Source organism: Notamacropus eugenii, chromosome X (assembly GCF_028372415.1).
Source record: "Notamacropus eugenii isolate mMacEug1 chromosome X, mMacEug1.pri_v2, whole genome shotgun sequence".
NCBI lineage: Eukaryota > Metazoa > Chordata > Mammalia > Diprotodontia > Macropodidae > Notamacropus > Notamacropus eugenii.
The window spans coordinates 42,710,357-42,782,445 of NC_092879.1; the positions used below are offsets into that span (position 1 = coordinate 42,710,357).

Sequence of the window (72,089 nt, forward strand, 5' to 3'; positions counted from 1 at the left end):
TTGAGAAGGTAATGGGGCTTGCCTCTGGCCCAGGGCTTTGTGGCCTCCTCTACTGGCCCTCCTTTTGTCATAGGCTGGACCCATTCCAGAAATGACACACTCTATGTTGGGGTGCTGCTGCTGGTAGAGACTCAACAAGGAGTTTGGAGGAGGGTGCTCTGGGCCCCAGCTACTGTTGGGGGAGGGGCCCTTTCCCCTCAGGGGCTGCAGGAATGAGGCAAAGGAGGCCTTGCTCCTTGAGGGGAAACCAACATCCAACATTTTCAAGTTGCTTCCTAAGTGAAATGAGTCTTTCTGATTCCAAGCTCAGCGCTCTGTCCACTAGATGACCTTTTGGTCTAGTTATATCAATTCCCTATATATTTTAGCTATTAGACTCTTTTTTCTTCTTCTTTTTCCTATTCTTCAGTTATCTCACAAATCAGCTCTATTCAATGGATTATTAGTGAGCAAGAAGAAAAGATGAGTATGATGAATATGGAGAAACCTGGGAAGACTTATATGAACTGATGCAGAGTGAAGTAGAGCCAGAAAAGCAATATGGACAATGGCTATGACAATGGAAATGGACAAAACAGTGACTCCACAAAGCAACCAAAAATGAATATTGCAAAATTAGAAATAATAGGCTTGACCTCAAAAATAAATAGGAGACTAGCTCTCCCCTACCACCCTTGTATTCCTTTGGGGTGGAGGGGAGCAGTCTCCAAACTTGGGACATTGCTTATCAGGTCAGATATTTTTTAAATGTGTTGATAGGTTCTGTTGATTTTTCTTCTTTTCCCCTTTTCTTTCTTTTTTTTAAAAAATTCTTTGTTAGTAGAAAACTAAGAACAAATTAATTATTTTTAAAAATAAATAAATAAAATTTTACAAAGTTCTTTGTCATAAAAAATAGCTATTTTGGAAGGGAAAGTGGCTACTGACAGAAAGCTAGATAATGTAAAAAGAAAAGATATCAATAAAAATCTATTTTTAAAAATTATCTTTCATTTTCCATTTTTAAAATAATGATACTGTCTAGCCCACTTTGGTGGAGGGGGGTACTGTCTAAGGATCGGCATCCTTCTCCCAAGAAGAACTAAGGCCTCACCTGCTCACTTAATAAGTGGTCCTGACCCACAGCCACACATACCCCAGGCCTGTGCCCTGACCCTCACTCACCCTCCTCTTTCTTCCCATTCTTTCCTCCCTTCTTCCCCTTCTCTATTCTTCCCTTTCTTCTTCTCTACCCTCTCATCTTTTATCTTTCTCCCCCTCTCCTTGTACTCCTCACCTCTCTCTCCCCTCTCCTCCTCTCTCTCCTTCCCCTTATCCCTTTCCATCTTTTTTCCCTCTTTCCCCTGCCCCCCCCCCCATTACCTACAGGCCAGGCAGCCCCAGCTTCTCCTCAGAGCCATACCACATTCTGTTTAGCCACCAGAGGGAGCACTCCTTTTACTTTACAAAAAAGGGAATGGGGTAGTTTCCATCCCCACCTGAGGCTGGTTTCTGACCTAAAGGGCAGATGACACCAGGGCCCACTAAGTATTGAATTCAGAACTTGCTTCTGCACCATTCCTTACCATTCTTCCATATTTGTCCTACTCAGGTGCCCCTGGCAGTACCCACCTGATCTGATTGCCTACCTTCTCTCTCTGCCTCTCTCTCTCTCTCTCTGTCTGTCTCTCTCTCTGTCTCTGCCTCTATCTCTTGTCTCCCCCTCCCCATCTGTCTCTGTCTCTGTCTAGGTCCTTGTCTTTCAAACGGGTGTGAAAATATTTGTCCTACTACTCACTGTGATTTGGAGGAGCACAAGCTAAGATATATGCAAGTGTTTTCAAATCAAAGTTCTACATTAATCAATGGAAATGATTATTCATTCTCCCATCACCCACAGCACCTGCTTTCTTTTAGTCATGCCTCAAGCTGGATAGCCCAGCTCTACTGAGGCCTCCATCATTGGAGAGAAAGTAGGAAGGATGCCCTAGGAGTGTGTGATTAATGGTACAGGCAGCCTTGTGCTAGGAGGGACACTTAGAAGTTAGGAAAGCACAGCTGAAGACAGTCCATGCTGTTGATTATGGATCAAGAGCTCCCAGTAACTTCCCAGGCAGGTAAGAGGTTGAAATACTACAAAGATCTGCCATTCTAGCAGCGTTTTTCCACCTCCACCCATACAGATTGCAACTCCTTTGGGCTTTAGTAAGTGTCTTTTATCCAGATGTGCTATGGCTGAGGCAGTTACCACCAACTTGGGGTAAAAACCTACAGATGACCCTCTGCTGAGTTGGAGGTTCTCAAAGCACAGGCATACAGTCAAACAGCAGATGTGTGAGGGGGCCCGTGGCTTGCTGACCCAGGCAGGAAGGGGAGAAAGGTGAAAAGTAGTTCTGGAGTCAGAGGGACTGTGTTCAAATCCCACTTTTGTCACTACCTGTATGACTTTGCATGAGTCACTTCCCCATCCTGGGCCTCAGTTTCCTCCTCTACAAAATGAAGGAGTTGGACTAGATGGCTCCTGAGTTCCCTTCCAGCTCTAGGCTTAAAAAACCTTGGGTCAATCCCTTCCCCTGCTGGGGCCTCAGTTTCCTTCTTTGTAAAATGAAGGGGTTAGATAGATGACAAAACCCCAGATCCCTTCTTGCTCTAAATCTGTGATCCAACTGTTCTTATCCATTAAATGTCTTGGGTTTGGGATGATCTTTGGAAATCTTAAGTCTAGATTACAGAGGCATTAGAAACAAATACTGTGGGAAAACATATCAAGCATTACAGTAAGCAGAACGAAGACAATAATGGATGCAGTGAGTGCAGCATTGCAAAAATAAACTGAATACTGAGAAATCTTATCTGGGGACAAGAGCAGAAAAAAGTAGAAAAAATGTACCATTTTCCCTTCTTGGTCAAAGTAGGGGATCATGGGTCTGGAATACTATATATGCTGTCATATTCAGCTGCTTTATCAGTTTTCTTGAATGTGGCTCTTGGGGAGGGGGGTGAAACTAGGTAGATACAATGATATGCCTGAAATTCGGAAGACCTGAGTTCAAATTCTGCCTCACACTTACTAGTTGTGTGAATCTGAGCAAATCACCTCACCTCTGTTTGTCTCAATTTCCTCATCTGTGAAATGGGGGTAATAGTATCTACTTCCCAAGGTTGTTGTAAGGATCGAATGAGACAATATTTGTACAGTTCCTGGCACAGGGTAAGTGCTGCATAAATTATATCTATTATTATCTTTCTTTTTTTGAAATTTTTTTTACTAGGTCAAGGACAGAAAAGGATACGAAGGTGATAAGCAACAAATGATATCTCTTTAACATTGTTGTCAGAACAAACAACAAATGTCTCCTCTAAACTCCAAGTGTCATTTTGGGGGAAGTTACTTAAAAACCTAACCCAAAATTCATCAGTTTGGAGAAGTGCTTGAAAGTAACGACAATTTGCATCTTTATTAAAACCTTAAACACTGAAGGGGGATAAAGACTATATCAGAAATTTCATCAGTATAGGGAACTCCCAAGTGAGGAAATTCCCTCTACCAATGCAGGTCAACACCCCTTCTGAAACATCTGGTCTTAGGTTACCCCTTGAGCTCTGAGAAATTACATTATTTGGCTGGTGACAAGGCCTGAGTGTTCCTAATTCTAAGGCCAGTTCTATCCATTTCACCAAACCAAATTTTCAAGCCTGTAATTGACTTTTAAAAATAAGCAAAATATGCACAATGGAGGTTGTTTTGAATGACCACAGTATCCCATTTAATGAGGTCAAGAAAGAAGAACAAAAGTCCTCCCCCTTTCCTTCTGACCCACTGCCTGCCTCCGGCTCTTTGCATGCTCTGTTTCATTTGATCTCCTAATCTCCCCAAAAAATAAGTAGCAAAAAGTATACTTATTCCACATTTGACATAATGAGGAAACTGAGACTCAGATAAGTTGTGACTAGTATAAGGCACAAAGCTAGTGACAGCCCTTGTCATTTGTTTCCAATATTCTACTACATTTTTTCTCTTTTTTCTCTTTTTACTTCTTCTTAGTCTTCTAATTCAGATGATTTTGTGTTTTTTTTTTAATTTTCCTGTACATATTTATTTTCTGATCTGATTGGCATAAGGAGGACCATCTGACAAGGAGGGAACATCATCCAGCTTTTGTTTGCATTTTATTTACTTAGGATTTCCTTGGCTTTCATCCCAGTTCTCTGAGGATTCCTTTTTCTCTGAGCTGTGCAGGATATAGTAACTAAACATTTGGGGGGCTTTTGGGGGGGTTATTTTTGTTTTTTCAAGAGAATTATTTCTCACATCCCCTTGTGGGCATTAAGGGTTTTATAGGTAACGAGACATCATGGATTGACTCTGTTAGAACTTCATCTCTGATAATTTACTGCTAAGAGACTTTTTTCTTTCTTTCTTTATCTTTTCTTCCTTCCTTCCTTTCTTTCTTTCTTTTTGCTTTTCTTTCTATCCTCAACACTTAGCACACTGCCTGGCACATAGTCAGAGCTTGCTGACTAATTGACTGACTGTTTAATCATGCAAAAGTCCTTTCTGAGCCTCCATTTCCTCATCTGTAAAATTGATCTACTATAGGGTGGCACTCCCACTTCCTAGTTCTGTGGCCCCAAGTCCCTTTCCTTCTCTTGTCCTTGGTTTCTTGCTCTGTCACATGAGAGGAATGGGTGGACTCAGTGATCTCTGAGGTCTCTTCCAGCTCAAATCCTCTGAACAATGTTATAAATGAGTGATTGACCAATCAAAATGTATATATTTAGCATCTACTAGGTGCCAGACACTATGCCAGTCACAGAGGATTTTTTAAATAGTCCCTGCCCTCAAGAAGATTACACTCCATTGAAAGGAAACAATACAAAATCACCAAAGTAACACAAAATTTACACAACGTAAATTCAAAATGATTCCAGGGCAGGAAAGATGGGTACCAGCAACTGGGAGGAAAGCCTCATCTAGAAAGTTATCTCAGAAATAAACCTTGAAAGAAGGTAGGGAGTAGATGCCAAACATGAGGAACAACCAGTGTGAAGGCATGGAGATGGAACTTGAAATGTCCCAAGTGGGGAACTAAAGGGAATGGAGAGTGATACACAAGAAGGCAGGTGTCAGGTTATGAAGGACATTCAATGCCATACAGAGGAGTGTGGCAGCAATCTTCAAGGCTAATACTATCACTGCTTAAGATGCTATTCTGTTTGCTCTCCAGAGTGGGGGCCTGTCACCCCATGTGCTTATCTCTGCCAGGATAATCCTGCAGTCTGACATTATACAGTCCCACCCCACATTAGCTAAGGATCTTGGCAGCTTGCCAGGGTTTGCCCAGAAGGGGGTACTTAAAAGCCCAGGTCATTCTTCAGCAATCCCATTCTTTTATAAAATATTTGTGATAATCAAAGAACAAGATAAAATCTGCGACAAAACTTCACTAGAGCTATGAGATCCCTATCCCCATCTTAAAACCAACAATTACTAGAATTCTTTCCCTCCTCTGAATTTGCTTGTTTGTACCCTTACATCTTAAAATTTGGAGTTATGGAGTTGCCTCATTTAAGAGTCGGGAGTGATCTTAGAGATCATCTGATCCAACTCCCTCATTTTACAGATGGGAAAACGGAGGAAATTCAGAGCAGGAAAGAGACTTTCCCAAGATCACATAAGCTAGTAGCAGAACCAGGACCCAAACTCAGATCTCCTGACCCCCAGCCTTGTGTCTTTTCCATTGGACCATATTTTCATCCTTTAAGTACACATTTCTCCCTCCCTCCATCTCTACCAGCCCAATTGGACCATAAGCAAAACTAAGATAGGCAGAGTTTGTCTCAGCAGCACAATCCACACCCTACCAACAATACACAAAACGTTGGACCTTCCTATTCAGTGATTTTATACTGCCTGTCTTTCAAACAAAGCAGGCACTTAATAAATGTTTGATTGATGTACCTACTGATCTATTGTCTGCCTACTCCAACTATGCATAGGTTCAGTTCTGGATGAATCCTCCAAAGCCAAGAGGACAAGCAGAAGAAAATTCCCCACCAACGCTAGACTAGCTGAGAGGGAGGAGAGCTGATTCTACTACTCCCACATAAACCTATAGGGGGGAAGGACGTCTGTCTGCCACACTGCTTTTCTGTAAAGCAGAGAATAAGAATGGTAGGTATACAGTTTCAGAAAGAAAACTCAGTAAGAAACTGAAGGAAAGGATTCCTACTATTCATTTTTGTCATGTTTACCTGCTAAAAAATAAAAGTTTCCTTGAGCTGAGTCATTCCTTTGGTTAGTCACTAGGTTACCTGCCTGGAGTATTCCAATAGCCTCTTTACAGGCCCTCCTCCTTTCTCCAGTCCAACTAGTATACTTTTGCCACAACTATCTCCCTTATGTATGCACTACTACTCTGCTCAAAAGTCATCTGCGGCTCCCTATTACTTACCAAGTGGTATTCAAATTCCTTTTCCCGGCATTCAAGACACTCTGTAATCATTCTACTTTTCCAGGTTAACTTCTAATTATTGCCCTCAGGCTTCTTCATGCTCCAGTCAAACTGTTCTCTCTGCCCCTCTTCCCACACTCACTCCCCTGTCCTAAGAACCCAGGGCTTTTGCACGCCTTGGTCCCTCTCCATGGCTTTTCTGGGATGCTTCTTGGAATGCTTTTCATTTCCTTCTTTTGATTTGAAATCCTTTACTATCCTTTAAAGACTGAATCAAGTACCACTACCCCAAATACATTTGTGGATCCTCCAAGACCACACATCCCTTTTATAAAAATTTACTTTCTTTTGGACCAGAACTATACTTTCATTAGCTTGCAGAACTTCCAGGGAAGGTAGCAGAAAACTGGGAGGGAAGCAGAAAACTGGGAAAGAATTTTTACAACTAGTGTCTGTGATAAAGGTCCCATTTCTAAAATATGTAGAGTATTGAGTCAAATGTACAAGAACACAAATCATTCCCCAGTTGATAAATGGTCAAAGTATATGAACAGGCAGTTTTCAGAGGAAGAAATTAAAGCTGTCTATAGTCATATGAAAAAATGCTCTAAATCAATATTGATTAGAGAGATGCAAATCAAAACAACTCTGAGGTACCACATCACACCTATCAGATTGACTAGCATGGCAAAATAGGAAAATGATAAATATTGGAGAGTTGGAACACTAATTCATTGTTGGTGGAGCTATGAGCTAATCCAACCATGCTGGAGAGCAATTTGAAACTATGCCCAAAGGGCTACAAAAATGTGCATACCCTTTGACCCAGAAATAGCGCTTCTAGGACTGTATCCTCAAGAGATCATAAAAATGGAAAAGAGTCCCACATGTAGAAAAATATTTATAGCAGCTCTCTGTGTGGTGTCCAAGAACTGGAAGTCGAGGGGATGCCCATGAATTGGGGAATGGCTGAACAAGTTGTGGTATATGAATGTAATGGAATACTATTGTGCTATAAGAAATGATGAACAGGAAGACTTCAGAAAGGCCTGGAAGGACTTATATGAAGTGATGTTGAGTGAAAGGAGCAGAACCAGGATAACTTTGTACACAGCAACAACCACAGTGTGTGAGGAATTTTTGTGGTGGACTTAGTCCTTCACAGCAATGCAAGGACTTACAAACTTCCCAATGGACTTGAGGCAAAATGCCTTCCACATCCAGAGAAAGAACTATGGAATTGGAACACAGAATGAAGCAGACAATTTTCTTTTGTATTATGTTTTGTTTTGTTTTGTTTTGTTTTATGGTTTCTCCCATTCGTTTTAATTCTTCTATGCAACATGACAAAGATGAAAATGTACTTAATACAACCTATATAAAATTGTATTCTGTCTCGGGGAGGAAGTGGGGAGGTAGGGGGAAAAATCTAAGATATATGAAAGTGACTATATAACACTGAAAACAAATAAAGTAATTTAATAAAAATGTAGGGAAAAAAAGATTGTAGCCCTCACAGGGAGGGAGTGGGGAGAGAGGGAAGAAGGATGGGGAAGAAGGGGGGAAAAATCTAAGATATATGGAAGTGATTGTAGAACACTGAAAACAAAAAATAATAAATAATTTTTTAAAAAGCCAGCTGTTGTATGACAGTTGGCATGATAAAGCTTAGTCTGGGAGCAATTTTTTTTAAAGTGAAAAAAATAACACTAAACTGTTTTAGTTATTTACAAGTACAAATAAAAACAAACAAATTAAAAAAATGTGCATACCCTTGGACTCAGCAGTATCACTCCTAGGGATGTGTCCCAAAGAGATCATAAAAATGGGAAAGGGTCCCACATGTACAAAAATATTTATAGCGGCTCTCCTTGTGGTGGTCAAGAACTGGAAATCAAGGGGATACCCATCAATTGGGGAATGGCTGAATAAATTGTGGTATATGAATGTAATGGAATACTATTTTGCTAAGAAAAATGAAAGAGGAAGATTTTAGAGAGGCCTAGAAGGACTTGTATGACCTTATGCTGAGTGAAAGGAGCAGAACCAGAACTTTGTACCCAGCAACAGCCACCATGTGCTAGGAATTTTTCTGGTAGACTTAGTTCTTCATTGCAATTCAAGGACTTAAAAAATTCCCAGTGGACTCTAAAGGCAAAACACTGTCCAAATCCAGAGAATGAACTATGGAATTGGAACATGGAATGAAGCAGACAATTTTCATTTGTATTATGTTTTGTTTTGTTTTATGATTTCTCCCATTCATTTTAATTCTTCTATAGAACATAACTAAAGTGAAAATGTATTTAATAGGAATGCATGTGTACAATCTATATAAATTATATGCCATCTCAGGAAGGAATTGGGGAAATAGGGGGAAAAAATCTAAGATATATGAAACTGATTACATAACAATGAAAACAAATAAAGTAATTTAATGAAAAATTTAAGAAAAAAATGATTGTAGTCCTCTTAGGGAGGGAGTGGGGAAAGAGGGAGGAAGAACAAGGAGGAAGGGGAAAAAATCTAAGATATATGGAAGTGATTGTAGAGCAGTGAAAACAAAAAATAATAATGAAATAATTTTTTAAAAAGTCAGCTGCTGTATGATAGTTGACATGATAAAGCTTAGTCTGGAAGCAATTTTTTTTAAAGTGAAAAAAATATTTATTTATAGCAGCTCTCTTTGTGGCGGCCAAGAACTGAAAATCGAATGGATGCCCATCGACTGGGGAATGGCTGAACAGGTTGTGGAATATGAATATAATGGAATACTATTGTGCTAAAAGAAATGAAAGAGGAAGACTTCAGAGAGGCCTGGAAAGACTTATATGAACTGATGCTCAATGAAAGGAGCAGAACCAGGAGAACTTTGTACACAGTAACAACCACAGTGTGCAAGGAATTTTTCTGGTAGACTTAGTCCTTCACAGCAATGCAAGGACTTAAAAAATTCCAAATAGATTCTAAAGGCAAAACGCCTTCCACATCCAGAGAAAGAACTTTGGAATAGGAACACAGAATGAAACAGACCATTTTCTTTTGTATTATGCTTTGTTTTGTTTTGTGGTTTCTCCCATTCATTTTAATTCTTCTATGCAACATGACAAAGGAGAAAATCTACTTAATAGGAATGTATGTGTACAACCTTTATAAAATTGTATACTGACTCAGGGAGGGAGTGGGGATATAGGGGGGAAGGAGACGGAGGGAGGGGGAAAATTCTAAGATGTATGGAAGTGATTGGAGAACACTGAAAACAAATAAAATAATTTAAGAAAAAAATTAGAAAAAAAAAGATTGTACGCCGTCTCAGGGAGGGAGTGGGGAGGGAGGGAGGAAAGAGAGTAAGGGAGGGGGAAAAATCTAAGGTATATGGAAGTGATTGTAGAACACTGAAAACAAATAAAATAATACAGTAACTTTATAAAAAGCCAGCTACTGTTTGATAGTTGGCATGATAAAACTTAGTCTGGGAGCAATTTTTCTTAAAGTGAAAAAATAACGCTAAACTACTTTAGTTATTTCCAAGTCCAAATAAAAATAAGCAAATAAAAAAATGCGTATAACCTTTGACCGAGCAATATCGCTGCTAGGACTGAATCCCAAAGCGACCATAGAAATGGCAAAGGGTCCCACATGCACAAAAATATTTATAGCAGCTCTCTGTGTGGTGGCCACGAACTGGAAATCAAGGGGATACCCATCAACTGGGGAATGGCTGAATAAATTATGGTATATGAATGTAATGGAATACTACTGTGCTATAAGAAATGATGAACAGGAAGACTTCAGAGAGGCCTGGAAAGATTTATATGAACTGATGCTGAGTGAAAGGAGCAGAACCAGGAGAACTTTGTACCCAGCAACAGCCACAATTGTGCTAGGAATTTTTGTGGTGGACTTAGTTCTTCACTGCAATGCAATGACTTAAATAATTTCCAATGGACTTTTAAGGCAAAACACCTTCCAAATCCAGAGAAAGAACTATGGAATTGGAACACAGAACAAAGCAGACAATTTTCTTTTGTATTATGTTTTGTTTTGTTTTATGGTTTCTTCCATTCATTTTAATGTATAGAACATGACTAAGGTGAAAATGTATTTAATAGGAATTCATGTGTACAATCTATATAAAACTGTATGCCGTCTCAGGGTGGAAGTGGGGAGGTAGGGGGGGAAAAAATCTAAGATACATGAAAGTGATTATATAACACTGAAAACAAATAAAGAAATTTAATGAAAAATTTAGGGAAAAAAAAGACTATAGTACTCTCAGGGAGGGAGTGGGGAGAGAGGGAGGAAAGAGGAGGAGGAAGGGGGAGAAAAATCTAAGATATATGGAAGTAATTGTAGAACCCTGAAAACAAAAATAAATAAATAAATGATTTTTTAAAAAACCAGCTGCTGTATGATAGCTGGCATGATAAAGCTTAGTCTGGGAGCAATTTTTTTTTTTTTAAGTGAAAAAAAAAACACTAAACTGCTTTAGTTATTTCCAGGTACAAATAAAAATAAATAAACAAATAAAATGTGCATACACTTAGACCCAGCAGTATTGCTCCTAGGACTCTGTCCCAAAGAGATCATAGAAATGGGAAAGGGTCCCACATGTACAAAAATATTTATAGCGGCTCTTCTTGTGGTGCCCAAGAACTGGAAATCAAGGGGATGCCCATCAACTGGGGAAAGGCTGAACAGGTTGTGGTATATGAATATAATGGAATACTATTGTGCTATAAGAAATGATGAACACGAAGCCTTCAGAGAGGCCTGGAAAGATTTATATGAACTGATGCTAAGTGAAAGGAGCAGAACCAGGAGAACTTTGTACCCAGCAACAAGCACAGTGTGCAAAGAATTTTTTCTGGTAGATTTAGCAATTCATTGCAATGCAAAGACTTAAAAAATTTCCAATGGACTCGAGGCAAAATGCCTTCCACATCCAGAGAAAGAACTGTGGAACTGGATCACAGAATAAAGCAGACTATTTTCTCTTGTGTTATGTTTGGCTTTGTTTTATGTTTTCTCCCATTCATTTTAATTCTTCTATGCAACATGACTAAGGTGAAAATGTATTTAATAGGAATGTACGTGTAGAACCTATATAAGATTGCATGTGGTCTAGGGGAGGGTGTGAGGAGGAAGCAGGGAAGGAGAGGAAGGGAGGGGAAAAGAATCTAAGATATATGGAAGTGATTGTAGAAAACTGAAAACAAATAAAATAATTTTTTTTTAAACAAAGAACTTCCAGGTGAGGAATCTCCCTCTACCAATGCAAGTTGACACCCTGCTCTGCAACTTCTTAGAGTTGCCTAGGGTGTTGAGAAATTCAGTGACTAGACCAGGGTCATACAGCCAGTGTGGGTCAGAGACAGAAGTTTCCCTGATTGTGTATGAAGTTCACTGTAATAGTTTGGATCTCCCCATTAGATCATGGTCTCCCTGAGGGCAGGGATCAAAGTCACCTTAACTTTGTAGCTCCTCCAAGGTTCTGAGTAGAATTGGAGGGAGGTTAAGGAAGGAGGGGAACCTTCAACCTAGAGGCCACATGTGGCCCTCTGTGTCCTCAAGTGCAGCCCTTTGAATCCAAACTTCACAGAACAAATCCTTTTATTAACAGGAATTGGTACTGAATAAATATTATATTATATTGCACAGCACAGACTTCTGAAAAATGAAATAGCTTGTTAAGGTGGTAGTTAATTGGTGAAAAGCCTTTACATGTAACCAACTCCACGATAAAATGGGAGGGAGTGGAGGGAATGGGGGGGGGGCTGTATTTGGAGCAGTAATAAATATTTCCAAAGTACAGCGACCTTGATGTGTTAATTCTCCTATTCATGCTTAGAACAGCATCTATTCTCCCATCCCCACCAAACAGGGTAGAGACAGCTGGTGGTACAATGGAAAGAACCCTGCTTCTGAAGTTAGAAGATTTGAATTCAAGTCCCATCTCTGATCCCTACAACCTGTGTGGCCTTGGAAAAGTCACTTCCCCCTCCCTTGGCCATAGTTTTCCCCCAAATAAATTGGGGTGGTGGGCTGAACTTGACCTCTGAGGTCTTGACACCTCTCCACCTCTGACCTCTGAGAGTCTGGCCTCTGAGCTGCTCTATAGATCTAGAATCCTAGGTCTGGCCTTTGATAAGTTATTATCAAGGCATTAGTATCCTCTTGTGTTAAATGAGGGGGCTGGACTTCAATTGTCTCTAAGGACCCTGTCAGCTCTCAATCTAGGATCCTAGGACCTTGCCCAGGAAAGAACTGTAGTTTTGACCAGAGCTGCAACTCTGGTCCTGAATTATAGAGTGCTGACAGGCCTTATACCCCTCCAGTAGGTAGAAACGACTGACTTTGGCATTTAATTAGCAAGAACAATTAGCTAAAATGAAAGCCTCACTGGGGATATAGAGGGGGAGGGATGGGGAAAGGAAGCCTTTGCCTTCCCCTACCCTGACTAACCTTGTCTTAAATGTCTGTTTTGAGGGCACTTTTCGTGCACAGCTCTTCTCTGAAGTTCTCCCTTCCTTCCCACACCTGAAAACCTCTTGCTCTAGGTTGGTAGCATTCGGAAATGGTTCCCGTGTAGTGACTGAGGACTTGAAAAAATAGATGTGTGTATTTTAAAGGCCTAAAGGCCTCGAGCCCTTCATGATCCCCACCAAGCACTTGGCTAATGGTTAGAGTGAAACCTAGTGGGATACAACGGAAAAATCAAAGATCTTAGAGCCAGCCACTGGACATGGGCTCCAATCTGTATTCTGCCATTTAGCCCCATTTAGACCCTCTGCTAATAATTTTTCCTCCCTGGGTCTCAGTTTCCTCCTCTCCAAATTGAAAGGGTTGAATGAGTTAGCCTCTGAGGGTCATATCAGCCCTAAATCAAGGATCCCATAAACACCAGTCACACCATCAACTGGTCTCTAAAGTTGATTGTTAAGCATCAAGTAGGATATGGGGTAGCACCCAGTCCTTTTCCTTATGGAGAAAGAAGTTCACAATGAAAAATTAGTTGAGTCCCCTTTCATTTGCCTCCAGAAAACAAGGTTCAGTTCCCCTGGAATTTCATGGCCTAGGACCTTTTTGCAGTTGGACAAGATGACTCTGTGATTGGATAAGAGTATTGGGACATAAGTTCACCATCTGCCAATTTACTGAAAACATCTCCGAAACAACATCAGGAGCAGACAGAACATCAAGGATATGGTAATGATGAAGATGAAGATGTGACTAGATTTGGACTTTTTATGTCAAGAATGAATAATTTACTTATGATATTTAATTTTTCAAAACATATACCATTGGGGTTACATGAATAACAATACTACCCATCCCATTGATCTTATTAAAGATCCCTGCAGAATAGAGAGTATGCGAGCAAGTCTTTTGCCCCCAGTTAACAAGTTTGTAGATTCAAAAAATCCAAGAACCACAACCCTGGAACATCCAGTCAGAATTAGAAATCATGGCTCTCTAAGGGGGCAGGTTCATAGCTTTAGTGAATCCCTAATATTAACTAGTAGAAACTACCTGTCCAGGTACCCAAGCCTAGCCATTATTATGATTGGTGAAGCCCAGTTTAAGCAAATTCAATTTGTGAAAAAAAGTTTCCCCCTAGAATATAAGCCCAAAAGCATGGGATGTTGGAACTGGGATAGGACCTTGGAGATCTGGTTTTAACTCCTCAACAATATGAAAGGAAAGAAGAAAAAATCAAAATTGAGTACTATGTAATTATAATGACCAAACTTAGTCTTGGAGAGGAGCTGAGGTCCCACACTGCCTCCCAATTCGTTTGTCACAGGACCCTAGGTGGTGGGTCAATCCCCATCTTAATACCAGTAAAATTCTCAGCTCTCATTCCCCTTACCCCCACTCTTGGGAGTGCATATTTGCTCAGGAGGATATCCCCTCCCCCTCCCAGCTCTCTATATTTCCATGCCTTCCACCTGTAGCCCATATTGTACTCTGTCCTCCCCTTCCACTGGGCACTTTTCATCTCTTCATTTCATACTGCCCACCCTCTAGCCCTATCAGAAACTCAACTTTACCAGGACACAACAAATCCCTGCCTACTCTCTCCATACTGGGTTTTCCTCTTGTGCCCGAAAATCACGGGGAAGAGAGGTGTGAGCACATTTTTCACTCATTTACCCCATTTCCTCGTCTCTCTCCCTTTCCCCTCTCCTTCCTGATTTGCCAAAGTGTTGGGCTTGGGGTCAGAAAGACCTGTGTTTGAATCCTTTCTCAGACAAGTGCTTGGTTACCATTAACTTTGACTCAACCCCAGGGAACTTGTATTACCTCCTCATTTGTAAAACTGTATACTAGAGTCTATTTTGCAGGGCTTTTGTGAGAATCAAATCTATAAACTGTTGTGCATACATTCAAGTGCTATAATAAATGCTGACCAACATTATAATTATTAATAACTTCTTTTCTTTCAAGGTTTGTCCTTTCCTGTTATCACCCTGTCCACCTCCTTGACAAAGCCACCAACTTTCAGGTCATTTTCCTTCCTTTCTTGGGTTCAGTATCTGGATCAGAACACTCCTTTCCACCCACATGGAAACAGTTAAGTACACTTCAACAGTGCCTGGAGTGTCTGACACCTCAGTTCATCCAACCCCAGTCCCAGCCCCAAAACTGACAATACTGACCACATTGACCTTGAACTTCTTCCCCCTCCATGAATCAGAACTTTGAGATTCCACCTTCCAAAAGACAATATTCTCTCTCAGTCCCTCGCATCTCCCTTTGCCCTCATCGTGACCCTTAATCCTCCCTGTTCCCTTTCTTAATTGTCCCCGCTCTGTCTCCCTTTCTCTCTATTTATAGACTTGACCTGGTAGGTGACCTTCACAACCCATACTACCAGCTACATCAGAATTTTTTGATTTTTCCTTTAAAACAGTTCTCAACTCTCTCCACTGTGCAGACCTGCCTCTGTACCCCGCTCCCTCTCAGCATCCCTATGCATCTACTTTTATTGAGAAAAAGGGGCATTTGTCACAAGAGACCATTAGATCTCTTTTCCCCCTCTCCCCCCTCCCACTTGCACCCTTATGAGTCTCTCCTCCTTGGCTTCATCCTGTTTTCTCCTTGAGTCAGTTCCTTCACTTGTTGATTTTCTCTCATCTTTGAAGTCTATAACCATGCCCAGATTTCCCCATCCTTAAATTTCTGACTGAAGTTCTTTCATACTTTTGTTTTATCGTTTTAAAGCCAAAAATTCCTAGAAAGAGTTACTTACACTTGCTGCTGCCAATTCGCCACGTTCTACTCACTTTTTAATCCCTTGTGGTGTGATTTCTGACCCCACCACTTGACTGAAACCGATGTAAAAAGCACTGGACCTTGGTTCAAATCCTAACTGATCCTTACTACCTGTGTAACAGGTCATTTCGATAAGTCACTTTAGTTTTACTTCCCTGCACCTCACTTTCCTCCTCTGGAAAACGAGGGAATTGGAGTCTCTTCCTGCTGTAAATCTTTGATTCTATGAGATGACAATCTTTTAGTGCTCACAACAGAGGAGCAAACAGCAGGTCTGAGAGAGAGGGTCAGTGACATGTCCACAAAAATGAGATCTCACAGGCAACTCTGCTGTTAGATGAGATCCAAATTCTGCTTGAGAGTCAGTAAGAAGAAGTGGTCCCTTGGGGTGGCCAAGACCCCAAAGCTGAAGGACTGCCACTTGCACTGTCAGAATCTCCCAAGTAATGAATGTTTTGCAGTCCTACATTTCTTTCCGGATTAGTTGGAAAAATAACAAAATTCCCGCTTTATTTCCTTTTTAAAGGGAGTGAGGAGGGGATTTACGGGTGATTACGGGGGGGGGGGGGGGGACGGACACACAGAAAGGGGCTAAGATGGCTGTAAATGTCTAGTGACATTGTGGAACCTTCTGGTCATATGGAACTGTATCCTGCTTTGGGTGCGTTCAAATCTGCAGATGATTCCCTCCCCCTCTCCCAACCCCCATCCCCCAGTCCTCTGGGCTCTAGGCAGAATTCAGTGTATCAAAAGTATTCGAGAGAGGGGGTGAGGAGATCGCTTTCCGGACTGGCTCAGGAATACAAAGTGACAACGCTCCGTGCCAATCTAAAGCTTAGTTTCCATCATGAACGGTGTGGCAGGGGGCCCCGGGGGAAAGAACGTCTCCCCCTCCCCCCCTTACTCTCCCCCAGGCGGTAGTGGGAAAGTGGGTGGAGCAAGCGCGTCGTTTAGCTCTCCCCACGCTCCCGCTCAAAAGTCGGTGGGACGCCAGGGGAGATGCAGAGTGCTAAGGTAGAGTCCGACTCTTGAGACTCCCTGCACTAGCCAGGACGCCTTGGCTGGGGGCAGGCCAAGGGAGGAGGTACCTATCCAAAGGCGTTGGCCTTTTCCTCCCCCTCCGTGCCCCTGGTTAGCAGCAGTTAGCCCGAAGTCTAAGAGTGAGGAAGGAGTAGACCTTGCCGACGTCGTTGTCGGTTTAGGTGGCAGAGAGATAGGCATAGCAGAAAGAGAGAGCGACGGTGAGAGAGTTAGAATAGTGGTAGGTGGTGCCGGAACCCCAATGGACCGCCCGCCTCAGGTGCCTCTGGTTGGCCCCCAGGCCGCTATGCCAGTCGTGGCAGGCCCCGGGGCCCTGGCCCCCGAGGGCTACCGAATGCAGCCTGGTTTCCATCAGCCACTGCCCGTGGGCGGCTTCTGTGTACCCGCCGCGCGGCCGGTCCCTGCCCCTCTCCCGGTGCAGGTCGGAGCGCGAGCTGGCCAGACCCAAACACTGCGTGTGGTCGCTTCTTATTTCGTCGACGAAGGCATGCCCCGAAATGCGGAATTCGAACAAGCAAACCTACAAGGTAAGCCTCCGGGTCCGAAAGGTGGAAGGAGAGCGGGAATTTTGGGGTCCCGAGAAAGGAAAAAAAAGGCGTTTTTCCATTTTTCTCCTCAGGAGATCCCGACGGAGCGACGGGGGTGGTCGAGGAGGGAAAGGGTGGTCGAGTCGGGAAAAGGTGGTCGTCGGGCTAGATAGTAGCGAGGTGGGGGGAGGGGCCGAGGAGGCTAATGCCGTCGGCGAAAGTGAGGGGTCGAGGAATTTTGGGGTCCCGAGAAAAGAAAAATGGCGGTTTTCCATTTTTCTCCTCAGGCGTTCCCGACGGAGCTGCGGGGGTGGTCGAGGAGGGAAAGGGTGGTCGAGGCGGGAAAGGGTGGTCGTCGGGCTACGTGGTAGCGAGGTGGGGGGAGGGGCCGAGGAGGCTAATGCCGTCGGCGAAAGTGAGGGGCCGAGGAATTTTGGGGTCCCGAGAAAGGAAAAATGGCGGTTTTCCATTTTTCTCCTCAGGAGTTCCCGACGGAGCGACGGGGGTGGTCGAGGCGGGAAAGGGTGGTCGTCGGGCTACGTGGTAGCGAGGTGGGGGGAGGGGCCGAGGAGGCTAATGCCGTCGGCGAAAGTGAGGGGTCGAGGAATTTTGGGGTCCCTGGAAAGGAAAAATGGCGGTTTTCCATTTTTCTCCTCAGGCGTTCCCGACGTAGCGACGGGGGTGGTCGAGGCGGGAAAGGGTGGTGGTCGGGCTACGTGGTAGCGAGGTGGGGGGAGGGGCCGAGGAGGCTAATGCCGTCGGCGAAAGTGAGGGGTCGAGGAATTTTGGGGTCCCTGGAAAGGCAAAAAAAGGCGTTTTTCCATTTTTCTCCTCAGGAGTTCCCGACGTAGCGACGGGGGTGGTCGAGGCGGGAAAGGGTGGTGGTCGGGCTACGTGGTAGCGAGGTGGGGGGAGGGGCCGAGGAGGCTAATGCCGTCGGCGAAAGTGAGGGGTCGAGGAATTTTGGGGTCCCTGGAAAGGCAAAAAAAGGCGTTTTTCCATTTTTCTCCTCAGGCGTTCCCGACGTAGCGACGGGGGTGGTCGAGGCGGGAAAGGGTGGTGGTCGGGCTACGTGGTAGCGAGGTGGGGGGAGGGGCCGAGGAGGCTAATGCCGTCGGCGAAAGTGAGGGGTCGAGGAATTTTGGGGTCCCTGGAAAGGAAAAATGGCGGTTTTCCATTTTTCTCCTCAGGCGTTCCCGACGGAGCTACGGGGGTGGTCGAGAAGGGATAGGGTGGTCGAGGCGGGAAAGGGTGGTCGTCGGGCTAGATAGTAGCGAGGTGGGGGGAGGGGCCGAGGAGGCTAATGCCGTCGGCGAAAGTGAGGGGTCGAGGAATTTTGGGGTCCCTGGAAAGGCAAAAAAAGGCGTTTTTCCATTTTTCTCCTCAGGAGTTCCCGACGTAGCTACAGGGGTGGTCGAGGCGGGAAAGGGTGGTGGTCGGGCTACGTGGTAGCGAGGTGGGGGGAGGGGCCGAGGAGGCTAATGCCGTCGGCGAAAGTGAGGGGTCGAGGAATTTTGGGGTCCCTGGAAAGGCAAAAAAAGGCGTTTTTCCATTTTTCTCCTCAGGAGTTCCCGACGTAGCGACGGGGGTGGTCGAGGCGGGAAAGGGTGGTGGTCGGGCTACGTGGTAGCGAGGTGGGGGGAGGGGCCGAGGAGGCTAATGCCGTCGGCGAAAGTGAGGGGTCGAGGAATTTTGGGGTCCCTGGAAAGGAAAAAATGGCGTTGTCCCATTTTCTCCTGAGATTACAGACGCGGTGGAGTGGGCGTGTGGGTTAGGAGTTGGGATGTCGTTGGGGGATTGTAGCTTGGTGAGAATCTCTAGAAACTGCTGGTATGACTCGATTGGTTTGGGGGCTTAGGGAAGGAACATATTGGAGGTGGGCATTTTCTCCTAAGTGGGTATCACTGAGGGAGTGGTCGAAGTTGAGGAAGGGGGAAAGGGACCTTCTGAATTTTCTCCTCAGTGATTACTAGTGGGGGTAGAGTTGGTAGCATGGGTTCCCCACCCGTCATCCCCTGAAGCCGTACCTGGGATAGAGGGGGTAGGGGAGGTAGTTCGCATAGTTTTCGGGAGGCAATCTCGATACGGGGGATGGAGGAGGAAGGAGGGAGATGGAAATGGAAGAGGGAGAGGGTTGGGGAGAGATAGAGCCCCACTTAGGCTCTGCTTTAGCAATTTTAATATAACAATTCCACGGGGAACGGGGTGGGGGGACTAGTGGGGTGCCTTCATTTTTCTACCGAGGAGAACTTTAGACTGAGGTGGGGAATTTGGGTTACACGTCCTACAACAACACACTTCGGTAGCGATTAGGGCTTCCTTCCAGTCCTCCGTCTTTCCCACCAGGCAACGCACTCTGGGGCCGGGAGTTGGGCAGGGTTGGTGGACACTCGGTGAAGAGCTGGTCAAGTTTATCACAGCTGAGACCAAGTGGGATAGGGGGGAAGGTCAGAGGAGCGAGGAGGAGTGAGGTAGCTGGCGTCCCCCCTCCCCCCCACCTTCGGCAAGGACGAAAGTTTTAAATGGAGGTTCCTCCAGGCGAGAGTAGGGAGCCACGTAGGGTGTCGAACTTGTAATGGAAGGAGGCTCTAGTTTCGCCTGTTGTCGCAGCTGTGAAATTAGGGTCACAAGGCTGGAAGCAGGCAGGGTACCCCCTTCTCTAGAATCTGCCCTGAGAATGCGGAGTGGGGAAGATTTACCTCGCTGGGAAGCGAAGACCGGTCCTGCCCGTCGGGGCTCTTCTCCATGGAGGCCGTTTCTCCTTTTTCAGGTAATGAGGCAGCCGCGGCCCCTGCGGAGGCAGGACGCGAAGGAGAACAGGTTGATGACCGCAGACGACTTGACAACTGCATGAGTCTGAGCCACAGCATCGGCTTCGAGGTTAAGACCGGGCTGGAAAATTTCGTGGGGGCCGACTGGTTTGGAGAAGAAGAGGTGGCAGCGGTGGCCACGGCAGCAGCAGTAGGGGCAGCCGCGGCGGCGGCAACAGCAGTAGCAGCGGCGGCGGCTGCAGCCAATGAAGGGAGAGGCCGAGAGAAAAGAGGGGGGCCCCAACTCCAGCAGCAACCCGGTGGTATGCAGGTGGCCCAGGCCGCAGGCGCAGCGGGGGCCGAAGGCGGAGCGCCCCCAGGAGCAGGAGAAGCTGGGCCGGCCCCCCAAAACGAGACCGGTGAAGTCCCGAAAAAGAAGCAGCGCCGAATCAGCTTCACTGCTCTCCAACTTCAGGAGCTGGAGCGCGCCTATCAGGAGTCTCACTACCCAGACATCGCGACCAGGTAAAGAGAAGGGGAGATGACTCGATCGATCGTGGCCAGCGCGGTGCGCCCCAACACTTCCCTTCACCCGGGCAGGGCAACTCACTCACTGAACACCCTTCCCCTAGCACAGTGCCTGAAACTTACTAAATCTTTGTTGATTGATCCGTCCGTTGATAAATGCAATTCAGCACCTTATAAGGTTGATATGAAAAAGGTAGGAGACTAAACCCATTGTATAGATTTAGACCAGGGGTGGGGAACCTGCTGCCTCAAGGCCACATGTCGCCCTCTTGGTCCTCAGTGTGGGGTGCGATTCTGGATTCTGCCATATCTCCACCCCCATTTTACAAAGCACAGCTTTTCTCCAGGCACTTGGCGTACAACAGGACAGAATTGACTTTGTCCTTTGCCCTCCTTGTTTTGGTGTGGCCTTAGGGATCTCCTTCGTAAAAACAGCAGGGAGTTTCTGGCTGGAAATTAATTTGGGGTTCGATTTCATGGGACGTGAGAAACACCCGGTGTGTAAACTCCCTCCGCCCCAGCATAAGGACAGCTGGTTTCGAGTACACAAGTCTAAGAATTCATGTTCATTGTCATTTAAAACCTTGCCAGTAAAAAAAAAATGTTGACCCCCTTCCCACCCCCCTCTAAGATATCTGATCTAAAATAGTCCTTAATTACACCTGCAAATGAGTAGGCAATAAATTCATGTATGTTTCTAGGTAAGCACAACCAGAGAAACAGGAGATAAGTGTGTGATTCTCTCTCCAACTACAAGCCTTATCATTAAACATTTGGGTTTTTGTGTGTTTTTCTCCCACAGAGAAGCCTTAGCTGTTCGTCTGGAGCTGACTGAAAACAGAGTCCAGGTCAGTGCATCCTAAGGCATAGATTAGGAAGAGCAGCTACCCAAAAACATGTCATAGGACTGATCCACCCCATTCCTATCAACACTTTTTACTTCTATGCATTTTGCTATACCCTCTTTGGCTGAGACTTTTGGAGAGTGGGTGGGGCAGTAGATTGGGGAAATGGTGTACTTGGGGTAAGGAGTATCTATCTTCCAGCTCCCTACTTGAAATAAATGTACACTGAGATGAAGGAAGTCATCCTTTAGTATGCAAGCTCCTTTACAACAAGAATTGTTCCTTTTTTTTTAGTATTCCTAGCACAGTGCCTGAAACTTACTAAATGCTTGTTGTTTGATCCATCCATTGATAAATGCAATTCAGCACCTTATGAGGTTGATATAAAAAGGTACTAGACTAAACCCATTGTATAGATTTAGACCAGGGGTGGGGAACCTGCTGCCTCGGGGCCACACGTGGCCCTCTAGGTCCTCAAGTGCATCTTTTTAACTGAATCCAAACTTCACAGAACAAATCCTCTTAATAAAACGATTGGTTCTGTAAAACTTGGACTCAGTCAGAAGATCACACCCAAGGACCTAGAAGGCCACATACAGCCTCCAGGCTGCAGGCTCCCCAACCCTGGATTAGATATTTTTCTGGTACCAGAGGATATACAGGTAGGACTGAAGCCCAAGGGAGCTTTACCAAAGTACGTTCTACTGAATTAAATTGCTTCTCTTCCAGTGAAATTTAAAATACTTAGAAACAAAGTCTAGGGCAGCTAGCTGGCCGAAATGGCTAGAGTTCCAGGCCTGGAGTCAGGAAGACTCATCTTGTTGAGTTCATAGCTGGCCTCAGACTCTTACTAGCTGTGTGACCCTGGGCAAGTCATGTAACCCTGTTTGCCTCAGTTTCCTCATCTGTAAAATGAGCTGGAGAAGGAAATGGCAAACCACTCCACTATCTCTGCCAAGCAAACCCCAAATGGAGTCAATGAAGAGTTGGACTGAATTGAAATAACAACAAAGAAAGAGTCTAGGAACTAACCAGTCCACCAACAAAGAGCATTATTCAGTGTACAAATAACATATACTAAATTAACCTTCCAACTGATAGGGAGACACAGTGGCAGGTTATTTAAAAAGCCATTAGCCAAGCAGCATCCCAAACAGCTGTGTTCCTAGAACTCTAGTGAGTAAACAAGACCTGAATTTTCCAGTTAGAATAGTTTGGACAGTTCTCAAACCCAGAGCAAAATGAAGACCAATTTTAAATTCCCACAACATTTTGTGTTGTGGATTTTTAATAAATTTGACTCTAGAAAACTTCAAGACAAGAGTGAAATATTATTGAGATAGCATTTTTTAATTGCCTTGACCGCTATAATCCAAACCAGGTTCTCAATTATTGAAAGCTTGCTCTTTTGCAAGGCAAACTTATGTTAATGCATAAATTTGCACTTGCCAGTTACTGATAGTCAGAGCCAGTGAGGACAAAGGTGGGGAAAGAGAGGAAACAGACAATCATGAGGCCTTTAGTTTTACCAACTAGCTCCTCTCTCTCTCGGAGTAGCCCCAAAGTAGGATTTCTCCCTGTCTTCCACTTTGGGTCTTTTCCCTGTAGGATCAAAGTTGGATTCCCCAAGATTCTTAACGGATAGGGGATGAAATGTTCTGGGTACCAGAGAAGCTTCTTTGACTGCAGACTTTATAGTTTAAAAGCATATTCTAATGGTCCCTGACTACTTTTCCATCCTGGTCAGTTCAGAGCAGGCACCAACTAATGAAATTACAAGGCTGGGGGGATTAAAAAAAAACATTTAGATAAATATATTTTGAGGAATAGCACATTTAGATTTATAGGATATTTTTGTATTCCTAAAGCAATATATATTTAGGTTCAGATTATACATAGAGATAATAGAACAGGTGCCTGCCTGCATGGGGAGAGAATGACTTCTCACCAGAAGTTTCAATGAAATCCTAAGGCTGATGGGATTTTTAACTAAAAAGAAAGATTTAAATGTTAGTTAAAATATAAATTTATATCAATTTAAATATATCCTATACATACATTTGTATAAATTTACATTTAATATATGAATAATCTATCAATATAATTATATTGATGTGATAGATAATCCATAAATATATTTATATTTGTATCATGTACAGTTGCAGACCTGTGCTACTCTACATTGGGAGAGTTAGTTTTTCTCCATGGGAGCTCTCTATGCCAATGATTATCACAAGTCTGGTGTGATTTTAAAATATTTAGACAAGATGTAAATTATTATATATTTTACATAATATATATTATGTATATATGCGTAAGTGTATATATATACCTTTATTTACATGTATATTGTGCATATAACATATATAATATACCTATATGCATATATACATCCATACATGTAAGATACAGAATGTGTATATATATATTATATGTAAGATTACATATGTATATTTAGAAAGCACAAATATATTTAGCTCTGTGTGATATAAAATTGTAGAGAGGGGTCAAACTACTGTAGCAGAAGGACTTTGTCCACCAGAGGTTCTCTATAACAATGATTACTGTGATTTTAAGATACTTAGATAAAATATACATTTTAAATTTATGTAAATGAATACATTTGATAAATGTTCACATGTTATTTATAAAGCATGAATATTTTTAGATTTATTGAACAAATTGGCAGAGTAAATGCCAACTGGCATTGATAGAGGGAGTTGTTACACTGGGAATTCCTTTCGCAAATGTATAACGTTAGGTAGAATCTTTTACTATATAGAGGTATATAATATATTTCTAAATCATCTATATAATATGGAAATTTGAGGGAGGGAGAAAATTCCCTATACAAATGTATAATATTGAGTGTGATATTTTAATATATGTGTGCCTTATATATTTCCAAGCCATCTGCATAATATAGAAATTTCAAGGAGGGAGGGACTTCCCTACCAATGAAATAAGGAGTGAGTTCAGTGGGATTTTAAAATATTTAGATCAAATATATTTATACTCCTATAAATATCTGTATACATTTAGAAAGCATGATTATATTTCCATTTATATAATGTGACATTGCAAAGTAGATGCCAACCTGCATTGGTAAAGCGAATTTCTTTCCCAGGAGTTCCCTATACCAACATAAATCACAAGTCTGCTGTGATTTTTTTTCAGTAGTTAGATGAAACCATTAATAGATTTAGATTTATAGAATATAAATTCTCATGCAGATACTCACCTACATTGATTGAGGAATTTTCTTTGCCAGGAGATCTCTGCCATACAAATAGAATCTGGTGTGATCTTTTAATATTTAGATTTCTAGAATATGTAAACCATAAATATGTTTAGATTAGAGCAGGTGCATTTGGAAAGGAAATTTCTGAACCAGGAGTTCCCTTCACCAATAAAATCACAGGTCTTGTGTGATTTTGAAAGTATCTATATTAAAATATAGCTATGTTATATTTATATTAGTATATTTCAGTTGATATAATTGATAAACATGCATTATTTAGCATTTATATTTGTGAAATATATTAAAATGCTATCAAAATCTAAATATACCTCTGAATAATTTGTATTCATGTCTATTTTAAAATTATACCAGAAATGGTATTTTGATTAGTATAGGGATTTCCTAGTTTAAAAAATTCCCTCTACCAGTGCATCTGGGCACCTGCTCTGCAACTTTCTAGGTTACATAAATCTAAACATATTTTATTTATCTATTCAGATAATAGAATATATGTAAAACAGAAATATATTTCTAGAAATATGTACATCTATATTTATCATTTGTATATAGTCCAATGACGATCATTGGATCTTTATTTTCTCTGAAGACTAAAATCTAATTGAAGCTCTTTCATGTTAGAAATGTGACTGAGTTCCATCTGCCACTAACTAGCTATGTAACCTTTTCTGAGTCTCAGTTTATCCATCTGGAAAATAACTGGGCTAGACTCAATGATCTTTTAAAGTCCCTATTTTATGAGTCTAGAGTTGTCTAGAACTATAGTTAGAAGGATGTTGTACTGAATATATATTGAACCCTAGATATTTTCCCTCATAAAATGTCAGGTGATGGTTATCAATGTTTATTAATAATGGCTTTCCTCTTTGTTCTAAAATCCACATATAAGCATCAAATGAGTAGTAGTAGTAGTAGTAGTAGTAGTAGTAGTAGTAGTAGTAGTAGTAGTACTAATAGTAGCAGCAGCAGCAGCAGCAGCAGCAGCAGCAGCAGCAGCAGCAGCAGCAGTAGTAGTAGTAGTAGTAGTAGTAGTAGACAACAATATTTGGAATTGTAGCACATTGTCATTGGCTGCTTGGATCATTGCTTCTTTTTCCCCACCCAGCAACAAAAAAGAAAACCCATGCTATAGCTTATGTACAATACTCTTTACTTTCACTCTCTTGTTTTTTCAGTTAATTTTGTTTTGAGAATTTCCTAACAGGCACCTCAGTGCCAAAGCAGGGGTTTAGTCCCCTTCATTTTCAGCGTCCTATAGAAAATGTAAGGAATAACAGCATCTGGCCATCCTAAAAGGGAAGCCAAGTACAGAGGTCCCCATTTTAAAATGGAAAGCAGAATGTTTGGGTATTGTAGCCAGAAATTGGGTATAGTGCCAGAAATAGGACTTGGCCATCATCAAAAATGGAACAAGTAGAAACAATCACCAAATTCCTCTGCAGATTGCAAATCTAAAAGTGATGGTCACTTGTTTGCTTTAGGATATCTCATCTAGGAGCCCTGGTTTAAAACAAAAAGAAAGTAGCTGGTCAGGGAGGGGAAGTTCTGGTCCTTTTATCACCTTAGTTTAAACTCTCAAAGTTCTATAGTTCTAGAGCTGGAAAGGATCTCATAGGCTGGCTACTCCAATTCTCTGAATTCACAGAAGAGGAAATAGAGGTCCAAAATAGGGAAGTAACTGGAACACTGGAGCCAAACTTCATCAGATTATGTGTCCTCAATTCAGGGTTTGAAAAATAGGGTCTGCATCATGTCTCTCTCCCTACCCTTTGAGATTTCACATCAGGAAGGAAAACTAAACCCCCCAACCTGTTTCTTGGTTCTGTATTTGAGTTCTGCTCTGGAGAGAACATGGGACTGATGTGTACATGTATATAAGCACATCTTTTCCTTAAGATTTTTAGTAATTGTATCCCCACTGGGCAAAGGCTTCCTCTTGGCTCTCCAGGGTCAAGTGATAATAGGCAAATATATTTTTAAAATTCTATTTCATATTTACTAATAACATTTCCCATTTATATAGCACTTTGAAGTTTGTGAAATGGTTCACATGCATTAACTCATTTGATCCTTACCAACAACCACTTGAGGCACTTGATTGCCTGCAAATGAGGAGACTGACTGCCCAAGTTTCCTAGCCAGTAATTACTGGAGGCAAGATTCTTGATTTCAGGTCCAACACTCTAACTAGTAGGTTGTGCTCAAGGACAGAGATGAGGTTTCATAATGAGTAGAGATGGTATTCCTTTACTGTGGGTCAGTTCTGAATAGCACAGGTAAAACTACTCCAAGTGAGAGAACAGAAGGTTAGAGCAACAAGGAGGGGGTTTGAGTTTTTTCTTAATAACATTTTTGTAAATTTTTCTGGTTTCACATTGCCTATATCCCTCCTCACCCCACCTCCACCTCCTTGCCAGTCATCTCATACAATAAACAAGAGGAACATGTTCGTTGCCCAGTAGAAATTTCCCATTTCTTTCTCCAGAGGTTTTCTCTTAAAAATTGGGGTGGCATAGTGATTTTTAAGAACACTTTTAAGACCATAACGTCTCAGTACCAAAATGACCCCTCTCTTTCCTTCTGAATGAAGATTTGGTTTCAGAATCGTAGATCCAGAGAGCGGAAAACAGAGAAAAACGAGATGTTCAGAAACTTCTCAGCCTTCAACATCAACCAGCCTAAAGGCGTCGGCAGAGATAACCAAATTGCTGGAAACCCCGTGGATGCTCAATGGAGAGGCAGGCCTTTTGCTGTAGCTGTGCAACATGTGCCACCACCTGCAGCACCAGCCATGGCACCACCCATGGCACCACCCATGGCCCCACCCATGGCCCCACCTGTAGCACCAGCCATGGCACCACCCATGGCCCCACCCATGGCCCCACCTGTAGCACCAGCCATGGCCCCACCAATGGTGCCACCCAGAGCTCCACTTGTAGCACCAGTCATGATGCGACAAATGGTACGACCCATGATGCCACACATGGCTCCACACATGGCTCCACACATGGCTCCACACATGGTCCTACCTGTGGCGCCACCCATGGCCCCACCTGTACGTCAGGGTGTTGCCCCAGGCCCTGCAACACCTGCTGGTGTCAACAATATGACCTGGACCTCTCTGTTCAGAGGTTCTGGTGCAAGCCCCCCATCTGGAGGGTATGATTTAAATTAAGTTCTCAGTGTCTCCTTCTCATAGAACACAGGCAAGGGGTTTATTTTCAAAGTTTTGGAAACTTAAATGCGTTTGAAGTTAGGTATAAAATGTTGATTTCTTTCTTTTGCTATACCAGTAAGTCTAATAATATCCCAGCCATGGTGGCATATTGACACTGAGCCTACAAGCCCCATGGTACTAGACCCGCCCCCCCCTCCACTCCTTTAACCATAAACACATGATGGATGGTTTAATGTGCAGTCTCTGGCCAGAGGCCTGCGTTTTTGGTTTTTTTTCTGCAGCTATGTGGCCTCTTTGGCCTCATATGCTATTGATACCCTGGCTATCGTGAGTCACTTTTTGTTTTCCATAAGTCTTTCAGCCAGGCATTTAGCAATGTAAAGTTTCTTCAGTACAGTTGAAAGTTATGAACATAGCTACATACGTAGTCTTACTGAAGGGATTGTAACTGCAGCAGATAAGGGCTTTTGACTATCCAAGCTTTTCTCGCATAACTGGTTTATCAAATGTTAATCGTTACAAAGTTTATGTATATTTTCTTTTAAAATGCCATATTTTCTTTTAAAAGCACATATTCCCAGTGCTGCTTATTTTGACTTTTTAGTTTCTTTTGTCCATATTCACATTTGTGGCTATCAAATGCCTACTAAGATATTGTCTGTGATATGATAAGAGAGGGAAGGAATAGGTGGTTCAGAAACATGCTTCAATTGATGTAAATGGAATTAGCATCTCTTTTCAATATCTAGTTACTCTACAATATAATTCTTTTTGTAATAATAACATCTAGTAAAACTCCCATCAGACCCATCTCTGCTTCCTCTGATCCAGTCATATTTGGAAGGAAAAGATAGGCAGGACCAAATCCTTCCCTTTAAGCATCATTATCAGTCTTACAAACACTCTTTGACTGTAAGGAAAAGCCCGAACTCTTTCCTATCAATGAGTCAATTCTTAGAGATACAGCATATGAGCATGACACCCATACTGAGTCCTTCCATTTGACCAACTGGGACCAAGAGGTCAGGGCAGCACATAGAAGCAGGCATAACACTACTGTGGGTCACTGATAAAAAATGTGAGACTGAGTGGATACACTCGCTTGTAGAAAGGGCAAAGGTCATTCACTCCTTATAAAGAACTGGAGTTAAAAGAGAGAATTTTGATTCTTAAAACCCAGAGTCGATGTTCAACAACATTGTTGGGAGTCCCAAGATCGAGGTCTTTGTCAAAATGTCAGTTTCGTTTTGCAAAGCCACATATGAGATTTCTGGGGAACATGGTATTAATAGCTTCCAAACAAACTTCACACTAAAGCCAAAGCTAAAGCCAACGAAATGTTACAAGCCAGACAAGTGATTTTCATAATCGAAAGAGAAAGCATAAAATGTTGTGAGTAAAAAGATGCAATTCTTGGTTTGCATAAGCTGTATCTTGTTTCTAAAATAAAATTAAATAAAAGTTTATTGAGCATAAGAGCTTGGAAGCACGTGTCTTATTTTTAAAACTCTATGGAGGATGTTGGGATGAGGAGAAGAAGTCACTGGATTTAATTACTGAATGGTGTCCCATAGCATAGGAAGCCATCACGTCTCCAATATATGTAATGCTGATTGTAATTAGTGTCATTCCAACTCTATGATATAATTTCTCTATTTCCATGGCTTGCTTTTGACAGGCTTAAAACATGAGCTTCTTTAGGACTGTTAAGGGGTTGGTCCATAGGAAATTCCAAAATGAGAAGAGTTATTGATGAGCAGTTTGTGGGTACTTGAAGTCAGAAAGAACTACTTTCACATCCCACCTCAAACACATTCTGTATGATCTTAGACAAGTAACTTCACCTTTGGGGGCCTCAGATTCCTCATCTGTAAAGTAAGGGGATTGGGCACAATCCTTGCAGCTCTAGAGCTATGCTCCTATGAGTAGCCCATATGAGTACCAATAGCTGAATTATTCTAGCAAGTCCCTCATTTTACAGAAGAGGATAGCTGAGGCTTCCCAAAGATCCTACAATATCCCACCTCAAACTGGATGGAATTTTTACCTGGGCTGCTTCACTCAGTATCCCTATGACTAAGTTCTAAGAAACAGTAAAGACCCAAGTAGTCACAGGGTGATATCCAGACATCATCACTCATGGAATACCCTGCTTGAAAAAATCAAACTTTGACCCATTCTCCATCCTTAGAACATTCCTTGGAATATAAAAAATTTCTCATAAGAGCAATTCTTAAACTTGAATTTGATACACCCTAGTGTTTGACAAGACAGCAACAAAGGTATCCTAAGTATGTTTAAAGATATATTCAGAAACTCAACTTGTTGTCCCTCTGAAATACCTGTCAAAGATATATGCACTAACAGACTAGTTCTATTGTCTATTCACCTACCTATCATATTCTAGGCAAGAGACATTTCTTCACCCACTTAGTTTTCCCAGTGTGGATAGTCAGACCAAGCTCTTTTGAATGGCTATGGATCTCATCCAGTAGGTTCTGTTGGGTCCCAGACCTTTATACAATCAGTACAATAACCTCCAGAGGATATTACCATCTATAGAAGAGTCGCTTCCTCTTTCCCTTGAAATACATTAAAACTTTTCCTCTGATACTCATTTGAAAATTTCACAACTCGAGACTCTAATCAATTCAATGAACCAAGATAATTCCAAAGAACTTATGATGAAAAATTTTACCCACCTCCAGGAAGGGAACTGATGAACTCTGAATGAAGATCGAAATAGCCTTTTTTTCATTTACTTTATTCCTTTGTAACATGGCTAATAAGGAAATGTTTTACATAACTTCACATGTATAATTAATATTATATTGCTTCTCTTCTCAATGGGTGGGGGAAAGGCTGGAAGGAGGGAGAGAATTTGGAACTCAAAAATTTTAAATGAATATGAAAATAAAAGTATAATTATTAAAAATAAATATTTTCACAACTCATAGGTGGAAACCCTGGGGCCTATCTCACAAAATCAGGAAACTGCTACCTCTCACTATATAAGTTTTTACTAATCAGTATCAATGTAACACCAAAGTTTACAAAGCATTTCAAATATATCACTTCATTTTAGGTTCACAACAGCCCTGTAAAAGTAGGTACTGCAGCTATTATCATTATGCCCATTTTTAAGATGAGAAAACTAAGGCTGTCATAGAATGTCAGTAATCACATGTTTAATGAGTGTTAGAAACAGAATTTGAACTGGGAATTTTCTCCAAATCCGCTTGATTCAGTTTAACCCTCTCATTGTACAGACTGGGGAAATCTGGCCAAGAGAGATGAAAGGACTTGTCCCAGGTGAAACAAGGAACAAGTAGCAAAGGTAGAATTCGAATCTAGCTCTTGAAATTCTTCCCGCAGGCTAATAACACTCTCCTTTCATCCTAAATCCTGGTTCCTCCCATCTTACCACCTCTATTCCAAAGGAATCATTTCCTCTACAACATGACAGGTTTGTGATCCAACTCTTGCCCAAAGAGTCCAGTGCTCTGTGGGGATAATTAAACTCCTACCTCTGAAGGGGATAGACTGGTGGCCATTCTTCTGGAGAGAGCAACAGGGGCCAAAAGATGATGTGGCTCAGGATTGTGGTGCAAGGGTCAGAGTATCACCTGTGGAGTTGGAATTTCAACCCCATCTATGACAACTATTTACTCTTAGGTAAGTCAGCTAATCTTTATCGATCTTGCTTTCTTCAGATGACATTGCCATCTCTCAATTTTCCATAGTCATGCTGCTGGGAAAAAAAACCACTTAGAATTATATGTTGAAGGAATGGTTTGTTAAATGGCCTCTGGAGGCCCTCCCAGCTTTAGATCTAGGCTCTCTGTGGACCTCAGTTTCCTCCTCTGTAAAATGAGAGGATTAAACTGGTAAACTCGGAGGTCCCATCCAGATCCAGCTTTATGCTCTATGACCTGTGAGTGATCTTGAAAACATTACTTCTCCCTGAGCCTCAGTTAGGGTTAGCCTCAGTCTCTTTTGAAAAAGGGAGGAAGAGTGGATTAGCTGACCTCTGACATCTAGGAGCCAATGTGTGACTCTGGGCAAATCACTGCCCCTCCCTGGGCCTCAGTTTCCTCCTCTGTAAAATTAAGAAGTTGGACTTGAAAGCTGCTGAGGTCCCTCTCAGCTCTACATCTGTAATTCTGTGAATGTTATTCCCAAAAGCCTGAGTGTGCTCCCCCTATCACAACCTTACTCCCACTCCCCAAATGGCAGAACCATAGGGGTGACTTCTAGCCAGTGACAGGAAGAGAGAACTGAGTCAAATTTATAAGAATCTAAGTCATTCCCCAATTGATAAATAGTCAGAGGATATGAACAAGCAGTTTTCAGAGGAAGAAATCAAAGCTATCTATAGTCATAGAAAAATGCTCTAAATCACTATTGATTAAAGAGATGCAAGATATATAAACTATATCTGTGTGTGTGTGTGTGTGTGTGTGTGTGTGTAACTAAAGGCCATTTGTCAATAAATTAGCAGTCAACAGATATGAACAGCTCTCAAAAGAAGAATTATGAAGTATTCACATCTACATGAAAGAATGCTCCAAAGCACTAACAATAAGAAATGCAAATCAAAACAACCTTGCAATTTTTCCTGACACCCAACAAATTAGCAGCAGTGACAAAAAATGACAAAAGTCAATGGCGGGAGGGTAATGAATTGACAGGCACTAATATATTGTTGGTAGATCTGTGAAATGCTATAACCATTTTGAAAAGCAATTTGGAATTATGCAAATAAAGTGACTAAGATGTGCATATGCTTTAAACTACACTCCATTACTGGACTTACAGCTCAAGGAAGCCATCAGTGAGAAGAAAGTACTCTTATACACCAAGATACTTAGAGTAACATTTTTTCTCTGCTTCCAGTGGGAGTGGGGGTGTACTGTCCACAGCTGGATTCTCCCACAATCTGTGGGCCTAGAGCTCCTGAAGCAATGGCTACAGCTGCCCCTGCTGCTGCTGTGGCTGCTGAGGGTTCCTCTGCCTCCTCCCCCCTCTGCCACCCTAGAGCTGGGGCCTGACCACTCCACTCTCCCAAATTGATCCCACAGGCTTTTTCCACTGACCTTCCAATTTATCCTCAGCGTTTTGGGGTCATGAAGTCTGGAAACCACCACAGGTGTGAGAGATTCAGTCTCCCCAAGGCCTATTCAGGTCTTCTTTGTACATGCTTCAGTCCATGCTGGACTGAAGCAAGCTTCAGACACTCTTGGGCTGGAGCTTTGCTTCACTCTGTCATTCTGTGGGTGCTGCAGCTCCAGAATTTGTTTAGAGCCATTTTTTACAGGTATTTGGCTGGACTTGGGGGCAGCGCTCTAGAAAGTGCATGCTGTTACTCTACCTTCTTGGCTCCACCCCTACTATAAATATTTTTGCACATGTAGGTCCTTTCCCCTTTCTACGATCTCTTTTGGACACAGACCTAATAATGGTATTGCTGGATCACAGTTTGGTTGCCCATTGGGCATAGTTCCAAATTGCTCTCCAAAATAGTTGAATCAATTCATAACTCCATCAACAATGCATCAGTGTCCCATTTTTCTCACATCCTCTCTAACATTTATCATTTTCCTTTTTTTGGCATATTAACCAATCTGATAGGAGTGAAGTGGTACCTCAGAGTTGTTCTAATTTGCATTTCTCTAATCAAATTGATTTAGAGCACTTCTTCATATGCTTTGATTTATTTATCTGAAAACTGTCTGTTCCACATTCTTTGACCATTTATCAATTGGGGATGGCTTGTATTCTTATAAATTTGACTCAGTTCTCTACATATTTGAGAATGGAGGCCTTTATCATAGACACTTGGAAAAAAATTTCCCATATTCCTTCTTTCCTTCTAATCTTGGTTGCATTGGTTTTGTTTGTGCAAAATTGATTCAATGTAATCAAAATTATGTATTTTACATTTTATAGTGCTCTCTATCTCTTGTTTGGTGATCACCTTGTAACTCACTTAAATTCTCCTTCAAGAATTTGGATGCTGTACCACTTGGTGCGTATATGTTGTTATTGATATTGCTTCATTGTGTATGGCGACTTTTAGCAAGATGTAACTTCCTTCCTAATCTTTTAAAATTAGGTCTATTTTTTCTTTGTCTGAGATCAGGATTACTACCCCTGCTTTTTTTTTACTTCAACTGAAGTATAGTAAATTCTGCTCCAGCCCCTTATCTTTATTCTGTGTCTCTCTCTGCTTCAAGTATGTTTCTTGTAAAGAACATATTTTAGGATTCTGGTTTTTGCTCTGAGTTCATCTTCCCTAACTTCCTCTCAAGTTCTCTCAAGCTGAATAACTGCTTTCCCCTGGTTTTTATTGCTCAAAGTTAACTTTGAAATGCTGTTTTATTTTTCTCACTTTATAGTATTTTATTTTTTCCAATTACATGTAAAGATAGTTTTTAACATTCACTTTTATAAGATTCTGAGTTCCAAATTTTCCCTCCCTCCCTGTCCTCCCGCCTCCCCAAGATAAGAAACAATCTGATATAAGCTATACATGTACAATGATATTAAGTATATTTCCACATTAGTCATATTTTGAAAGAAAAATCAGAATAAAAGGGAAAAAACCACAAGAAAAAAAGACAGAATATAGAATGCTTCAATCTGTAGTCATATTCCATAGTTCCTTCTCTGGATGTGAATAGCATTTTCCATCATGAGTTTTTGGAACTGTCTTAGATTATTGTGTTGCTGAGAAGAGCTAAATCTACAAAAGTTGATCGTTGCACAATGTTGCTGTTACAGTGAACAATGCTTTCCTGGTTCTGCTCACTTCATTCAGCATCAGTTCGTGTAATTCTTTTCAGTTTTTTTTCTGAAATCCACCTGCTTATCATGAAATGCTATTTTAAATTGTTTGTGAGGGAATTCAGGACAATCAGTTAATTTTCTGTCTTATTCATCCGTTTTCTCAGAATCCTATCTTTGTGAAAGATAGATAGATAGATAGATAGATAGATAGATAGATAGATAGATAGATAGATAGATTAGCTAGAAAAACTATTTCAATATGATTGATTTGTATGACAGTACTATATTTTTTACCTTTAGGAACATGATTCTGAGTAGGAATTTACACAGGCTTTGCCAGACTGCCCAAGGGATTCATGAAACACAAAAAAGTTAAGAACCACTCCCCCAACTTTGTGCAAGTAAAATTAGCCTCATTTTACAAAGAAGGAAAGTTAAGCTCATGGTAGAGTCCTGCCCTGACCATGGTCAGCCAAGCAGGAAAAGTGAGAGAACAGGACCTTTCCTGGCTGTAAGTCTAGAGCTCCTTCCTTTAAACCCCAGTGGCTCTTTGCCAAATTGACCAAGCCAGTGAATAAGTTACAAAAATGACTTGTGCCTTCAAAAATCTATGAAACTCAAACAAGTTTATAACTAAAAGGAATTTTTAAAAAATGTTCATATGTCCTTGTTAGAATAGTAACAAATCCACAGAAAACTGTAATGCAATACTCTTTGGATCTGCTGACAAAGATAAAACTTCTGATCTTCGGGGGCAGCAGTTCAATAAGAGAACCTGGGAATTTCAAAAATTTCAGAATTTCAAGAAATGTCAGAATTTCAAGCAAGCCTAGAAGACAGGCTCATGGGGTCCATAAGCAATTCTTTGTACAAAGCTCTTTGGCAAAATATGTGAAAGAAGAGTAACACAGGCCATTTTGAAAGGGCTCAGGCATCACTAGGATGATGGACTTGGACCAAGGAGGATTTGCATACTGTGAGGTGATAAATCTAGAGTTGGAATACACCAGAGAGAGCATCTAGTCTGACTCCCTCATTTTACAGCAGAGGAAATTGATGGATAGGGACAGAAAGTGACCTACCTTAGATCATATGTAGGATCTGAGCCCTAGAGCAGGAAGGAGTCTCAAAGACCACTCCCTCATTTTCCAAAGGAGGAAACTGAGGCCCAAGGGACTTATCCAAGGTCACACATAAGATCCTAAATCTAGAGCTTGGAGGGGCCTCAAAGGCCATCTAGTCCAATGCTCTTATCTACTTTACCTGATTCCAAATTGAGGCTCCTAGAAGTTATGTGACTTGCCCCAAGTCCCACACTTAGTAAATGATACAGGCAGGATTTGAACCCAGGACTTCTGATTCCAAAGACTCTTTTCCATTCTACTACTTTGCCTCTCACCAAATCCCTTTCATTTTTCAGTTTCTGGCATAGATTGTGCTATCCACAGGATTATCTGGTACTTAAAAATGGGGTTACTGTTTAAGAAAGAAGACAAGGGAGGACAACACTATTATAACCCTTTTTTAAAATAAATTTCTATTAATATCTTTTGACTTTATATCTCCTAAATTTCTCCCAGGATCCTTCCTTCTCTCTCCTCTCAGAGAGCCATCCTATGTAACAAAGAATACTTTTTTAAAGAAATGGAAGAAAAAAGAAGAAAAATCCACAGCATTCGTCAATATGTTGAAAAAGTCTTAAAATATATTTGCAGTTTTTGACACTGGCAGATCTTTCACCTATGGATGAAGTAGGGGGAGTTGTCTTCTCATATCTCTTCTTTGAAGCCTTGCTAGTTCTTTGTCATTTTGCAACATTCATTTTCAGTTGTTTTGTGGATGACATTCTTTCCATTTACACTGTTGTAGTCATTATATATGCTGTTTTCCTGGCTCTGCTTATTTCATTTTGCATCAAATTATTTAAATCTTTCCAGGCTTCTCTGTATTCATAATATACAAAATTTATCACACAGTGTAATATTCTATTACATTATTGTAGCATAAGTTCTTTAACCATTCCCCAATCCATGGACATCTACTTTGGTTCCAATTCTTTGTTATCATAAAAAGTGCTACTATAAATGTTTTGGTGAATATGAAGACTTTCTTCTTATCAATGAGTTTCTTGGGGTATAAGCCTAGTACTGAAATCCCTGAGTCAAAGACTATGCACATTTTTGTTCACTTTATTTGCATAATTTTAAATTATTATACTAATTTTATTAAGACTGTAGGATTGATTTATTTCAAATTTCAGGAACATGTAACAGGAGGGCCTATATTGATTCATAGCTCCATCAAAAATGTATTAGCACACCTAGCTTCCCACAACCCTCTGACATTAACAATTTTCATCTTTTGTTATTTTTGCAAATTTGTTGGATAAGAAGTGAAACCTCAGGGTTGTTTTGATTTGCATTTCCCTAATTATCAGTGATTTGGAACATTCTTTTATATGGTTATTAATAGATTCCAATTCTTTTGAGAAGTTTTTACTCATACCCTTTGATCACTTACGTATTGGAGAGTGGCTTTTGATTTTAAACATATATCTATTATATATATACATACATACATGTATATATATTTTGACCTTATATCTTGAATACTAAACCCTCATCTGAGAAATCTGATACAAAGCTTTTTTTTTCCATTCAACCACTTTCCTTCTTAACATAGATATATTAATTTTATTTTTTCAGAAACTTTTCAATTCCACGTAATCAAAATTATCTACTTCATTTTTGCAATTGTCTCTGTGCCTTGTTTGGCTAAAGATCTATCTCCTACCTATGCCTGTGTGAATCACAGGATCTACTTCTTTTCTGTATTTTTATGATATGGTCTTTAATATTAGAGTCAAATATCCATTTTGGGTGTTTTTATTCAATTTTATTTTACTTTCAGTTCCAAATTCTCTCTCCCCTTCTCCTCCCTCCCCCACCTATTGAGAAGGCAAGAAATACAATATTCATCATACATATGAAGTCATGCAAAACATTTCTTAGTCTTATGTTTTTTTTGGGAGGGGGGACAAGAAATAGAAATATGCTTCAATTGAAACTCTGAGTCCATCAATTCTGTCTCTGAAAGTAGATAGAAATTTTTATCATGAGTCCTTTGGAATTATGGTGGATCACTATACTGATCAGCTTTACTAAGTCTTTCACAAATGAAAATTATGCTTATAATTACGTTTATAATTAAATAATAAAATATTATAATTATAATAATTATATTATAATTATAATATTACGCCATTATATAATATTACTATATTAATTATAATAAATATATGTTAATTAATATATAATATATAATAATTATATTATAATTAAATAATAAAAAATTATATTTATAATATTGCTGTTACTGTGTAAATTGTTTTCCTGGTTCTTCTCACTTTATTTTGCATCATCAGTTCATATAAGTTTTCCCAGATTTTTCTGAAACCATCTCATTCATCATTTTTTATACCACAATAGTATTCTGTCTCATTCATATATCATAATTTCAACCATTCTCCAGTTGATGGCATTCCCTTACTTTCCAATTCTTTGCCACCAAAAGAGAGTTGCTATAAATATTTTTGTACATATGAGTCCTTTTCCTTTGATCTCCTATAGAACTAGTATCAATACTGCTGGGTCAAACAGTATGTAAATTTTTATAGCTTTTCAGGCATAGTTCGAAGCTGCTCTCCAGAATAGTTGGTCTAGTTCATAGCTCCACCAACAGTACATTAATGGATCTATTTTTCCCACATTCCCTCCAGTATTTGTCATTTTCCTTTTGTGTCATCTTAGCCAATCTGATGGGTGTGAGGTGGTATCTCAGAGTTGTTATAATTGGTACCTCTCTAATTATTGATTATTTAGAGTATTTTTTTCAGATGATTAATGATAGTTTAATTTCTTTCTCTGAAAACTGTCTTTTCATATCCTTTGACAATTTATCAATTAGGGAGTGGTTTTTATTCTTATGTTTGGCCCAGTTACCTATATATTTAAGAAATGAGACTTTTATCAGAAAAATTTGCTGCAAATGTTTCCCCCAGTTGGCTTTTCTTCTAATTTTGGCTGCATTGGTATTGTTTGTGAAAAACTTCTTAATTTTATGTAATCAAAATTATATATTTTACTTGCCATGAACCTCACTATCTCATTTGGTCATGAATTCTGCCCTCATTCATAGAGATGACATGTAATTTCTTATAAACTCCCCTATTTTCTGATCTCATTCTTTATGCCTAAATCATGTACCTATTTTGAACTTATATTTCTATGTAGTGTGCGATGTTGGTTTATGCCTAGCTTCTGCCAGATTATTTTTAAGTTTTCTCAGAAGTTTTTATCAAATAGTGAGTTCTTGCCCCAATAGCTAGAACATCTGGGTTTATCAAACACTAGGTTACTGTACTCATTTGTTTCTCTATTTCATGTATCTAATATATTCTATTGATGAACTATTCCATTTCTTATTCAGTACCAAATTGTTTTAATGATTAGTTTTGTAGTATAGTATGAGATGTGGTATGCCTAGGCCACCTCTCTTTGCATTTTTTCATTAATTCCCTTGATAATCTTGATGTTGCATTCCTTCTTGTAAACAACATGTTGGTGGATTCTGGTTTCTAATCTCTTCTGCCATCCTCTCCTGATTTATGAGTGAGTTCATTCCATTCACATTCACAGTGATGATTGCTGTTATATTTCCCTCCATCCTATTCTCTCATATTCATCCTTTTCTTTTTAACCTTGTCCCCCCTCAAATGTCTGTTTTGCTTCTGACTACTGCCTTCCTGAATCTACCTTCCCTGTTATCCCCATCCCACCTCCTTTCTCTGAGCTCCTTTCCCTCCTACTTCCCTGTTGGGTAAAATGAATTTCTGTACCCACTGTGTCTGTATGTTCTTTTGTCCTCAAACCAGTTCAAATGATTTTCATTCCCCTTAACATCCTTGGATACTGAGCTTCTCCCTGATGTTGTTGGCATCTCCACAGCCCTATGGCACTCCCACTAGCTGCACCATGTTCCTGGCTAGTCTTCACTCCAGTATCTGCACACCTCTCTATCTTTCTAAGCTACTCTGGGCTAGAAAAATGATTCATTGTGTCTTGGCTTCCCTGCTTAGAATTCCATTCGGTGCATTTTATAGGTCACTGTAAAAAAAGGTTTTCTGGAAGCTGAGGCAAAGTTTTGATCCCTCACTCTGCCATCTTGACTGCCTCCCCACATATCCATTTTGAATACATTGTAGAATATTGTTAACCTAAGCCTAATTCTGCCAGACTGTTTCCAATTTTCCTAGCAGTCTTAGGCAGTTCTTTCCTAAATAATTTATGTTTTTTGGTTTATCAAACACGGATCTATTGAGTTCCATTGTTTCTGATTCTCCCTTGTCTGGTCTGTCATACTTTTTTTTTTAGCCAATACCAATTGATTTTGATATCTACTGCTTTAAAATATAGTTTGAGATCTGAAAGTACTATTCTCCCTTTATTTCTACTTCATTTCTTTACATCCTTCATCTTCTAGATATTGTTTCTCAAAGTGAACTTTGATATTATTTCATCAAGTGCTATAAAACATCCCTCTGATAATTTGATTGGATAACATTAAAATTGTAAATTAACTTTTGTAGTATTATAATTTTTATTATGGTGGCATGGCCCAGTCATGAGCACTAAATATTCCTCCAGCTCTTTAAGTAATTCTTTATTTCTTTAAGGAGCATTTGGAAATTTAATTTATAGAAGTATTTTGTGTGGGTGGGTGGGTTGATCCTCAAATATTTTATTCTCACTTATAGCTTTTTAATGAAATTTCTCTTTTTATTATTTCCTCTTGCATGTTGTTATGGTATAGTAATGCCATTTATTTCTGTGGGTTTAGTTTGTAGACTGTGACTTTGCTGAAGATATTAATTATCTCAATTAATATTTTGACTAATTCTCTAAGATTTTCTAAGAATACTATGATCTCATTAGCAAATAGGGATAGTTTTATCTCCTCTTTGCTTATTTTTAAGCCTTTAATTTCTTTCTTGTGTCTTGTTATTATTAGCATTTCTGGAACTTTATAAAATAATAGCAGAGAGATCCTTGATTTGTGACTATATTTATTGGTAAGGCTTCTACTATATCTCCACTGCATAAGATGCTTGATTTTGGTTTTAGATGTTTTCTATGATATTAAAAAGATTCCTCTATGCCTATGCTTTCTAGAGTTTTTAGGATAAATGAGTTTGCCAAATGTTTTTTTTCTGCATCTATTGAGTGTTTCTGGTTTTTTATATAATTATGTTAATTTTTTTCTTAATGGTGGGCCATTGTTACATCTCTAATATATATCCAACTTAATCATAATGAATGGTTTTTTAGATGAATTAATGTAGTCTGACAAGATTTTATTGAAAAATTTCAATCAATATGGAATAATGATATTATTTTATCATTCTCCTTCTATTATTTTATCATTCTCCTTTATCATTCTCCTGCTTTAGGGTCCCTGGTTTAGGTATTAGAGCTATATTTGTCACATAGTTTAGAACAAGAATTTGAACTGGCCATAAATGAGATTCCTAAGAAAAAAGCATCAGGATCAGATGGATTTACAAGTGAATTCTACAAAACATTTAAAGATCAGCTAATTTCAATATTAAATAAATTATATTTAGTTAAATTTATTTATTAAATAATTTGGTTAAATTATTAAATTTAGTTAATTTATTAAATTATTTAGTTAAATTATTTAGTTATAATAGTTAAAGAAGGAGGCCTACCAAATTCCTTTTATGAAACAAATGTAGTGCTTATAGTTAAACCAGGAAGAGTAAAAAGAGAGAAAGAAAATTATAGATCAATTTCATTAATTACTATGAATATTAAAATCCTAAATAAAATACCAGCAAGGAGATTACAACAATATCACAAAGAAAGATTATGCCTAGTGACTAAGTGGGATGGATACCAGGAAAGTAGGGATGGTTTAACATGAGGAAAACTATAAAAAATAATCAATTACATCAACAACAAAAGTAACAATCGTATAATTGTATCAATAGATGCAGAAAAAGCTTTTGACAAAATTCAACACTCAATACAGTTAAAACAAAACCATTTGAAATCAGAGGTATAAATGCATTTTCCTTAAAATGATAAGAAGCCTCTACCTAAAACCATCAGCAAGCATTATCTGTAATGGGGATAAGCTAGAAGCCTTCCCAATAAGATCAGGAGGGAAGCAAGGATGCCCATTATCACCAGTATTGTTGAATATTGTCTTAGAAATGCTAGTTTCTGGCTTTCATTGGATGGTCAGTAATAGGCCCAGTGTAAGTCTCTGTGGCTCATTGTTTAGATTTGATAGTTTGGAATAAATGTAAAAAACAATTATTATTCAATAATTTTGTCCTGGCCAGAAACTGCAAGGGTCTTTCGGTCCCAGATCGATATCTTTGGGATGGTGAAGTGGGTCATCTTTTGTCTCAATTTGTACCTGGCCCTAGGTTTTTATTATTATTATTACTATTAGCAACAAGAGAAGAAAAAGAAATGGAAGGAATCAGAAGGGACAGTGAGGTAATTAAACTATCTCTTTTTGCAGATGATATGATGATGTGCTTGGAAAATCCTAGAGATTAAACTAAAAATTTAGTTGAAACAATTAGTAAATTTTTAGTAAAGTAGCAGGATATAAAATAAATCCACATAAATCACCAGTATTTCTGTGTATCACCAACAAAACCCTGCAAGAAGAGATAGTAAGAGATATCCCATTCAAAATAACTGTAGACTGTATAAAATACCTCAAGGAGTACCAGTCAAGACAAACCTAGGAACGACATGAACATAATGATAAAACACTTTTTATACAAATAAAGTCAGATTTAAATAATTGGAAAAATATTAATTGTTCATGGGTGGGCAGAGGAATATTTAAAAAATGACAACTCTACCTAAACTCATCTACTTATTCAATGCCACCCAAACTAAATTACCAAAAAATTATTTTATTCAGCTAGAAAAAATGATAGCAAAATTCATTTGGAAGAACAAAAAGTCAAGAGTATCAAAGATGTTAATGAAAAAAATGTAAAGGAATGAGGTTTAGCAGTACCAGGTCTTAAACTATATTATAAGGCAGTAATTACCAAAACTATCTAGTACTGGCTAAGAAATAGAGAGGTGGATCAGTGAAACAGACTAGACATATAAAACACAGTAGTAAATGATCATGGTAACCTTGTGTTTGACAAAGGTAAAGATTTAAGCTTTGGGGATAAGAATTAGCTATTTGATAAAAATTGTTGGGAAAACTGGAAAGCAGTCTTGCTAAAATTGGGCATAAGACCAATATCTTACACCATTTACCAAGAAAAGGTCAAAATATATGACCTAGATATAAAGGGAGACATCACAAGAAAATTAGAAGAACATGAAACACACTACTTATCAGACATAAATAGGAGAAGAATTTATGAAAAACTAACAGATAGGGAGTATTGTGAGATGTAAAATGAATAATTTTGAATACATTAAATTAAAAAGGTTTTGTACAGATAAAACCAACATAGACAAGATTAAAAGGAAAGAAGAAAACTGGGGGGAAATTTTTATAGACAGTCTCTTGGATAAAGGCTTTTTATCTCCAACATATAGAGAACTGTGTCAAATTTATAAGAATATGAGTCATTCTCCAATTGACAAATGGTCAAGGGATATGAACAGACTTTTTTGATGAAGAAATCAAAATTATATATAGTCATATGAAAATGTTCTAAATTATTATTGATCAGAGAAATGCAAATTAAAACAACTTTGAGATATCACCTCACACCTCTCAGATTGGCTAAAATGATAGAAGAGAAAAATGACAAATGTTGGAGGATATATGGAAAAACTGGGACACTAATACACCATTGTGTATTCACATCTGTGAACTGATCCAACCATTTTGGAGAGCAATCTGCAATTATGCCCAAAGAGTTATAAAACTGTGTACATACCCTTTGACCCAGCAATACCACTATTAAGTCTGTTTCCCAAGGTAATCATGGAAAAAAGGAAAAGAGCCTCTATGTTCTAAAATATTTATAGCAGATCTCTTTGTGGTGGCAAAGAACAGGAAATTGAGAAAATGCCCTTCAATTGGGGAATGACTGAACAAGTTGTGGTATATGATTATAACAGAATACTAGTGTGTTATGAGAAATGATGCGCTGGTTGATTTTAGAAAAACATGGCAAGATTTGCATAAAATAATAGTGAAATGAGCAGAACAAAGAGAACATTGTACACAGTAATAGCAATACTGTTCTCAGAACAACTATGAATGACTAAATTATTCTGAATATTTTAAATACTCAAATCAACTACAAAAGGACCTAGGAAGGAAGATACTATCCACCTCCAGAGGCAAAAATTGATATATAGAAGTATGTTTTACATATATATGTGTATGTATGTATACATATGTATATGTATGTGTGTGTGTGTATGCATCAAATGGTGGTCTTCTGTAATACAGGGTGGAGAAGAAGGGAGGGAAACAGTTCAAAACATCAAATATAACAAAAAATAAATTTTTTAAAAAAACAGAAAGCCAAAAAAAAAAAGAACTATATTTGTCTCATAAAAGGAATCTGATATTGTGCATTCTTTCTTGAATTTTGAAAATAATTCATGGAATAATGGTAAAAAAAATTATTTTGTGAATCCATCAGGACCAAAAGTTCCTCTACCCCTTTGGTAATTCCTTTCCAGCTAGTTCTATTTCATTTTTCAAGACTAGATTATTTAAGATCTCTATTTGGCCTTTTGTTAGTTTGGGAAAATGTTTGAAGATATTTTTCTGTTTCATTTTTGTTCTCAGATTTGCTATTATATAACTGCATATCTTATATTTTAAAAAAATTTCTTCTGTTTTGTTGCGATTTCATTTCACAATGTGTTATTTTGTTGATATGATTTTCAGCTCTCTTCTGTTTAATCAGTTTGGCTAAAGGTTTATCAGTTTTAATGAGTTTTTCCAAGGAATCAACTTCTAGTTTTATATTTTTGTAGTTTTTTTGTTTCTCATTTAATCTCCCCTGATTCTTAGTATCTTTCCTTTTGTGCTCATTTTGGGTATATTGACTTTCTAATTTTTAAAAATGCATGTTCAGTTCAGTAATGCTCTTCTTTTATATTTTGCTAATGTATATTTTTAGAAATATATTTTCTCTCCAAGGACCACTTTAACTGCATCCCATTAATTTTGTTATACGTTGTTATAATTTTCCTCAGAATTATTGTTTCTATGATCTACTCTTTGACCCATTCATTTAGAGTTCTTTGACTCATTTAGGATTTCATTGTTAAGCCTCCATTACATCTATTGTTTTAATCATATGGAGTAGAGAGAGACCAGAGAGAGAAAAGTGGTGAGAAAAGACCACTAGTTATTGGAGTTGGAGAGAGGAAGAGATAACTGGGACTTGAGGCGGGAAAGAGAGAAGAGACAAAGGGCAAGAATCAGTGAGGTTTGGAGTGGGGTGGGGGATAGAGGGACAGAAATGAAGGAATCACTTTGCAGAAAAGTAGAAGGTAGAGAAATAAGAAAGATACCATGGAGAGGGAGAAAGAGACAAAGGGAGAGTGTCATTAGGAAGGGAAAAGGAAATCTAAAAAGAAACAGGGGAGGCCGCAGGTCATTGGAGAGAGAGAGAAAGAGAGGAAGAGAGAGAGGAGAGATAGATAGAGACAGAGAGAGACACAGAGGACAGAGAGACACAGACAGACAGAGACAGAGAGAGAAGGGGAGAGAGAGACAGAGATAGAGGAGAGAGAGAGGAAAAGAGACAGAGAGGAAGAGAGAAGGGAGAGGCAATGCAAGTTGCCACATTCTCTGCAACTCATAACGTTAGAGAGAGGTCTGGGACACTGAGAGGTTGAATGACTTGGCTAAAGTAAACACAAATTAATTTCTGGGGGTATTTGCAACTGGGGCGATCAAGAAAGGCCTTGGGGAGAACGGGGTCCTTAGGTTGAGCTTTGAATGAAGCTACCCGGAATTCTCCGTAATAGAGCTGAGGAGAGAACATCCCAGAGTAGCCTGTGTACTGGAATCAGAGCTACTCCCTACCCGAAGTGTGGGCAAGGACCTGAGGCACCGTGCAGAGATTGAGGGTCATTAAGAAATGCAAATAATGCTTTAAATCCATTGCGATGGGGGAGGGGGGATGCTAATCATTTAATGCAATCTTGATGGGGAGGCAGTGTGTTGTAATGGATAGAGCCCCACGCTCAGATTCGGGAGAACTTGGTTCTATCTTCAAACCATTCCACATAATGGCCTTATAACCATTATCATCCAGGCAACCCTCTCTAAGATTAGTGTGCTGATTTGAATACGGAGATGATGCCCCTTGCATACTACTCTCTATACAGATGAAATCACACATCCAGTTTTTTAAAAAGTCCTGAACTGCAAATCGATATAACTATTTTTAAAATGTTATCAGTGCCTTTTGTTTTTATATTAGTCATTTCCATACATACCCCACTGTCCATCCTATGACCCTTCCCTTATAAGAAAAACGATGAAGCAAAACCAACCAACCCAATGACCATGTATGACATCGTATGCAAGATTGTACACCCATAGCTCCCACCTCTCCAATAGAAGGAGGGAGGAGGGGCAAACATTTTAGAGAACATCCATTGACCTACACAATATCATCAAAATTCTGTAGCTAGGACTTTATCCCTTTTTTAAAAAAATCACAAAAATAGGAAAAAGGGCCTATTTCTGAAGGAACATGGGACACTAGAGGGATGGGTAGTGCCCTACACCAGAGATAGGGAAATTTGGAAGAGTTGTGGGTTTGGGGGGGAGGGGAGAATGTTAATGAATCCTGTGGAGGAAACAGTGTAAGAGGAAGGAAAAGGAGCAGATGGAAGGAATCTAGGTAGTTTTTTCTAGAAGTTTGGTTGTGAAAGAAAGGAGAAATAGCTCCTGTTTCAAATAAACTATTCTTGCCAACGATGCTACTTATGCCATGTGACCAATCCAAGATGGTCTGGATAGGACAGAAGGACTAAGCCTCTATTCCACTCATTTGATTCCTGTCCCACCCTCCGACCCTGTCCTCATGCAGTCACAGCCCTGGTCCATGCATCTGTAGAGATGGACCTACAGTCAGGCTGATCTGGGTTCAAAATTCAACTCAGAAACTTTGTGTTCCTGGGGAAGTCATTTAACTTCTCTGGGATTCAGTTTCCTTGCCTGTAAAATGAGGGAGTTGGACTAGAAGACCCCTCAGCTCTAGATCTAGGATTCTCTGACCTCTCCCACCCATAGTTGGCAAGACTTTGGCTCAGGTGGGAAGGCTGGAATAGACCCCAGAAGGGGGATAAGGAATGGAGTCACCAACTCATGGCTTGGCCTGTGTGTGGAAGGGATGGCAGAAGGAAGCAGACCATCCCAGGACACCTGGGATGGTGTCCATCCCAGGACACATTGGTTGCCTCCTCGTAGTCTTTACAGAAGGACACTAGTCTCTTCCTCCTGTTCTTAGGAAAGCCTGATCACCAAAGGAACTAGTTTGCGTGTGTTTGTTCTTCGTTGCCAAAGAAGACCATGCCATCAGAGAAATAATAACATGATTTGCACTTGATTTTGTTTTGAGTGAGGGGGGGCTGTGCAGGTCACCAACCTCACTTCTCCTCCAGAGCCATTTGGATTCAGTGACCAGATATTCATCAGGATGACTGGAGATGACCCAGGATGAGGCAATTGGGGTTAAGTGACTTGCCCAAGGTCACACAGCTAGTGAATGTCAAGTGTCCGAGGTGAGATTTGAACTCAGGTCCTCCTGACTCCTGCACTGGTGTTCTATACACTGCACCACCTAGCTGCCCAAAGGAACTAGACTCTCCAAATGGAAGAACTTATGATTCTATCACAGCAGCACCCTCCCACCCTGCTGTTCAGAGGTCCTTTCTCACTTCAGTCAGGTGTAAGAATGTTGCTACTATGATATATGCCATCTCTCCCATTGGTACCAGCTGGTGCCTTCCAAATCTGGCACATCTTTCCCCACTATGTTTTTGGCACTGGCATGAGTGGAATTACCATGGTTATTTCCATTTCTATTACAGAAAGTTATTTGATATTTGGTTACATCTGGGAGGGGAAAAAAATGTTTGCACCTAGTTCCAGCTACCATTCATTTTACGATTTCAAATCAGTATTTGCTGGCGTTTTACCATCTTCTTTGCAAATAAGATGACTTCTATCTATATCAAATATACTTTAATTGTTCATAGAATCTGTTTTGAGCTGGAATGGAGTAGAGAGCCCCAATCTCTCATTGTATAGAGGAAGAAGTCATGGCCCATAGGAAGTAACTTATACAACAGGACAGAGCAGTTTATTGATGATGTTTCCAACTTGTAGCCCATTATTATTCGTGCAAGATAAAAATGTTTGGGGATGAGAGAAGAGGGAGAGGGAGATGGAGAAGGAGAGACACAAGGATGAGACCAATGAGGGGGGGAGAAAGAGATGGAGACAGGAGGAAGAAGAGACAGAGGAAGAAGAAAGAGGAGGAGGAGAGAAGGGGAGAGAGGAAGGAAGGAAGAAAGGAAAGAAAGAAAGAAAGAAAGAAAGAAAGAAAGAAAGAAAGAAAGAAAGAAAGAAAGAAAGAAAGAATGAATGAACTCTGAGGGAGGAGGATAAGACAACTAGAGATAGAGAGAAGAGAGCTCTATAGAGAAAGAAGACAAAGAAGAGATGCAAGAAATCACTAGGAAGGGGGAGAAAGAGAAAGAGATAAGAGACCACTCCAGATGGGGGGGGGGGGAACTGGAGGGACACCTAGGCTGTGTGAATAGGACAAATAGAAAGGGAAGGAAGGGGAGGGAGGGGGAGAGAGAGACAGAGGAGAAAGAGAGGAAGAGAGAGGGGAGAGAGAGACAGAGAGACAGACAGAGACACAGAGACAGACAGAGACACAGAGAGACTGAGAGAGAGACAGACAGACAGAAAGAAAGAGACAGAAAGAGACAGGGGAGAGAGAGAGAAAGAGAGAGGAGAGAGAGGAGAGAGAGACAGAGAGAGAGAGACAGACAGGAGAGAGAGAGGAAAAGAGAAGGGAGAGACAGACAGCGAGAGGAGAAAGAGAGGAGAGAGAGGGAGGAGAGAGAAACAGAGACAGATAGAGACAAACAGAGACAGAGAGAGTGGGAGAGAGAGAAAGAGAGACAGAGATAGCACGAGAGGGAGGGTAGAAGTGAAGGAGAGAGAGAGAGAAAGAGAGAGAGAGGAGAGAGAGACAGAGAGAGAGGAGAGAGAGAGACAGAGAGAGATAGAGGGGAGAGAGGGAGAAAAACTTAATTCTCTTCATCTGGAGGCAACATTCTAGTGGAAAGAGCACTGGATTTGGAATGAAATGACCTCGTTTTGAATGTCCTGGATCCAGCACTTACTAGCCCTCACTGGGCTTCCTCGGTCTGCTCCTCTTTAAAATGAGATGGACTGAATGATGTCTGAAATCCTATGGCAGCTTGAAAGAAAGTGATCTTAAGCCACTATAAATCCAAATGATAAATGAGCCTCTGGGAATTTTTATGAGCAATATCTTTTTTAAAATTATTTTATGTCTTTTGTTTTCTCTTCTAAATCTCTTATATGTCCGTGCACACACACACACACACACACACACACATACACACACAGGCACACGCACACACACACACAAATATGCTCTTGCTCCAAATTCTATGAAAAGTTTAGTCAAATGCAGCTGAGAGACTGACAACAAACACCAAGTGACTTGATACAGGGATTGAGTTTCCCCACATAACTCTGGCATAGAGAACATTAGAACCTTAGGCAGAGTAGAGCTGGCGTTGGAGCTAAAATCTGGCCTCAGAAACTTACTTAACGGGTATAGCTATGGGCAAGGCCCTTAACTTTGCTTTGCCTCAGTTTTGTCATCTGTAAAATGGGGATACTCCTCCTCCTTCAAGGTTGTTGTAAAGATAAAAATAGAAAATACGTACAAAAACTTTGCAAACGTAGAGCACTTGATAACATTGTTAGCTATCGCCACTATTTGCCCTTCGGGCTATGAGTTGGATCTGTCTTAGGCACAGAAATTGCTTTTTAATCTTAAAGGTTGATTTTTTTTTTCAGAGAGCAAGGGAGAGGGGAAAAGACCAGTTTTTTAAATGTTCTGTCCACATAGAGAACCCTCCTCATTCCAGAATGGCAACTCACCTGTAATTTTTAGTCTCAACCATTCCTTTGCCAAGTTTAAGACGTTTGCCCCAGAGTGACACTGCCAGTATGCATCAGAAACACTACTTGAATTTCAAGTCCTCGTGCTTCCAAGGCCAGCCTTGTCCTGTGTCCAGTGTGCCTGGGCACAACCCCTCAGGATATGTTACTATTACAAACAAGAATCCCATTAGCTAAGATGCTGGTACATTTATTCTGTGAGAACCCTGGTCCCTACACTGCTGATATTGGGAGAAAAGCCACTTATCTGTGTGTGGCCAATAAGCTAGCCATTGTACAGAAGTTCTCAAAGTGGGTGAACCTGCCCCCTGGAGGGTGCTGGAAAGATCCAGGGGAACAGTACTAACTTTGGCTGCAAATGGGGGAGGGGACGTTGAATAAAAATAAAGGGGAGGTGGAAGCGTCAAAAAAGAAAAGAAAATTTTGAAAAACCATTCATACATGTTTCATCCAATGTGTAACAGAGTTAAAGTCATAGAGATTACAATATTTTCCAAATAAACACACAAAATATAAGTTATAACTGAGCAGTGGTCAAGTCTGCCAACAAGTATTAACAAGCAAGTATTCGCAGGTGAATACGTCACACATTGTCAAGAAGTCTGGCACGCATTGGCAGGAATGTGAGTGTGTAAATTAATTGTTTATAATATGATATTATATGGTTATATAATGCAATATTGAATCAGCAAAATTTCAGTACAGGAAAATGCCCACAAATTCACAATAAATTATTAAATTTCAGATGCATCATTTCAAAAAATATATTTTATTTATGCAAATTTCAAAAACAAGTTTAAGAAAAAGTTTAAAAGTTAAAGGGTTAAAGAATGTAGATTTCCAAGGGGGTGCTGAGTAATTTTTTTTAAAGGGGGCAGTAGGCCAAATAAATTTGGAAACCTCTGGACCAGAACAAGCTTCTGTTATGCCAGGGCTTCCCACTCTTCAGTCGTGTGGTCTTCTCTTCCATGGAATCTATGATCCAGCAATACTCACCTTATTTCTGTTCCTTGAACTCGATGTTTTATCTTCTGACTCTGCATCTTTGCACTGGCTATCTCCCATACCTGGACTGCTCTTCCTACTTACCTCTACCTTCACTTCTTTGGTTTCCATCAAGACTCAGTTCAAGCTTTACCTTCTACAAGAGGCCTTTCTTCCCCTCTCTCCCCAGTACTTTCCCTCTAAAATGAATTTCCATTTATTTACACTATATACATGTGGTATGTAAAAGAGGGGTGATGGTTGGTTGACCCCAGGTCCTGAATTCCTGCGGGGAGAGCTCCTTGTGATTTGGAAAACTCACTGTGGATCAAGTTTACATCTAAGACAGGAAGGCAATTTTCTTTGTTTTTACTTTCCTTTTGCCCATAGGTATCTTTGGTAAACTTTGTGAAATGCTCCTTATTTTCTGAATCTGAAAACCTTTGTATTTAAAGATAGGGGAGGTCTGGGATAGAGGGGAGATAATGAGTTTGGTCTTGGACATGTTGAGTTTAAGATATGTATGAGATACCCTGTTCAAAATATATCCAATAGACAGTTGGAAATACAAGCCTGGAGATTAGGAGAGAGGTTGGGGCTGGATAGGCAAATTTGAGAATCATCAGTATAGAGAGGATCATTGAATCCATAGGAGCTGATGAGATTACCAAGTTAAATAGTAGAGAGGGAGAAAAGGGCTGGGACAAAGTGCTGTAGGACACTCAAGGTCAGTGATCATGACTTGGATGAAGATCCAGCAAAGAGGACTGAGAAAGAATTGTTAGACAGGTAGAAGGGGAACAAGCAGAGAGTAGTGTCATAAAAACCTAGAGAGAAGTGAGTATCAATCGACAGCATAAGATGTTGTAGAGAGGTCAAGAAGGATGAAGTTGGAGGAAAAACCATTGGATTTGGCAGTTAAGAGATCACTGGTAACTTTAGAGAGAGCAGCTTCGGTGGAATGATAAAGTTAGAAGCCAGGCTGCAGAGTTGGAAAGGAAGTGGAGGTACAAATTTTAGATGGTCTTCTCCAGAAATTTAACCATGAAAGGTAAAAGAGCTATAGGACAATAGATAGGAGGGATGAATGGATCAAGAAAGGGTTTTTTGAGGACAAGAGACATGGGCATGTTTGTAGGCAGTGAGAAAGCAACCAGAAGCCAGGGAGAGATCAAAGATGAGTGAGAGTGGGGATGATAGAGGGGGCAATCTGCTGGAGAAGAAGGGATGGAATGGGATCTCTTGTGCATGTAGAAGGGTTGGTCTTGGTGAGGAGAAGAGTCACCTCCTCAAGTGAGACAGGAATGAAGAAAGTGGCAGTGTGCTTGTGGGGCTGCATAAGATCATGCCACACTGACTGTTTTAAGACTCTCCTGAATCACATTGGAAAAGCAAGAGGAAGAATATTGCTTAGGCATACCCAGAGGACTGTTTTGAATTGGGGACATGGACAAGGTGCTCCAAATGCACCTCTGCTTATTTGCTGGAGACAGAAAAGTTTTCCTACAGTGAGTAGAATACAATAGAAATACTACCAAACAGGTGCATACACAGATCACCTAAGATGGAGGTTCTCATGTGGGAGAGGCCAGGGACCTGTTTCTGTGAGACAGGACCAGCGCATGAAGACTCTTTCTGCACAAACATCTTTCAAGCTTTAAAATCTCCCTCTCCTCTCTCTCTCTTTTTCCTCCTCTCACATCCCCCCTCTCCTCCCACACTTGCTTCTCCTCCATCACCAGTGTCCAGGAGTGAAGGCCTTTTCCTTCCAAAGAGGGATTCCAACAAACGGGGGGGAGGGGGGTTCCTCTCCTCCTAGTGTGCTCTTGCAATCTATTTGAGTGTGCAAGTCTGCTCTTGTGAGTTGCTTTGAAGTCTCATTACTGTGCAGCTGTCACTCTCTAATGAGGACAGGAGTGTTGTTCCTGTCTGTGTATAGGCCTCTATGGAATTAACCAGACTTGTGTTCAGATGAAAGGTACGTAGTCCAGCATCAGGCCTTTTATTTGTCAAAGCTCTAGAGTTGGAAGAAAGCTCAGAAATTATCCCCTTCAGTCCCATCCCCTTCATTTTACAGAGGAAGAAACTGAAGCACAGGAAGGGGAAGAGACCTGTACAAGTACATACAAGTGACAGAACCAGATCTTGGAGGGGGAAGAGGGAAAGAAGTCCCAGAGAAGACAATCTCTTTGCTCAGATAAGGTAGACCTGAGGCAGTGGCTCAGAGCATCCCTCTACTGATCTCCAAATCCCTAGGATTATCTCCCTTACCTCTCCTCTCCAAAGCTACTCCTGGGAATAGGTTCCTCATAGTGCCCTTGATCCTGAAGTTTGGGACTGCAGACTACAACTAGAAACAGATGTAGTATTGGTATGGGTATGGGTATGTAGTATGGGTGGGGTGGGGCAGGCTTGGACTTTCTTCATGTTTTCCCATATCTGATAGGGATGGACCACATAACACACAGGTATCTGCCTTCTAGCCCAGGGGTTGAGTAAGCCATCAGGTTCTGGTTAATTATGATAGGAGAGCTGGAATCTCTGCAAACAACCTTTCAAAAAACATCAGCTCTAGCTGGAATAGACTCTTAGCCTATTGTAGTCAGATGCTGGTCTCTACAGGACACAAAGGGCCCATCCCACCTTCTTACTAAAGCTCATCCCCATCCATGCATGGTCTCCATATCACCATGGGGAAACGTTCGATTGGTACAGTGGAAATGATACAGCCAATATTTCACAGACTGAAAGAAATAAAAATTACAGTCTAGACTGGCTGTCATTTTTCTAAAGACCTCTCACCCAGAAAAAGCAAATAAAAATTTCAAGTTCATCTCTTCTTTGCCTTTTTACCCACAATCCCACAGATGGGATCCAGAAAGCTATCAGAAAGGCATTATGGAGAAACTCATGTTGCCACTATGCCCTCCCCCTTGCTGTGTTGAACACTGGCACATAAGTTGCTAGTGGCAAAAATAGAAAAAGAATTACTGATTAGAATAGGTGGATTGCTAGCATTTGATTCTTTAGGAATGTCAAAATGATACAAAATAATTTCCATACTGAAAAGGCCATGTTTCTTTCTAGCCGAGAAAGAATATCTTGTCTATCATGAACATATAAAGCATTTCTTCTGACGTTAGCTTACCACTTAGTCCCCACTTTGAAATTCTCAAGGGAAAAAATGGTTTAATTACCATGATTCATCTTTTTTGAACTTTGAGAAATAGCAAATTTCCTTTGAGTACCTAGGATTAGTAAGGAACAGGCAAGACGGATACAAAGAATGAGTCAGGAATGCCTTGAGACCTTCAAAGTATCTTTCAGAAAGACAAAGATGAATTCTTACAGAAAACAGGAATATTCAGGGCGAATTTGTGAAAGCTCACAGGAGTATGGTCTAACATTCAGGTCCAGGGAGGTTTTCTTAGTACAGAAGAGTGATAAAGTAAAGATGGCTAGAAATGAGAAAAGGACAAAGTGGTTCCTCAATACCTGTAAACCCCAATGGTTTGAAAGTAATAATAACAATGAACATTTCTATAGCACTTACTATGTGCCAGGTACTTCACAGTTATTATCTCAGTTGATCCTCACAAACCTAGGAGGTAGGTGATTCCCATTTTACAGACTAGGAAACTGAGACAAAAAGAGGTTAAGTGACTTGCCCAGGGTCATACAGCTAGTAAGTGCTTCAGATCATATTTGAATTCACTTTTTCCTGACTCTTTGTCCAGAGTTCTGGGCAATATGGTACCAGCTAGCTACAACTAAGGCATTCAAGCTAGGCTTGTGTGGTTCCCAAAGCCCAAGTCTTGAAATATCAAAGATCATGGACTTCTAGATCTAGATCCGGAAGGGCGCTCAGATGCTCTCTAGTCCAACTCCTTCATTTTACAGAAACTGAAACTGAGGCCCAAAAGAGGAAGGGACTGGTTGAAAGTTACACCTAGGATCCTAGATCTAGAGTGAGAAGGAACTACAGATGCCCTCTATTTCAGCCCCCTCATTTTACCAAACAGGAAACTGAGGCCCAAAGTTGGAAGGGACTTGTCCAAGGTCACACCTAGTATCCTAGAGCTCGAAGAGACCTCAGAGACCATCTAGTACAATCCCCTCATTTTGCAGAGGAGGAGACTGAGGATCGGGGGTGGGGGGGAGAGACTTGGCCAAGGTCATACAAATAGGTAGTCTAGCTTTGGTTAGCTTCAAATTCCACAGGTGGGATTTGAACCCGGGTCCTCTGACAATATGGCCAGTTCTTGTTCCAGAATGCCACCTTCTCTCACTTACTCCTTGGTAAGATTTAATGAAATCATGAAATGGGCAAGAATTTGGATGAAAACTGAAGTTACCTCCTACTCCCTTTTCTGTATCTTTAATGCTTAGTAGGTGCTTGATAAAAGCTTTTTGATTGATGCCCTATCAGATTCATTATTATCTTTGCATTATATGGGGTGATATGAAAATGATAGAAAGGACTTTCCTGTTCCATATTCATACTTCTTAGAAGTCATTTCATCTCTCTGTGCCTCAGTTTCCTCATCTATACAATGAGGACTCTAAGGTCCCTTTTGGTTCTAAATCTGTGATCCTATGATTTTCCAGGTTGGATTCATTACTAAAAAATAAGACTTTGGCTCAGTTATATGAGTTCATGAATTTCCTGGTACACTCAGAATCATTGAATTTTGAAGTTGGAAGTTACCTCAGAGGTGACTTAGTTCCTGAGAAAAGGTACTTCTTCCTTTCCTTCCTCTCCCATCCCCCTTGCTGTACATGTACCTGAAAAAGAGTTACCTCTGATAATGTATCTGACAAGTCTGTGTTCATCCTTTGTTTCCAAAGAAGACCATGACATCAGAGAAATGCTTGCACTTGACTTTGTTTTGAGTGAGAGAGGGCTGTGCAAGGTCACCAGCTTCACTTTCCCCTCCTGAGCCATCTGGATCCAGTGACCAGATATTCATCAGGACTGGACTGATGGACTGACTGGAGATGGCCCAGGATGCTATGGGGGACCTTGGCCTATTCAGGTACTCACTTATAGTAAGGTAACTCCCATTTAGTGAATAGGCCTCTTTAAGAAGTAAACAGGGAATGGCCCCTTTAATGAGCAAAAGGAAAAAATAAGTAAATCCAGGTGGGAGGGAAAGAGCAATAGTTACTATTGATAATCAGTCTGAAGCCATCAAGTGGAGTTTGGGCAGGGACTTATTGTTGTGCGAGGTATGGGCTTCAGAGTGCAGTGGGTTTAAGGTTGTGGGAAAGAGAAGGAAGGAAGGAAGGAAGGAAGGAAGGAAGGAAGGAAGGAAGGAAGGAAGGAAGGAAGGAAGGAAGGAAGGAAGGAAGGAAGGAAGGAAGGAAGGAGCATTGCCCATAAACCCCAAGTTAACTGGCCGTCCTCTGGCCATCCAAATTTACCTTCCTTTGCAGGGTAGAAGGAAGTGGGGGTCAGAAGGGAGTCGATGAGCTGAAGTACTCAGCTGGCTGGGTCATCTGACAAGCAACTATCTAGCCTTTGTAAATCTTGAGTTCTCTTTGGGGTCAAACAGAATAAATGTAACTAATCCCTCTTCTGGAAAGCTAGGTGGTGCTGCAGTCCATACAATGCCAGACCTGGAGTCAGCAAGACTCCCCTTCCTGAGTTCAAATCTGGTCTCAGAAACCTACTAGCTGTGTGACCCTGGGCAAATCACATCATCCTGTTTGCCTCAGTTTCCTCATCTGTAAAACGAGCTGTTGATATCCAGTGGTGTGGAAGCCATACTGATGGCAAGATAACCTTCACAAGTTTCCTTAATTTTGTACCTACACTATTACATTAGGAGGAAACTATCCAGTTAGAGTCCTATAATGATCACCTATCTCTTGGTGATTCCGCTGTCCATTGTCATTCCATCCCCCAAAGTGGACCTCCAGACACTGTGCCTGGGAGGAGACAGGCTATTCAGATCAGCAATCCAGGATGACACAGGCTCCTCCTCTTCACTCAGTCTGCCATTTCCCTCCTCACCCCTCCCCCACCTCCACCTCTTGCATTGAGAATTATAATCATATCCCCACTGTCATTGCCTCAGTTACCTTATCATTTCATTGTCTATCTTTGTGACTGCCTGGACCATAATTTTCTTACCTGGCCACTGCCCTATATGCACTGTCTCGTCTATAAAATATAAGTTTCCTGAAGGTAAGGCCTGTCCGTTTTGTGCTTGTATCCCCAGCTTAGCTCAGTACTTGCCACATAGTAAATGTTAAGTAAATGCTTTTCAGTCATTTTTCCTACACATACAATTTAACATGCTGATTTTCTGAAAGGTCAAAATAACTTCATTGGGCACTCTAGACATGCATAGTCCAGCTTTCCCTGTTCAGTGCCTTGAATCAAAAGCACTATTCTGCAAATTTGGCAGCTTCAGGTCTGTTCAGCATTTAAGGCCATTTATTCTCTACTTGTGGAAGCCCATGGCAAGAAGTTAGCAGGGACTGAGGCCAGATTTTCATAAAAAGCAAGACTACTGTGAAAAGTTGCACTGCATTAATGCAGAGGTGACCAAAGATTCTGGAGAAGTTTTGAGATCAATAAACAGAAAGGCACTGCCCACTGTGTGGCATGCGCTAAGTGGGTAGGCCAGCTAAGAAGTTACACAAATCAGGACTTGTGAATGTAAATACATCATCAAGCTTCTTGATCAGAGCTTACTCCGATTTCTTCTATCACTGATCTCTAGACTGGAAAGGACAGAATAAAAATGGCTAATGAAGAAATGAAATCCAAGAGGAGTGATGAGATGATGAGAATATCTCCGTGTCCTCATTGACAAGTCACCAGGCCCAGACTGCATGTCAGGGTACTAACTGGGGGATATGTTTACTGAGCTTCTATTAAGACCACTGAAAAACCAGGGAGAAATCAAGAGGGCTGAAGACAGGCAGACATCTCAATTTGAAAAATGAGTAGATTCTACAGAACCTAAGTCGGTGAACTGCATAAACTTCCTAGAAAAACTCAAGAGCATATTATTTTTTTGCCACTTGGAAAATACCCTGGGCAACTAGGTGGTATAATGTATAGAGTACTGGGTCTGGAATCAAGAAGATTCATCTTCCTGAGTTCAAATCTGGCCTGTATGTATGTAGCTGTATGACCCTTGGCAAGTCACTTCACCCCGTTCACCTCAGTTTCTTCATCTGTAAAACGAGCTGGAGAAGGAAATGGTAAACCACTCCAGTATCTCAAGAAAAACACCAAATGGGGTCATGAAGAGTCAGATGCAACTGAAAATAACTGAATAACAACAACCACTTGGAAAAATCAAGTGGAAATCCCTATCAGTCAGAGTGGGTTTATTAAGAACATGTCCATGTGTTGATTTGTTTTGCTTGACTATTCTTGAATTGTTACAAGGGAATACAAATATTTCTCTTTTACCCAGGAACCCTGAAGGTCTTCCCTTCTCAGTCTGATTTTTTTTTTGATTAAAGGGGCCATCCCTTGAGCAACTTAAAGAAGCCTATTCATTGAATGGGTTTACTCAAAGTGAGAATGCTATAAGACCTTACCCTGAAAGGGCCAGAGTCTCCCAGTGCACCCTGGGCCATCTCCAACATTCCTGATGAATATCTGGTCACTGGACCCAGATGGCTCAGGAGAAGAAAGTGAGGCTGGTGACCTTGCACAGCCCTCCCTCACTCAAATCAAAGTCACCAAGTCACGTCATCATCTTGATGTCATGGTCCTCTTCGAGAACAAAGGACAAATACAACAATAAATCCTCCAATCCCTAACCACCCCCACTCTCACTGCCCTGTACCCCTCCCCACACATACAAAAAATACACGAAACAAGTTTGGAAGGGACACAAACAACCAGACCAATTTTGTTACCACCTTATTAAATTTCCTATTTTTGAAAACAAAATGTAACAGAAGTCAAGTTTCAAGTGCAATGCTAGATTTGAGAGCATTGGCTGGTTGTTTTTGCCTTTCATTGTGTCCCTAGAAAGAGATGAGGGTATGGCACTTCACAGGTGTTCTGCCTGACTGGAAGGATTGTATTCGTTGATGAAGCTTATAATAAGGAAAAAAAATAGTCCATACCAGACTGACTTCATTTCTTGACAAGATCATTAGGAGAAGTGAGAAAAATGTCATAGAAATAGTATGCATAGCTACACAGCTCAGATTTAGGAGTCCAGAGGACTGCCCACACTTCCTTATTATAGGTCATAGGATGGCAGGGTCAGGTAAAAATTCATAGACTGTTACAAATGTTTGGGGATCATCTTCCAACTGCAGTGGGGAACCTTCGGCCTCCAGCCTACACGTGGCCCTTTGACTGGGCCCAGACTTCACAGAACAAGTACCCATAAGGGGCATTTGTTCTGTTAGGTGTGAATTCAGTTGGGGGAGAGCTATACTTGAGGACCTGCGATGGGGGCACATGTGGCCTTGAGGCTTTAAAAAAATGGTAAGTATAGATTTCAGCAAGGATGAGGCAACAGGGTGGTATAATGGATGGAGGGCTAGATTTGGAATTAAGAAGACTCCAGTTCAAATTCTCCCTCAGATACTTACAGTGGTCCTCTCCAGTCTCCTGGCCTTGTAATCTTCAGTCCAATGACATCAGCCTTCCATCCCCCATCTCTGAGCCTTTGCACTGGCTGTCCCCTATGCCTAGAATGCTCTCCATCATCACTTCTGACACATCATTTTCTTGACTTCCATGAGCTACTCCACATCTTGGCCCCAGGCATTTTCTCTGGCTGTCCCCAACTGTGGAACGTTTTCTCTCTGCATCTCTGGATTCCCTGGCTTCAAGTCTCAACTAAAATCCCATCATCTACAGGAAGCCTTTCCCAATCCCTCTTGCTTCCTACTTATCCTATATATAGCTTGTTGTTTGCTGGTCATCTCTTCCATTAGACTGTGAGTTCCTTAAGAACAGAGACAGTCCCTACTCTCTTTTTGTAGCCCCAGTGCCTGATACAATAGTAGGCACTTAATAAATGTTTGACTAACTGACCCTGGGCAAATTACTTAACCTGTGTCAGCTTCCTCAACTGTAAAAAGGAGGATCAGAATTGGGTTGTTGTGAGGATCAAATGAGGTACTTGTAAAGGGCTTATCAAGGTGTCTGGTACATAGCAAATGCTTAATAAATGCTTGTTCTCTCCCCTCTCCCCCTACTTTGTGGGCAAGATGGACATGTGGAGGTGATCAGTCACCTCAGAGACAAGATTTTCATAAAGAACCAGGCAGACCAGTCATTCATAAAGCAGAATCTTTATTATGAGACAATCTGCTAAGGTATGGTGTTACTTAGATAAAGACCTAGGAGTGATGGGCGAGGGAGTTAAAGAGAAAAGGGGAGCAGGATAAAGGGTATAAGCAGATTAGCCACTGGGGTCTCGAGTGCAATGGATTTCCAGTAGCTGTCATGGAGATCGAGCCGCTGTCTGACATGGGCCACTGAAGAGGCTGCCCTGTGACCCAGTACATTCAGATCCCCTCTCTGCTTCAGGGGTCAGGTAGGACACCTGGGTTGCTGATGTCTTCACTTCATGGTAGTGCAACCTTCCACAGCAGTCGTTCTTTGTGGAAATCTGGCCCAATCCTGGCCAGCTGAGTGAATGGTAGTTATGAGTTGCTTCTCAGGATGAAGGGTGCTGAGGACAAGGAAGTAGGTAGGGTAAAAAGGGGCAACATGGAGGAGTGGGGGTTGGGAGGGTTCCGTCTGTTGGGCAATTATCTCCAACTGTCAGGTGAATTCAGAAGCACTACTCTTGGTCTTGTATATTTTGATGTTTATCAAACATGACAAGTCAGGAGGGACAGCTAGCTAGGACTGGGACACAGGATCATCATTTTCAAATATTTGAATGGTTGCCAAAGTGACTTTTCTGAACTATAGAATTATGTCATGCTCCTGCTCAATAAACTCCAGTGGCTCACTATCACCTCCAGATCAGAAAGTATTTGAAAAGGCTTACTCTGTGTTGGGCACTGTGCTAAGTGCAGAAGATACAAAGGCCAAAAACTGTCCCTGTTCTCAGGCTCATATTCTAATGGAGGAGACAGCATTTTTAACCGTGTGTGTTCGTCCTTCATTGCCAAAGAAGATCATGCCATCAGAGAAATAATAACATGACTTACACTTGACTTTGTTTTGAGTGAGGGAGGGCTGTGCAGGTCACCAGACTCACTTCTCCTCCAGAGCCATCTGAATCCAGTGACCAGATATTCATCAGAATGACTGGAGATGACCCAGAATGAGGCAGTTGGGGTTAAGTGACTTGCCCAAGGTCACACTGCCAGTGAGTGTCAAGTGTCTGAGGTGAGATTTGAACTCAGGTCCTCCTGACTCCTACGCTGGTGCTCCATCCACTGCACCACCTAGCTGCCCCTGTATTTTTAACTAGCTATATACAAGATATATACAAAGCTAATACACAGGAAGTAATCTCAGAGAACAACAACAGGGAAAGGTCTGCAGAAGGTGGGATTTGAAGGAAGTCAAGAAAGTGACATGTCAGAGGTGATGATGGATTCTAGGCATAGGGGACGACCAGTGCAAAAGCCCAGAGATGGGAGATGTAAGGTCAAGGGTGAGGAGCTGTAAGGAGGCCACTTTACCTGGATTGTAGAGTATGTGGAGGGGAGTAAAAGGGTAGGAAAGGGCCGGGTTGGGAAGGGATTTAAATATACTTGAGTCCTCTTACCTCCCACTGGCCTGCTTCCTGTTCCTCATACACAGTGCTCCATTTCCCACTTCCAGGCCTTTGCACTGACTACCCCTCATGCTTCCCACCTCTGCCTTGTGATATTCCTGGCTAACAGGCCTTCTTCTGCAGGAGGTCTTCCTGGTACCTCTACACACTTGAGCTCTCTTCTAGAGTTTAGAAGTTCCTGGAGGGCAGGAACTGTTTGGTTTTGCATTTCTTTGTATCCCTAGAAAGCCCTAAATAAATGTTTGTTGACTGATGTCTAAGAAGGCTTTGGCATTCAATTTGGCAATCAGGGCTACTGAGCACAAGTTTGAGGGAGGCAGATTCTGGCTGAACATGAAAATTTCTTGAGAAAGGTAGGGTGACAAAGTTGGACCATATGCTTTAGGGACATCAATTTGACAGTTTATATGGAGGACGGACTAGGAGCATAAAGCTTACTTGGGAGGCTACTGTCTCCTAATATTTCAGGCAAAAGGGAATGGTAAGCTGAACTAGAGTGGTGATTATTGAGAAGAAGATGGATACAAGAGCGGCTGTGGAAGCAGGATCAGTGACAACAGACAACTGAATGCTGCTCACAGATGCTAGCATTATACAAGAGAACAGGCCAATTACAACTTACTACACAGCATGGGAGGGATGGGGATGGGGGAGAGACCTAAGCCCACTTAAGTATGAGGAATGGTGACATTTGATGGAAACGCTAGGAGGCCATAATTATAGAGTGCTTTTAAAGCTGACTCCAGCAGTAGACTGCTGCTAGGGATTGACACTGACCAAGTCCAGGTTGGCCAGAGAAGAGGGAGGAGGTGCTTCACACAGCATGCCCACATCACAGTGGCCCTGGGGAACTTTGGCTCTTAACCCTCCCGTGTTGTTTTTGCTAGGCCTGGAAAACTTCAAACGGCTCAGTCAGGCTCCTTGTGCATGTTTCATGTGTTTTACCCTATGCTAAGGGAGCATGGTGGTCTGACGATAGAGGGGATGGGAGATTCAGGTAGAGGTCTAGAAAGGTGACCTACAAAGTCCTCTTCGTGTCTATGACCATTTCTTTATACACTTTGTACACAACACAAATTTCAATTTAAGCACTTACAACAGGATGAAGTGATAGAACAAATTTATTAATTCCCCCAAATTTACCATTCCGAGTGTGAGGTTAATGTGGCAAATACTTGGAGAAACTTGAAAGAAGGGAAAAACAGAGGTGAGACAATTTTTTTTTTTCAATTCAGAGCCTAAGCAAAGCAAGGTGTCCAATGAACAACTTCCAGCAACTACCATGAGTAGCTCTGTTTGACAATTTTAAATCAAGGTTCTTATTGAATCCCAATTCTTCTTTGGGGTTTGCAAATGAACACACTCTTCTCCCCACTTCCCACCCTCCCCACCCCCACTCCCACCCCCACCCCCTTATATCTTTAAACAACTCGTAATCATACGCACAGTTAATGGCCAAGGCCATTTTCTGGATGCACACAAGATACATGAAGCTACTAACCACTGAGCAAACACAACGTTGTTGTTCTACTATGTTCACAGATGAGTCACTAAGTAAAAATGATTAATCACAAATCAATGCTACTAGGCTCATTTAAAGACTATTCTCCCCTTACAAAGCAGGTACAAGCACTAAATTAAGAGGCGAATGAATTTCTTCTGGCTATGGTAGTCATGTTATTGGTCTCAGCATTAGAGTGTACAGGAAGTTTGTGTGCAATTACGATGAAGTGATGACCCCTTATACACATTGTCAGCACATTTGTAACAGACAAAGCTATAAAATGCAATCAAGCATCACAGACAAATCAGGGTTAATGCAACAGCAAGAAGTGTTCCAGAACTTTAATACATATGTCAATACAATATTTAAGAACCCTAAATTACACTCACTTTATCAGCCTGCAAATGCGCTTGTCCTAAGATCAAGCCTTTGCTTCATCTCCCAATGACCAACCGGCACTTGTAGCAAGCTCAATCAACAATAATGTGCAGCTCCAAACCACTTTGAAGAGAACAAGGATTGGTAGAAAACATAGAATTTCACATCTGCTTTCAATTCACTGGACTCCTCTAAAACAGGAGGAAGGGAAGAATGTTGTGCCTGGAGCTTTATGAAATTCTATTTGGGATCAAAATATATTTCTTTCTGCACAAATCCTAAAAGCTCTCATGACTAATAACGGCACTTCAGTATATACCTTCAGATACTCACAAGTGACTCAAGCTAAGTCACATTTAAAAACAGTACATCTTTGGATCCCCTAAAGCAACAGGGTGATTGTAGAGTAGAGGGAGAAATTTGTTTAAACAATTTTTTTTTACAGTTGTCCAAATTCATTTTGCTTCCAGTGTTAATTCACTTCAATTCACTACGTAGCTATTGAACTCTGACAAAGTCCTCCCCTATAGAGCTAAGCAGGGGAGGCATAACAAAGAAACAGAAGGCAGTCCCTACTCTCAAGGAGCTTAAACAAGGAGACACAACACACACAAATAACAATCAGGTAAAGTTGCAAGTCAGTAGAGGATTGAGAGCCCAAATGCCACAGTACTGGATATGGAACGGAACAGATATGAAAGGCCTCAGGGAAGGGGTGGTACTCGATATGGGTCCTTGGAACACCCATAAGTTCTAGACAGGTAAGAAGGAGGAAAGAGACACTCCAGATATATGTAGCTGGGGTGGGTAGAGCAAATCAGGGGCAAAAATCAAAAAGGTGGGGAAGAGTACAACCTATTTTTAGCATAGTGAGAAGATCCAAGTGACCAAAGTGCTGAGTATCAATCAGTAGTGGGGTATGAAGGACCATCATCAGTGATAAATCCTCACATATTCCTGATTCCATGAATAATTATGTCCATTTAGACAAGAGTTCTCAAACCTGTTAAAATCCAGCTTCTTATCACTCACCTCCTAGAAGGAGTCTCGTAACTATGACATGGCATATAATCCAGTTTTATCTGTCCTAAAACTTCCTCTTGCCAAACTCCAAGGAATGTCCCCTATTTCTATAGTACTCTAGGAGTTGGTAGTTGTCTTTGTATCAATTTCACCCCTAATTTATTCATTCACATAATCTGAGCCATTCTTTCCTCATCACAAGGTTAAACAAGGCATTACTTTCTCACAAAGATGTGGAAATGCATATACCTCAATAAAAGTAAGCACTGGTCTCTAAAAGGTGGTGAATATTTGGAGGCTGGACAATTATTATAACAAAGCCACTCTCTCTGCTCACCTTCTTTGGACTCTTTGGGAACATTCTGGAACCAAACCCCTAAACCCCAGCTTGATTACCTAGCCTTGCCTCCAGATAATTTTTGGCTAGTTCCCAAAACCGAATGCTTCTTCAAAAAAGAGATTTGTCAACTCCAGAAACACATATTCCAAAGAATGTAACAGTTCCCATGCCATCTTTCTTATGCAGGAGACAACACATGCCAGACTGGAAAAAGCATCGGACCAGGACTTAGGAGACCAAGGTACAAATCCTGGCTTTGACACTAACTGGCTATGGTTTCCTTCACTCCCTTCCTCCCAATGTCCTCATCTATAAAATGAGGCAGTTGAACAAGATCAACTCTAATATACTTTTGAAATCTAAAATTAATTTTATCTAAGTTCTGGTAGGTTTCTTTTTTTAAAAAATAATAATCTCGATATAGTCACATATTTGGAAATTTGAATTTCTCATGATTTATTTCTAGAAAAACTTGAGGACAGGGACTATGTTTTATGTTTCTTTGAATTCCTTAAAAGGGCTAGCAAAGTGCACTTGTATACAGTAGGTGCTCAACAATGTTTACTGATTATTTTGGCCAATACCGGCTCAGATTATTTAAGTCCTGGAGTTGTTAGATAATTTCTGGTTTTGTCCTACTCCTTGTCAGTAGTTCCTTCCCTCCTCTCCCCCATCCCCATGTTCTTTATTCTCCATGGCTCAAATGGAAGGAGAAAAACAGACACAGGCTTCTTTTAGCTCAAAAACACCCACTGAGCTCAATGAAAATGTGTTCAAACTAACACCATCAGTAGTTTACTGCCTATCATACAATAATAGTATAAACAATTACTCTTATTAGTGATAGTCAAATGCACAATGATTAACTCTAAGTTTTAAGAGCTTAATTTAAAATGAAAAGGAACAATAAACACTCCATATTTATTTAAAATGAACTCTCTCAGATTCTGACTACTAAAATCAACATAAATGACAAAGATTCAGATGATGAATTTTACTCACTGGAAAAAAAACAAATTCAGAGCCGGCTTTATTCTCTTTCAACCTACTAAAATTCTAAGGTCTCACACACACACACACACACACACACACACACACACAGGAACACACACTCACTTGCACACACGCTCAAACACATAGCCTACATTTCCCATTAAACCCCAAAAGATGAAGTAAAATGTACCCTCCCAAGCGTGACGGGAAGGGCATCTCTGTCCCTAGCAATGTGCCAATGCTGCACTATGTGCCATGAACACTTTAAGGAGGGTGGGTCTATAGTTCACATCACTGCCAATGGGCTTTCTGATACCACAGTAATATATCAATGTAAAATGGATTTCTTTCCTTCCCTATGTGAACATTTATATTACTTATAACTGTTCCTGTTGGAGAGAAGGAGAAATAGGCTAATAAGAAAAAGTTAAGTGGCAATGGACAGGGGAGAGAACTAGAAATTCCTAAGCTAGATTAATGAAGATAGGGAATTTCCCACACTATTCAATCATTAGTTATCATCCCTTGGCCATATGAAACAGCTAAGATTTGAGAAAGCTGTTCACTCAGCCATGTTAAACTGCCCAGTTCCCAAATTGAATGGTAGCTTTTCATAAGTTTGGGCCACCAATTTTCCTTTCATATAACCTCAAAGTCCTCCATTTCTCGATCACTAAAGCTCACTTCTAAACTATGATGTGATTCTGTATCTCATCCAAAGCTTTACAAGACCAAAGGTAAGAGTATAAGCATATATATATATGTATATATATATGTATATACACACATATATGTATATGTACCACATGTTCTAAGCCACATTGTTTAAAATCTAACACTACAGAAAAAGAATAAATTAGACTTCCATGAAAAAACATGAATTTTCTTGAACCTTCTACCTTTGACCAAAAAAAAAAAAAATGCCCCTTCTCCCAACCCTACTTTTTCTTCCCCAAAGCAATCTGAAATAGATTGGTCAGTTTCCTTCTATACAATCCTACAGCTCTTCCATGAGGGTGGGTGTGGGTAGGGGGAGATAAAGGCTATCCTTATTCTCCACTGTAACCCTCCCTCTAGTGGCAAAGATATTCCTAAAGATCCAACCAAAGTCTTTTTGTCTCTGGATATTTCTTAACCATGGTTCAATGATAATCTTCAATTTAATCAGTAATGGAAACATTCTGTTTATAATTATTAGTTTTTATAGAAAAATCTGTGAAAGGCAGTATCTGAAGTGAGAAAGAATAAAAAAATACTATGTTACAGGTGCTATGCAAACCTTCTAAGCTGGTTTTATATTAGTTTGACAAAAAATGCACTTAATTATGATGCCCAGAAAGTGTCAGAAAGTGTCTGATCTCTGTGGGCAAATTTTGGTATTACCAATGAACGAACCCTGGAAAATGACATCCACAAAAAAGCTTACAGGGATTAAATAAAATCTTCCCGTGTGTGTGTGTGTGTGTGTGTCTGTGTGTGTGTATAGAGGGGGAAGAAACAGAGCAAGGGAAGAAGCATCAAAATGCCATTCTACGTAATTCATGTGTACAGTGTGCTGATTTTTCAACTGCACCATGGTAGGTAGCACCAGTGTTATGTTCCTTCCTGGACAGTAAGTCAAGATTCTTGGGTAGAGTGAGAAGGGGAAGATTAGGCAACAGCAAGAATGGAGCAAATGTGGGATCTGTATAAATCCAATATGTAAACATGACTGATCAATGGTATTTCTGCATGAAGGCCTCACAATCCAAACACTTCATTTGTATATACAGTTTCAACAAACACCTTGGCCATGTTGTCAGTTTGAACTGCAACCTGTGTGTATTCATTCTCAACTGCGTGACAGTTTTTAAATACGAGGACCTCAAAGTAACGAGAACTATGAATATTGCAGCTATTAGCTCCTTCACTTCAGAAAAGGGCTTTTATATGCATTGTGGTAAGTACAGAATATACAGAAAACAGCTGTATGTACAAAAGTGCATCATAATGTAATATTATTGTGTAATAATATAGTGACCAGAGATCAGGGGGAAATTCTGATTTAACCATCTTATATGGTAATTCAGAGAACCTGAAAATTACTCAGACCAGTCAATTTTATGCTTGTTTTGGTTCTGATCCTGGGCTGTATAACTACTGACTTTTGAAAATGAAAAAAAAAACTGATTTGAAATTTAACCGGCTATGAAACGATTTAAATCTGTTTTCATTTCCTTCATTGATTTTGACAGCACAGCTATCGAATTCCAGACACACAAAGGCTCAGAATGGCAAATGGTAAACTATCAAAATGAATCCAAACAATGTCAGTGATGGGAATTTGTTGCCATCTTTCTAAAACCTTCAGGCAAATAACCAAATACCAATCTGCCATCTTAAGAAGCTTAATGGATCAAAAACTACTGAGAAAGAAGCAGCCCCATGCATGGAAAGGGTCCTGACTTCCAGCTCAGTTCAAGTCATCCAGATGAAGCCTTAAAACAAATTCAAGGAATTCTTTCTGTTTCCATAGTTAAGATGCACATGTACAGCTAGAGCAGAGCCCCAAGCCACACAGCCCTGTACTTCCATCTCCAAAGGTTGTACCAATCACAATCATAGACAAATACATTTTATACCAAATTACAAACTCTCACTATGGAACCCAGTGAAGACCCAACTCGTTTGCTTACTGTGCTTAGTAAGAACTGAAGAGTTTTAAAAACTTTAATTTAATAATGGTGCTAAGGGGCTGAAAAGCTCTTCAGAACAGGTACCTGAAAGAGGAAAGTGAGCCAAATGGCCGTTCCGCCCTCTTCCTGGACAGCTGGACTTCAGAACTGTTGTTTCTCTACAGTCCAGGTGAAATTCAACTGTCAGTGTTCCTTTAAAGCCTTTTTAGTAGGTGAACGATTTCCAAAGGAAGTAAAAGAAAGCTAAGACCGATCTGAAATTGTCTAAGTGAAGCCCAGACCCAATGATGACAGCAATGCCTAGGTAAGCCAAGTTCCTGAACCTCTCAGTTGCTTCCCTTACTCATTAAGAATAATTTATTTTTAGATATAATTGAAAAAGACTTTTACAAATTTCACAATAATCAACAATGCTGTGTGAGTGTACTGATTCTAGATATCAAACTGTAAATTAAAATAACCTGCCAAAAAATCTAGGAGAAAAATGTGCTAAAGATGATGGTGTTAAAAGGGGAAAAAAACCTTTCTGAAGCATTTAGACTATCATTCAATAGACCATGTGGCATTCCTGCATGGGCCCAAACTATATTGTTTGTCCTTAGCTGGTATGAAAATAAGAAAGACAAGTCTGGGAGAGAAAAAGAAGAAAATCATCTACTTAATTTCCTACCTAGCTCCAGAGGCTTTGATGGGTAATAATTAAACTTGTATAATTAAAATACTGAAATAGTAGGATTGACACACTTTAATTTGATATGATTTAAAAAGCATTTCTAAATTTAGATCTAATTTGTCACCTAAGGTGTACTTGTTCTCCCCAGGTCGAAAAAACAATCACATTTTTCAAATTTGAACAAGCCTGGTTTAAGGTACAACCTAATACAGTAAAAATGACCATGCACCCCAAATTAACTTACTTATTTAATGCAATACAAATCAAAATGTCGAGCTTCTTTACAGAACAAGGCAAAAAAACTATCTGTATGGAAAAAAGGAAGCAAAACTGCCAAAGGGCACATTAAAGAAAAAAAAAGCTGACAAATGTGGTCTTGCCCTGCCAAACTTTAAAACAAATTATCCAAGTGGTTATTATCAAAACAATCTGGTACTGTAAAAGGAATGGAGAAATCTATCAATGGAATAAGCTAGATACACCAGATATCCAACCAAACATCCACAAAACACCAAGGTTTTGTGAACTGACAGAAAAGAAAGAGACTGAGCAGAAGATTCATTACTTAACTTGGGAAAACTGGCTGACAATTTGGTGGAAAAGGGAATTTAGACTAACATTTTACACACTCTACCCCAGTAAATTCCAGCTGAGATATGAACTTAAACATAAAAACATATATAAAAATGTAATAAAGTGTTTATCTAAATTGTAGAATGGGGATGGATTTTTTTCTCCATTTAAACAGAAGACAACAAAACTGATGTACTTGACTACATTAAAACAAAACTTTTACGTACAATAAAACTCAATATAACTTTTGAAAAAGAACAGACTGGGGAAAATATTTAAGGACGAATACGACAGATAAAGATTGATATCTAAACTATATAAGGAATCACTAGAAAAAAATTACAGTGGCAGCTACCTCAAATCCCTCCCCCTATCCCATCCACAATGGATAAATGGCTAAAGGATATAGTTTTCAAAAGAAAAATAAGTTACTAACCACTTGAAAAAATGCTTAACCGCACTAATAATAAAAGAAATGCCAAATGAAAGCAACTTTGAGGTATCACCCCACACCTATCAAGCTGGCAAAAATAGCTAAAAGCAACAGGAGTTGCTGTGAAACCATTCATTGCTGGCAGAAATGTAAGGCCATAAAACTTTTCTGGAGAGCCATCTGGCTAGTACAACCTACAAAACATAACCATGCCTTGAATCATAGTAGCATTAAATACACTCGCAAAAAACCTGGAAGGAGCCTAAATGTCCAACAACAGGGAAAAATAACTGTGGTACATTAATATAATGTAATTAAGATGGTCAAGTTTGATGAGTACAAAGAAATCTGTTAAGCTCCTTCTGAAATAATGTGAAATGAAACAAGCAGAAGCAGTAGAACAAAGTATGTATCAATAAAAACATGGAAGAGGGAAAGTAAAAGAAGCAAGAAGCCTGAGGTGGACCTTAAGAGGAACTACAAATATGGTGCAGGAGGATCTTCCACATATGGTCTGCAGAGAAGCTTTTCCTACTGTTCAGTCATCAATATGGAGACAGAACATGAACTTAGTCTGAGAATAAGAACTATTCTCCAAAAATAGGAAACACAATTGAGATTTAGCAGGCTACTCCTTCAAGAGGGATTTTTTTTTTACAATTTTAAGAGGCAGATTAAAATAATGTCTGCACCAAATCTGTGAGGAATCAGAAATATCAGTATCTCAGAATTTGTTTTGCAATATTGACTTTATTTGAAGGAATGCAGGCTTGGTCAGAGAACGGTTGTACTTTGTGGAGTCTGACCAAGTTTTATTTCATGGGCAAGGAAGACAGCACTCAACTTAAACACTAATTGGGACAGCAGATCAAGTGATTCTTTCTGTATCTCACTAGATGTTCAATTCCTTTCTAATGAATCCTCTGTATGAAGCCAGTTTTGTTGAACTAAAAGTTGAGTGAGGTCACCTCGATCAGGACCTAGGATGGATTTCATTGGTGTAGGAAGTTCCCACAGCAGGGACTGTACTTCTACCCATGCAGACTATACCTCCAACCTCAGCAATGAGCCATCTTAGAGATTTTCCTGGAGCAATGAGAGGTGTTATATGACCAGACTAAAGAGAAGACAGGACTTGAACCCAGGTTTACCTACTCTGAAGGCTCACTCCCTAGCCATTATTTTGCCTCAGGTCAGACACATGAAACCCATGGAAGGGGAAAAAAAAAAGCTGAAGCGTTTTGTCATTTTATAAACTGTTCGCTACACCTGCAAGCATTCATCAAATCTATGATTAATAAATTCAATATTGTAATTAATAAATTCAAATCATTCAATCAGTGATCTCTACAGAAATGACAAGTTTCATTTTTGTTATACACTTAAATGATTAATTTGATTTTTATTTTTTTTTAAACACACCAGGAGAAGCCACTCCATTTCTGTTGCCTTATCATGGCCAGGATGGTGACTCTAGGTTTTCCAAGGCTAGGGCTGCAAAACCTAGTCCCAGTGGGCTATGGCTCTTTTTTAAAGAATAGTTCCAACTGATACGTTCATCACCTGTAGGCTGGCCACAGAGTGATCAATCACCTGTCCACAGTGACCCATGAAATAAGGAAAAACGGAAAATGGTTCTCAGTCATGTGAGAATGGCAGAAAAAGGAGAATACTAATGCACCAAATCATTAACAAGGGAAATGCAAAAACACTGTGGTATTACCTGACACTCATCAAATTGGCAAATATTTTAAATGACAAAAATAGTGTTGGAGGACAATGTGGGAGAGAGGTATACCAATACACTGTTAGTGGAACTATGAACTAGTTTAACCATTGCAGAAAACCATTTGGAATTATTT

General features: G+C 40.4%; 1 protein-coding gene across 1 annotated transcript; it reads left to right on the forward strand.

Moving 5' to 3' along the window:
- Positions 1-16,660: 16,660 nt before the first annotated feature.
- On the forward strand, positions 16,661-29,319 carry ESX1 (ESX homeobox 1). Its single transcript, XM_072625925.1, has 4 exons — positions 16,661-17,281; positions 20,052-20,556; positions 21,362-21,407; positions 27,254-29,319. Exons 1-4 carry the CDS (start codon positions 16,996-16,998, stop codon positions 27,836-27,838), a joined length of 1,422 nt encoding a protein of 473 aa, XP_072482026.1. The 5' UTR covers positions 16,661-16,995; the 3' UTR covers positions 27,839-29,319.
- Positions 29,320-72,089: the final 42,770 nt, after the last annotated feature.

Excerpts from the sequence above, each read along its gene's own strand:
- ESX1 (XM_072625925.1), top strand. The coding sequence starts at position 16,996 with ATGGACCGCCCGCCTCAGGTGCCTCTGGTTGGCCCCCAGGCCGCTATG. Across the intron at positions 20,557-21,361 it reads TACCCAGACATCGCGACCAG|AGAAGCCTTAGCTGTTCGTC; the intron begins GTAAAGAGAAGG and ends TTTCTCCCACAG. Across the intron at positions 21,408-27,253 it reads TGACTGAAAACAGAGTCCAG|ATTTGGTTTCAGAATCGTAG; the intron begins GTCAGTGCATCC and ends TTCTGAATGAAG.